Source organism: Dicentrarchus labrax, unplaced genomic scaffold (assembly GCF_905237075.1).
Source record: "Dicentrarchus labrax unplaced genomic scaffold, dlabrax2021, whole genome shotgun sequence".
Lineage (NCBI taxonomy): Eukaryota > Metazoa > Chordata > Actinopteri > Moronidae > Dicentrarchus > Dicentrarchus labrax.
The window spans coordinates 13,012,246-13,073,193 of record NW_026136710.1 but is presented as its reverse complement, the minus strand read 5'-3'; the positions used below and the strand labels follow the sequence as shown (position 1 = coordinate 13,073,193).

General features: G+C 39.7%; 2 protein-coding genes and 1 long non-coding RNA gene across 6 annotated transcripts; all 3 read right to left on the bottom strand.

Annotated features, from left to right (window-relative positions):
• Positions 1-1,082: 1,082 nt before the first annotated feature.
• slc5a1 (solute carrier family 5 member 1) lies at positions 1,083-9,317 on the bottom strand. Its single transcript, XM_051413350.1, has 15 exons — positions 9,103-9,317; positions 8,432-8,503; positions 7,891-7,995; positions 7,602-7,661; positions 7,038-7,142; positions 6,822-6,927; positions 6,379-6,459; positions 6,044-6,252; positions 5,327-5,462; positions 5,072-5,179; positions 4,818-4,968; positions 4,552-4,720; positions 2,768-2,983; positions 2,528-2,636; positions 1,083-2,398 (listed from the first exon to the last, which is right to left on the bottom strand). Exons 1-15 carry the CDS (start codon positions 9,238-9,240, stop codon positions 2,184-2,186), a joined length of 1,980 nt encoding a protein of 659 aa, XP_051269310.1. The 5' UTR covers positions 9,241-9,317; the 3' UTR covers positions 1,083-2,183.
• Positions 9,318-23,308: 13,991 nt separating this feature from the next.
• LOC127370891 (uncharacterized) lies at positions 23,309-24,593 on the bottom strand. The gene is made up of 2 exons (XR_007886307.1): positions 24,340-24,593; positions 23,309-23,488 (listed from the first exon to the last, which is right to left on the bottom strand). It is a non-coding gene; the product is annotated as an uncharacterized LOC127370891 (long non-coding RNA).
• Positions 24,594-27,680: 3,087 nt separating this feature from the next.
• On the bottom strand, positions 27,681-54,169 carry gnaz (guanine nucleotide binding protein (G protein), alpha z polypeptide). 4 transcript variants are annotated; one of them, XM_051413356.1, is made up of 3 exons: positions 53,869-54,169; positions 38,735-40,078; positions 27,681-29,779 (listed from the first exon to the last, which is right to left on the bottom strand). In XM_051413356.1, exons 2-3 carry the CDS (start codon positions 39,455-39,457, stop codon positions 29,435-29,437), a joined length of 1,068 nt encoding a protein of 355 aa, XP_051269316.1. In that variant the 5' UTR covers positions 39,458-40,078; positions 53,869-54,169; the 3' UTR covers positions 27,681-29,434. The 4 variants fall into 4 exon arrangements, with proteins under 4 accessions (XP_051269316.1, XP_051269315.1, XP_051269317.1 ...); XM_051413355.1 differs by having other exon boundaries at positions 38,735-40,075; XM_051413357.1 differs by lacking the exon at positions 53,869-54,169 and adding an exon at positions 41,090-41,370 and having other exon boundaries at positions 38,735-40,075.
• Between the last annotated feature and the right edge of the window lie 6,779 nt (positions 54,170-60,948).

Here is a 60,948-nt window from a genome sequence, read left to right as displayed (position 1 = left end):
TATAAATATTGCACTGTGATGGGTGTTTAGGCTGATATAACCTTTACATAGTTATTTGATCATTTATCTGTGAGATAATCAAATGACCCTATAATTATAAGACTTAGTTCAAGGGAGGACAGGACAACAAATACTAAACAAACTACTTCATACTCTAATGTTATTATGCATCTTTTTTTAACTCTTATTTCCAATTTCAAAAGGACCTTCTGCTAACACACTTGTGTTGAAATGTTACATGTTGAAAATCACCACCTCAAATGGCTACTGTGTGGGCCCCATGGAGTGAGACATCTCAACCACTTTCTCAGACTGGTAGTAGTATACATACTCCACAGTTAACAGAGTAACTTAGCAAGCAGAATGGGTTAACAAAGCTGGAAAGAACATACATATACAAGAAAAAGACATACAAAAGGATTTCTTCATCAGTGCTTTCATTTCATTCAGGCTTTTCTTCTTCAGACAGTGGCTAACTGGCATAATCCTCTGCATGCAAAATGTCTCTTCCTTCCATTACTCATCGCTGTGGGTAAAAGTGTCTGCCAGATGGCTATTTGGTACTAGCACTAAAAACGAAAATGTCTCTTATGACTGTTAAGAGCGAGACAAGCCTCCATGTTGACCTTTGACTGCTACACTTAGTCACCACACGGCCCAGCAGAATCATATCACGTATGATTCAAACAGATATAAAGTAATATGTAACTTCTGGAGAATTAGGCAGGCATAAGACATAAAACTGCAGAGAGCATAGCATGCAGGTCCAAGGCAGAAATCATAAATCATTCAACAGCGGTGCACATATTCAAGGCCTACATTAGTGCTAAGTGTACATTAACCACAGAGTTGGTGATAAGAGTGAGATAATATGTGTCATAATGCGATCGACTCTTTTGCGGTGAATTAAAAAGTGATCGTGTGTTTGCCCTTCAGCATTTATTTACTAAGTACATAAAAGATATAATTTACCCAGAAATTCAATGTGCAAAAAAATAAAGAACAAAGTAGTATCTTACATATTTAGCTGGAACGATAAGTGAACCACCAGAAGGAAGTAAAGAGAGTCAGACAGTGCTCTGTGTAATTCACAACCATTGTTCCCTGAGAAGTTTTTATTCATTAACGCCTAAAACAACAGTAAGGTGCATTGATTTTAAAAAGTGACAGCACTCATGGACATTGAGCCCACATAATGAGAAAAACAAGGTTTAGAATGAGGTAGAAAAACAGTCATTACCAGGAATTTGAACGTCTTCTATCTCAGAAAACCCTGATCTGTCATACATTACAGGTAAGTTGCTGGCATTTTGTTTATCATGTGATCACTAATTTTTCATGATTTAAAGCAGTGTCCTAAGTTAAAACAAAAGAATCACTTTCACTTACATGTGAACTAGAAAGACCACAAGATAATAACGAAACATTTATATTTCCAGTGTTGAGTGAGAATATGTGATTGAATTGAACAGGAATAGACATCATTTAGATCAAATTCTACACACACTGATGCTGAAAGAGTTCTGATTATTTTATCAAGTTAACATGAACAAGAACTCGTGGCTGCTATCACAAATTAAATAATACATTTCCGCCACTACGATCAGCAGGCGTGCGCTCTTTTCAGGTGAACCGTGAGTCACTCTGCATCTCCATTTATAAGCTGTCCTAATTTACACAGCCACTCTTGCCCTCTTTCATTATACCTACAATGACAAAAGCAACGGTAAAGACAAGGAAGTAAACTCATAGTTAAATTTGGAAGACCTACGACTGTGCAGAGGGTCGAGACAATGTGCAGAAAATACATGTGCACAATATTAACGTGTTTTAAGTGTAATATGTGTTAATATATTACAGTGTGGTTTACTTCAGCTGCAAAATGGCAAAGATTACAGTATATACCTTGAAGACTTTTACACTAGACCTGTATACAGTATTGAAATATTTTAGTAGAGTTTTAAATAGGCACATACTTTACAAAAAAATATTTATATACTGGAGAAGTACACGGTACAGTATGTATAGTAATTACGACACAGTAGAGTAAGGCCTGCAAGTGAGTTATCTTATTTCAGAGAGTTGTGGGCAACAGCTCATCCGGTCATAAAGTACATTCATATATCCTGTCACTTAAATATAGATTCCAGTATCCGAGAGCAATTGGGGTCAGTCGAGTTTCTTTAAGCGAAAAAACCGTGACAGAAAACAGCCACACATAGGAGGATGATGGCGTTGCCATTGACAACGTTTCTCCATAGAGGCACCTCTGTGGTGTCTGTGAGCTTCTTCTGCATCTCTGCCTGCTCTTCTGCGCTCAGCTCGGGGGCTTTTTCCTGCTCCAGGCCGCAGAAGCACATCAGTGCCTTCTTGCAGAAGCCTGGCTCCTCCTCTGATTCTGTGACATAATAGAAAAAAGGCAATGAAGAAAATCTGCTTGTGTGTGTTTGTGTGTGTGTGTGTGTGTGTGTGTGTGTGTGTGTGTATAGACTTGTGAATGCATCTACACTGTATGTCTGCTGATTACCATCTATGTCCATAGTGTTGGAATCTGTTTGGTTATCAATCCAATCATCCTGTTCAAGGTCCACCCTCTCCTCCGTACAGTTCCTCAGGCTCCAACACAGTCGATACAACTAGACAAACAACACAACACATGGTTTGAAACTAATTATTTATGACGGTAGTTATTCCAATGTCTTCCAGTGAATGGTCATGTTTGTGAAATTAATGATTTATCCATTCTCATCTCAAGGCGGTCACGTACATGCTTGTCGTCGATAGGTTTGGTCATGAGAGAGATAGATAGGATGAGGACACAGGAGACAACAAATAAGATGATGGAGAAGTAGAGGTAATGGACTCCACATATGATGGTGGGGCAGTCACTGGGGTTAACACAGCTGCCTGTACCATAAGCGAACTCAGCAATCATCCTGGACAGGCCGATACCCAGGCCAATTGTGAGGCCATAAAATGCACCCTGACAAAGGAAAAAAGTAGGAAAAATTGTTAGTTTAGACTGTTACATTTGTATTAACAAGAGTCTGTGAGTCTGTGACGCTGTACATTGGTAGAGAATTTTTAGCAAGTGCAATGTTTACTATGTTCACCATCTTAATTTAGGTGTATTAACATGCTTACATTTGCAAATTAGCACAAAACACATAGTACACACAAGTACATCTAAGGCTGATGGGAATTGTTTAGTTAGTGTTAAGGTATATGGTCATAAACGTAACACAAAGTATTGGACAAAATCAAATGACCTGTGGATAGCACTAAATGAAAAGTTAAGGTATGAAAAAAAATCATGACAATCCATCCAATAGTTGTGGAGATATTTCACTCAAAACCACAAATGTCAGCCTGCTGGTGGCACTAGAGGAAAAGTCAGAGGATCACCAAAATTGGTAGGCTTCTCCCTCTGGGAAACATGAATGTCTCTGAAAAGGTTTGTGGCAATCTATCAAGTAGTTGTTGAGATATTTCAGTCTGAACCAGTGAAGTCAAGTGAAAGACCGTCCCACCAAACCAACATTAACATTCCTAAAGTCAAGCCACTAGTATCCATTCTTCTGGCAAGAAGGTTGTAATTAATACTCCTCTCTTGAGGATGCATAGCTATATAAACCCAAACAGCATGCAATAGATTCTGTTGGGCCACAGAACCACCACAGGAATATATGGACACTTACAAGACATTAAATATACATATAGCAGATTACGAGGCAAGTCATCGCAAATATGATTCACGAGAAAACAGGGCAGAAAGAATCTGAAGAGATGAGGCAGTAATAGCAGCAGCATGAGTGTGTGTCAGGTTAAAACCTCCTCACTGACTTGTCTGAATGTGACTGGTAATCGTATGAATGTGCTGCTAACTAACACTGATCAGCTGATGGTGTGCCTGACTTCTTTGTTTTTGGCCTATGCTAATGAGAGAGACGATCATGAGAGCAAGAATCACATCAGCAGGGGTCCATGTCCACACCACATGAGGTCACATAACACATGTTCATGTTATTCAACTGCTTTATGGTCAGGCGACACCCAATTACACAAGTAGTCGGAGGAGGCAGTAAAAAGAAAGATCTTCTCAAAGACCCCTGGGCAGTAATTACTTAAGATGTTTATAATGGACTGCATTTGACCACACACAAAAGTTAATTTCACTGTTTTCATCCATGGCTTTAGTGATGGCAATGTCTGTCACTATATACCACTTTGAATCCAGATGATTTAAGTGCCCATCAGGATGGATTATAATCAGTCTGGAGACCCCTGGACTTTTCAGCTAGTGCCATCATCATGTCAAATTTAAATTTGTCCAGTACTTTGATTCCCATCAGCCTCAGCTGTACTTGCTTTGTACAAATTGCTAGAACGATAGCATGCTAAACTGAGATGGTTTACACAGTAAACATTGTACCTGCTTCACATCAGCCTGTTAGCATTGTCACTGGTTGTCATTGTTTATATCGAACAGGCAGTAGATTGCACTTAAACCTGAAACGTGTAAATAAGGAGATGATTGAAGTGGAAACTCACAGGCTCATTGACACGTTTGCAGAAGATGGCAAGCATAAAGACAGCTGCAATGGGTGGTGTGAGGTAGCTGGTGATGGACTGGATGTAGTCGAAGAGCTGACCACTCTGGGCTGATTGCACCACAGGGATCCATGCTATACTCACACCAATCAGGCCCAAGATAAACACTCTATACACAGTGAAACACACACATGTGAAAATAGTGGCAGTTAGGCACATGTGACTTCTCATCATCAGAAACCATATGAAACTGAACCTGTATTTACCTGCCAGCAATCATGAGTTCCTTCTCTCTGGCTGAGCGGCGAATCTTGGTGTAGATGTCCATTGTGAAGAGAGTACTGGCACTGTTGAAGATGGAGGTAAGTGAGCTCATCAGAGAGGCCAGCATCACTGACAGCATAAGACCTCGCAGACCTGAAATAGGTTGAATATAAAATTGAAATGGGGGAAATAACTTGGACAAAAAAGCTGCTGCTTGGGTTCTCAGCTCATAAGACAAAGGGCTTTAGCAACCTACCATTGGGCATGAGATCCACCACCAGTTTGGGATAAGCAATGTTGGTGCAGCCCACACTGGCACCGCAGTATTTTTGACATTCAGCCGGTTCCACGCATGCCACTACATCTAGAATAAATCAAATCAGGAAATGTTTAAATCCACCATTATGTCTGTGGTAAGATGTGCATGAGCAACTATAGTGCTTTCAGTCAGTGAGCTTGCTTCAGCCTGCGGCAGTCACATTATAAACTTTAGAAACCACAACACACTCACCAGCATAGAGGATCCTGCTGATCATCCCTGGGAAAACCATGAGGAACATGGGCAGCAGCTTCAGGTAGCCACATAGGATACAGCCTGCCTTAACATGAGATAAATTCTTGGCTGAGAGGCAACGCTGGACAATCACCTACAGAAAAACATGTGACAGATGGGAAAAGATCAGTAGGGCTATAATACAATCAAAAGTAAATGGGATATTAATGGATGGAAAAATGGTTTTAATGGACTCTTAACTATTCTCTCTATTTTAGATTAAAACATTTTGCAGAGTAAATACAACACTTAGGCCAAAGAAGCCAATTGGAAAAAGCCTGCTGGTAAGTATTCTCTTCTGTTAGCTGAACAGAGTTTAAGTAGGTGGGCCATAATGTGTTTATGTGTGTGCTGGATGTCAACATTTGAATTAGCATCTGATTTTTCATTTAGATGCAGCATTACTCAGGCTGTTAATCTTATCTTAGTCTCCAGGAGTGCATTAGGGTCTAACTAAAAGCATGCCTGTCCTCTTACAGCAAGTCACCTCAGACCGCTTGAGCGAGTCTGGCGAAAACAGGCAAGATAAAGATGCATAAATGTGTGTACAATGTGTGGGAATCAATTCTGTATATGTGTGTTGATGGCCATGGTTTGTTCAGTCAGCACAAGTAAAGTATCCCCACAATCACAGTGGTCACGCCTCCAACAGCACTGCCTATTGGCTTGACTGACCTGATCAGTGCACCAGTACCAGGTGGCCTGAATGGTGAGTCCAAACACAAGGCCAGGCCACGGCAGGTCTCCTGTAATTGCATTCCTAAAAATATGGAAGGAGTCTGCCCGAGGCTCGTAGCACTCTGCGCTGATGTTAGCCGTGATCGAAGGGACAGCCTCCATGTAGCGCTGCTGGAAGCTTTCATAGCCTCCCACCTCATGGAAAGCTGAGAACATGGGCGCAGGTTGAACTAACTAACAGTCATTTTATCTCTTTAACAATTTCCTGTCACAAACAGGATTAGTCTTGTCATAACAATTTAGCAAACAATAAAAAAGGAGTAGCTTATTACCAAAGCCCATAAGGATGAATGATCCAACAACCATGATGATGGTCTGTAAGGTGTCTGTGTAGATCACTGCAGCCAAGCCACCTGAGATACAGTACGTGACGTTACACATTTTTCATTCAAAGTCAACACATTTTATTGCCACTAATGTACATAATATAACTTGATGGAGAGAATAAAAACAAATCAACTTTGTTAGATGTGGATGTTTTATTATAAAACAGCAGCAGATGGGAACTTCCTGCTTATCGCTTTCCATGGGTGATTAACCACAATAACACACCACAGACAAACTAGCCAGGAAAAGAGTATGTGTTTGTGTCTACATGTGGCCTTGAGAAGACTTTACCCCCATTCACATTATACAGAAGATAAGACTTCTGGCTTTAGCTTGTGAGTGATCTATTCAGTGGGAAAGGAAGTGAGTGCATCCTGAGTGGACAGACCTGTGACGGTGTACAGCGCAGTAATCATAAGTAGCATGATGACAGCGAGGTAAATATTCAACCCAAGAGCCTGGTTGATGAAAATGGCACCAGAGAACATGTCTGCCTGAGTGGACAGGAGATGAGAAATTATTTCAGTTTCGGAGAATACAGGTACAATGTTGAAAGTGGAGAGAGGGTCACTGAGAGGTAAGTTGTGGTGTCACTGTGACTTACTGAGATCTTGGTGAAAACATAAAGGAAGAGGGACAACACAGAGAGATAGATGCGGATACGCTGTCCTCCAAATCTCTTTTTCAGGTACTCAGGCATGGTCACCACCTAAACACATCCACAGTATATGAGATTTTAATTTGTTCCTGTTTTCTTTATTGCCTTTAATTAATAGGGATATCTTCTGACAGCTGAAGATGGACAGGAAAGGGGGGAGAGGGGGGTGACACACAGCACAGGACCACAGGTTGGAGTCGAACCTATAGCTGCTGCAGCAAGGGCCTTGCAAGGGGTGCCAGCTCCACCATGTGAGCTATCAGGATGCCCCTTTTTGTGCCAGTTTAACTTACTTTTCCCCTCTAATCTTGCTGTTTTTATGACCTCCCACTCCTATTTTAGCAGGGAAATAAATCATGCATGGGAACAAATAAGATATATTTTAATTACTCAATAAACTGTAAATTAGGAGATATGTTTACAGTGGTTATGAAGGCATATTTGGATAGGTGACATGAATATGTGCGTGTGTTTTGTACATCCAACTTGTGGCCTGTGTGTTCTATTTACCCCAGCTTTGATGTAGATGGGCACAAATAGCCATCCCAGAATGACGACCACTATGAGAGCCTGAAACAAATCAACAAGCAAGAACACAAACAATAAATAATCCATGCCTCCATTTGGTGAAAATGTTTCTATGAAAATAAGTTGACTTCTGTTGCCCTTCAGTTTCCATTATCCGTAGACTTATCAGCTCACCTGACAGATAACCGATAACATCTGTGTCACAGGTTAGAGAAACATTGGTGTAAGAAGTGATAACAGTGTAATTAGCACATCAGACACATCTACTCACATTCCATTCAAATCCACCAATGGCTATCCCTGCAGCTGCAGCAGTCCCAGCGATTCCTACAAAGTGGCCACTGCCAATGTTGCTGGCAAAGAGTGACGCTCCAATCTACGGAGGGCATAATTATTCTCATTAATTATTTGCAGGCATAATAAATAAATTACTAAATTATTTTTTGGGCTGTATTTGATAACAATAAAGGCATTGAACAGATGATCAAAGAGGGGCAATTCACATGCATTAAAGATTCCCGTTGACTATGCTCTTTTGGGTATGACACATAGTTACGAAAATAGATAAGTAATAGATGATCTACACATTTACTTAATCTAATAAAACCTGATGATACACAAAGTGCCTCCATTATGACACAATGCACCATATTTTATACTACCAACTAGCACGAAACAATAAAACTTATCAGTCAGCATGTGTCTCTGCCTCCGTAATGGCCCCTCATTGCTGTCAGATTGGAAGTTCAGAACAGAGCTTAATATTGATAAGCATGAAAGAGAATCTTTGTCTTATACTGAGCAATACCCACCGGCCACCACACCATACTCCTCCCTGCAAGGAAGAAGCCACCAACAGTGGATCGGTTGGTGCGGACCATAGCCTGCAACAGGAGAAGGGCACACTTTAGAATATCCATAAAGCCATTTGTGCAAAACAGACAACAGAGTCTCTGTTTCAACAGTCTTCAACTGCACATCTGTTAATCATTACATTTTATTTTATACACAAATGCTATAAAAGTGACCAAAAGAGTGAAGAAAACAACTAAATCGCAACATTAAACTTAACAATGACACACTCAGAGTAACAGTACTGCTAATAAATTAATTTAATTTAATTTAATTTGACTGTTCATTGTGAAATGTAAAAATAGTCTGATCTCTGCTATAAAAGTACTGTGAAGCAGGTTGTTGAGTAAGATGCTGTGATTGCACAACATCAGTACACTCCAAAGTGCTGCTATGAAGGTAAAAGCCCTTATTGGTAAAAGTGTTTATCAGGACATAAATAAACACTATCATCACTTCTCCAACATTTAAATCATCATTACATTTACTTTCATGACTTAGTGAATTTATTTTATTTTCTCAGAATAAACTAAAACCAACTAGAACGCTCACAGCTATAAAACTGGTGAGGAGTTAACTATTCACAGGGAAGAAGGATCTAAATGGTCAACTGAAAGGCTGAACAACTCACCCATACTCCGACAGCCAGGACAACCACAAAGTAAATCACAATAACCGAGATATCTGCTGCATTGTTAAGCGCCACGGTGCCCGTGCCGTTTCTTGCATTGCTCCTTATATAGGAGAATCCAAAATAATCCCGAGACATTTTTCCTGAGAGGGGGACCAGAGGGCAGGAGTGTTGCTGGAGTCGCTCCTCTTTGACTGAAGCACCTGCACAGACACTTATGTACCTTTGTTGGAGGTGTGTTTATGTGTGTGAGAGAGAGATAGAGAGTGTGGGAAAGCATTTGGGGGCTGGGAAGGAGAGACAGAGAGTGTGTTTATCCAATAAATGACCAGATATTATGTTTGATTGAAAGTTTATCTAAATGCGCAAATAAACCCAAATGATACATGACTGGATGTGAAAATTATTCTGTTAAAGAGGGTAAGCTTTTAGCAAATAATGCTGTTAATGATCAACCAACGAGTAAAGAAACAGGTGCTCCTTTAAAATAAAGGAAACTCCATCAGCACTGCAGCTAAATTCAACTCAGTCTCATTCAATTAAGTTCAGATCAGTTCAGTTCAAACACATACCATGTTAGGTAACACAAATAAAGCAGTTATATCATATATTGTCACATTTGAGTTCTTGTTAAAAACACAACTGAGCTGCTGCCTCCTGACAGCAATAAGTAACTGTATGTTAACCCATAAAAGATCTGTTACATAGTCCTCATTTGCCCTCTCACTGCCCCCTCACACTGATTTTTTAAAACTTCTGTTAAGTAAAAGTAAGAATATTTGATAATTACAGCTTTTGATAACACATCTCACTCACAAATTTCAGTGTCAGAAGACATTTTTGGCCGTTTGTGTTAGCAGAGGCTCAAATGACTAACTTGAACTCAGACACACAGAAGTCTCATCTCTTCGTAAAACTTTTCTCTTTGTTAAAGCTTTTGGAATGATATAGGTTTTATTTGATTTGATTTTATTCCTATTGTTTAATCTTATCAATTTCATTGTCTTTACTTCCTCTGTGCTCATACCTTATTCTGCCTTGTCTGGTTTTATTTATTTTTGTAAAACACTTGTAAAATTGTTAAGTAAAATAGAGTTGATCATTATTGTAAGAGTAAGTTTTATTATTGAGCTCATAAAATATTGGAATGACTTCTTTTTGATCTCTGAAAGGGTCAGCAAGATGGAAATATTTTATCATTTACTGTAAGTCTATGACAAATAAAAAGCCCCCGACATCACCACAACCCTGTCCTTTTCCAGGAGTGTTTATTTGTGTGTTAATTATTAGTCAAAAGGCCAATGTTTGACCGAGGGCACAATAGAAATTAAAAAGATAGATGGTAAACAGTTATCATGTTATACATGTCATGTTATACTGCTTCTGTACACATATACAGTAAGTACTATGAGCGTCCACTAGGTGTCTCTGCAGGACGAGGAAACCAATGTAGGATTCAGGTGACTCAGGCGAATGAGCTACAGATATTTAAGGATAATATTACCTATATTATTCACCTTGTTTAAAAATATGTTTTGTTCAATTTTGAGGTCATTTACTTGAGTGTTTTCATTTTTATACTTCAAATCCACTACATTTCAGAGGCATGAATAGTACATTTACTTCACTACATTAAATAACAATATTAATCAGCCCTACATTTACCAACTGCAACATTGAAATGATTTACACACTAATCCGTCAATAATTATAATCCAATAATATACATTATTGTTTAATAGGCCAGTCTGCATAATGAGTACTTTGATATTTTAAGTAGCCTATATTTTGATGCTAACACTATTTTATTCCTACTTAGATGTAAGTAAAATTGTAATGCATGATGGAGGTATTGCTACTAAGATATTATTGTCCACCCTCAGAGGTGCTTTTTAAGTTGCCTGATAAGACCTCTCTAGACTGCGTTGATGGACTGCACTTGATTGACAGTCCTCACTCAATCACGGGACCATTTACACCATGATCATTGTTATTACCTTATATAGTATAGATAAGACTTCACATAGTTTCCAGCACAGCTCCACCCAACTTCAACCTGACTAAAGGTCTAATTAGACAGAAGAATTGAAAACACCTTAATACCTTAAATACCAGTGAAATATAATCTATGTACTGTACTGTATGTGAGGCTGGCCAGATGTACCTTTAAGGTGTCCTGGGTGCTCATTCAGGGGTCCAGTGTACAGTGGGCCCTGGCAAGAGAAAATAATTTCTAGAAAAACAGAACATCCACCTTAATATTTACATTTTCACTAGTTTAACAAAGTCAACAATAACAGCAAAACACTTTTTAATGATATGGGAGCAATGGTCAGTATTTTACTCTCTATTTAATTTGTGCATATGGAGGTTTTATAGGTTTCTGTAGCAACAATGTAATGATAGACTGGATACACTGCCGAAGGATGCAAAACCTGTAATAAACTGCGTGGTTACAGATACAACAACCAGAAAACAGCCATTTAGATTTTAACCCAATTATAGCTCAGTGTATATAAACTAAGCAACAGCTGCCTTATAGTAAATGCAAATACCCTAATTATAAACTACTGTAATTAAGAGAGCAATTAAGTAATTAAGCCCTGTAATTAAATGGCTTAAAGCACTCATCAACAAAAAACAATACAAAAAAAAAAAATACAAAAAAAATCCATCTCATCTGTGAGTGGTAACTGGTTTATTGAAGGCTATTGTATTGAATTGTAGGTATAGCTTACAGTCTTGCAGTGCAGTGTACAGGATGTTTCCAACCTGGAGTTAATCTGCCTTACTCTTGTCAGATCTATGGCAGTAACCTCACTGTTCTCACAAATCCAATTTGCACTAGATTTCACACACCCACCTACCTTCAACATTTTTCACCATATATGTCACAGCGTTTCCGGACTGCTTCGACCCAGTGAACTGCTGCTTGCAGCTTTATCTATCATTATAATGCTGACATCTATGTCCAAGGTTATAGTGCTCTGTCACAGCCGATGATGTGGGGAGGAGAGAACATAAGAGAGGAAGCAGAGAAATTAAAAACTGTTTGTTAATAAAAGAAAATGATAGGTCATATGATTTATAAAGATTATGAGGTAAGAAGCCATGTATATTAAATAACATAAAAAAGATTTAAACTGTATGATTTCAGTAAAAAAAAACACAGATTATAGGTTATATTTAAAAGCAATATAACTGTCAACCTAAGATGTTGATGTATTTGTCTGTAAAATAGTAGTTTGTATCCGAACAGTAAATCTAATACAGCACTGTAGAATTTAAAAAAAGGTGTGCATTATCCCCAGAGCAGAAAGGGAGGGTGGGGGAGGCATCAAATTAAATTATGGAGGGTTAACAGGGAGCCAAAGCATAAACATGTGATTTGTGTTGTGTTAATGTTCCACATCAAAAAGGCTGAATGAAGACGGAAAAAATTCCAAACCATTACTGTGACCACCTTAGCCTTCTGCTGAAATTTAACAGCCTGGACGGTGTTGAAAAGATTAAATGTATAAAGGGAGTTGAGATGGGAGAGTTATCAGACTGGTACTGTTACAAATGGCTGCTTGAAATCTCTAAATGGGGACAATCAATATTCACTTGAATGAAAATCAATCACTGGAATGAGGCCAGTGCTCTGTGGGGATTAAGGCTCGGTCACACTCGCTGATTTCACTCCTGATTTCAAACCCAAGAGGAGTCTTTGGCCTTCTAATAGCTCCAAAAGGTCAAGATTTTGATTTTGTGTAGCGCAATTTACTTCTATGTCCACCCAGACTGAAATCTGTGCTCAGCCCTGGCAAGAACCTGTTGGTGTTTAAAACACAATCACACCACAGAGCCGATCACATCCCAGGGCAGCAAGACCACAAACAAACACTGCAGATGAGTGCAAGAAATTGATCTCTTGAAGCTGTCCATTCCTCAAACATATACTAGTTTACATAGTGTGGGAATATACTGGAGTTGTCTCTGGCAAACAGAGCAGTGATTGAGTGCCCTGTGGTCAAAACAGACACAGTTGTGTCTTATGTACTTTTCCCTGTGTCTACATATCTATCTGAATCAGGAAACACTGCAGAGGGGCCCAAGTACCAGCACAGGGAAACAAACCTGCAGGCTGGGCCTCAAAAAACAGACTTATGGATAATATTTATCTCGTGACTTCAACACCAGAGTGGTTTCACATTGTGCTTTGTCCGAGCTTCAGTGTGAAGTTAACTGTTAAAAATCAGAGAACAAAAATACCAAATGTACGAGATCACTTTCACACCATCACCAGTCTGCTCGCTTTTCTCCTTTGTTTGATTTTGCAGCTTGTGATTGCACTGACGTGTATCCAGCTCTCCTGAATGTCAGAGCATCCAACCACCACTGTCACATTGTTATGGCTTACTAGGACACCTGAAGACAAGCCAAAATGTCAGCTGTGCAAAAGTTGTCAAAGAAATCCTCCATTCAAAAGAATGAATGTTTTTTTGGTGCATGAGTGACAACAGCTCATATAAAATTGCACAATCATAAACTATGTATGACCTAAAACATTATATTTCTGCGCATATCTGATGAAAAAGAGTTTTTACTTTATTAATCCCCAATGGGGAAATTCATTTTTCGCTTGAATTTTTACACACATAGGCCCAAAATTCCCTCACACACACACACACACACACACACACACACACACACACACACACACACACACAGGGCTCAGGACTTGCAAATGTAGAGAGATGGTAGATGGTAGCACCTCGATAGTGCCCAGGAGGTGACATGGCACCTCTGCAGGTACCGGTCCACACTCCATTCAGCTTTATAAAAAATAAATAAATAAAACTACAAATAATTGTTCACATGCTCAATTAAGAAAGCTCACTTTCATACAGTTGATTGACTAAATTATCGCATTTATCTACTGTGCAGTCAATTCACAGTAAAGAAGGATGCGGCAGAATCCACTTGTAGACCAGCATAATTCATAGACATGGGTGGAGGGAGCGCTTCAGGGTGATCAGCTGGAACTTGCACACGGGCCCCGGAGCACTCATTGGAGGTGAGGCTCCCATGCATGACACAACCACAATGCCCCCCTCCCTCTGATCACACTGGAGTTCACTTGAGCAGAACTGTGGGAGCTGGGACCTGGCGTCTAATGTCCTGAGCTGTCGTTAATGTTATTGGTTCCACCTGTGCTTTTCTCTGCTATGGGAAAACTCAAAACTGTGAATAAACGTTAGCAAGGCTATCAAGATTTATCCAACAAAAACTTGAAACTTGTCTTGTTTTGGGTTCACTGGCACTCTAACAGGAGAGCCTTGTGTTCTTTGGTGTGTAAAGACTCAGCAGTTTTTGGCAACTTTAACTTACAAGTTTCATTTGCACAACAGAAACAAATGAGAAACATGCAGTTATTGTTCTTGAACGTGTTCTTTCAATTAAATTCATCTTTTTCTTTTTTTCCTGTCAAATATTATTAGTAATTTGGGACCACTGCCTAACAGGGTGGAACAGAGAAGATGGGTCTTATGGGATACTTGTTGTTAGAACTAGGAAGTCCAACATAACATCATTAGGGTTACACATGAGGATTGTAGTCCACTAGTATGAGCAGTGGCGTCTCAGGGGGGCAATTCCTGAGAGTCAGTGAATGGGATCGCACTATAATAAGTACAATACCTGCTTTTCCTGGAATTATCTGGTCTATAATACAGAAGTAGAAAACATACATATAAAACTATACAAGAAACCATTAAGGATATGTTAGCCACAAGGTGGCACAGTTGTACAATGCCACAGAAATGGTGCATCACTGTGATGTGAGGGAGAGGAAACTGCTCTGGCAGCACTAAAAGGAGAGTCTATATTTCTAAATATTGCCTCATTGCATGAACTATATTGCTTAATATATGTTTAAATGGTAGCTCAGAGGCTATCTTTCAGCTGGTGTACTGTTGGGCGGCATCACAGAAAGTATGTCACTATTAAACAACTGAATAACACTCAGTTGACAGTCATATGATTGACAGTGTATATGATAATATATGGTTGTATATGGCATCAGTGACTGCGTTGATGGGTGTGAATCACTGAGTGTGTAGGCAGTCCGTTTGGATACCGAACCATGGTGTGAAAACAAATACACAGATACCTTTTTTGCCTTAAAACAACATTTACTCATCATCACAACAGCAGATGGAGCTAGTGAGCCCCTCATGCTGCTTTTAAGTAGTTTGCAGCTCGTTGCTAGGCTAACAACAGGCCCAGATGTGGCTTGTTTGCTAATTAGTCCCAAAAGTGTCCAGTAAGTCCAGTTTAATGTAGAGGGAAATCAATTTATAGTGAGTAGAAACAAGTAATGAACATTTTCTACCAAGCGTCAAGAATTATTTTTTATATTAACAGCTAGCTAGAGGATGCAAATGCTAACAGTCAAATAAAATCTTTCTTTTCCCCAAAACTGCTAGCTTCCAATAGAGGACCTGGACAGGATGAAATAAGTGTGAGGCCAGGAGTGAAACCAGGATTACCCTTTAGCTGTAACTTAACAACAAGCTACAGAAAGATGAGATTGCTGCTTTATTCAACGCAGTCTCACCCCACACCTTTAACTTCACAACTAAATGTGCCAAATGTAACCTTATCTTGCTGTCGTCTGTTTACTGCCAGGGAGGTGGCATACAATGGTTTTATCAGACTTTGTATTAGCTAATGATTAAAGTAGGTAACAACAGTGGTACACATGGAAGAAATCTTCAATTCTTTCCAATTTCCTTCATTTACTGCCCTATCATACCCGTCAGAGCACAAGAGATAAGTCCTGGGAACTTGGTCTCATTCAGTCATGTTTTCTGAACTTAAGGCAATGTTATCATCAACCCTTCACTCTTTTCCTCGTGGGTAATATCATTTACTTCAAATATTCAATGTATGTTTATGTATCTAAGCTTGCTTATCACCTGCCATTTGAATTTCCTACTATATACTTACTGAAATGTAATCTCTGCTATAGAAACCTTAGCTGTCTTTTGCTTGCTCTTTATTGATGTGCTACATGTTTTGATGTTGATTGTACATATATATGTAATGAAATGTAATTTATAATCTAATGTGCCCTGAATGCCTACTTGTTTCTTGAAAATCTGCTTTATAAATATACTGGATAAGCACTACAACAAGTAGTCGATAAATCAATTAGTTATCAACTATTAAATTACTTGTCAACTAGTTTGATTAATTGTTTTGAGTCATTTAAGAAAAAAATGTCCAAATTCTCTGATTTCAGCTTGTCAAATATTTTCTGGTTACAGTAAACTGAATATTTTTGGGTTGTGGACAAAACAAGATATTTGAGGGCTTTGGGAAACAGCGATCAACATATTGCAGCTCTAATGCACATGAATAAGCTGCTATGTGTGTGCAGACCTAAACACAAAATCGAGCTCTTTCGTCTCCATGTTTCCTCTGTCAATGTGATCAATATGAATGTCTCTGTCACTGGAAGCTTTTTTGTCACATTGTAAGACATCAGTGTTTAGTATTCCATTTGCTGCACATGTGGGCAGAGCATACTTAAACAATAGATCAATATGATTAACAGTGACATGTTGTTCAAAGGTTTCATGCCACAATCTGATCAATACTGATATCTGAATTACAACAAAACATCCATTATGATGTTTTAGTATATTCTTTCTGAAGAAAACCCGATAGGGAGCTACTGTAGGGCTTTGTTGATCGTAACGAGGGAAGCATGAAACATGATAATAATGTAATAAAACTCACAGAATATAATATAAGATACATTTATGTCATTACCCTTATTAACCTGAGGATCACAAGATCATAATACCAAGCAAATATAAGAAGAGTAAAATAAAGAATATAATTTGTTTCAATTCATCAGCTGCTTTTTTTACCAGAAAAGCTACTTTTGAGTAGTTAAGTTATTCAGCTCAATTAAATCTTTAATATATTAACTCATGGTGCATTACAATCCTTTTGACATGGAAAGACAAAGCAGCCACACTGCAGGACCACATTAAGGGGCCCCAGCTGCAAACCTGATCCTCCCTAACCTTCCCATTCTCTGTGGATTGTCTATGTATGCTGTTGCCATCAAGTACCCATCAGTGGAAACAACAGACTTTACATGGCAGCTTAATTATAATTTTTCTAGAGCCCAGGAATCCAATCAGTTCCTCTAATTAGTACTCCTGCCTGACCCCAACTTTGCCATGTATCAATTAGTGTGTGGCAATTTGATTAAACGCAAATTTATTTAGGAGCATGCACCATGTGAGCCCCAAAACTACACAAACTTAAATAATAAGATTAGGTAATAATGCCGGAGACATTTTAAGCCCCTTGACATTTTAGTGAATATTGTGCTTTAGAGGTGCATAGACCCAGACAAACAGGTCATTTTCACAGCAGATGTTTTCACTCGTCATAGTAGGAAAAGCAACGGTGGAGCTAATACTGGTAACCACAGCGTAAACCCAGCGTTGAGTGAGCGCGCACAATAGACCTTTTTCACAGCAGCCATTTTGATATTAAATAGGGCAAATACAGATGTTACCAATGATCCTAATTAAGGCTACGTTCTGTTTCGTGCAGCAGAGCCTTTCCACTGAGCCAACATGCGCAGTAGCAGCACCCCTGTTTTACCTGAATGTTTTTACCCTACTACTTTATGTCAAAATGGCTGCTGTGAAAAAGGTCTATACCTGGACTCTGGAAATGCATACATTAATATCATAAGTTACACCTGTGCTTTTTCTTTTCTTAAAGGTCCAGTGTGTAACATTTAGGATCAGAAATTGAAAATACTATTCGTAGTTATGTTTTCATTAGTGTATAATCACCTGAAAATAAGAATCGTTGTGTTTTTGTTATCTTAGAATGAGCCGTTTTGATCTACAGAGGGAACGGGTCCTCTTCAACGGAGGCCGACATGTTGGACCGCCATGTTTCTACAGTAACCCAGAATGGACGAACCAAACACTGGGTCCAGGTAGGGTCTTTTGTGTTTTATGGTCACTGTAGTTTCTCCTACATGCTTGAAAGGCTGAGCTGTATTCAAATTGTTGCAATCTGTAACTTCACTGCTAGATTCCTACACTGAATCCTGCACACTGGCCCTTTAATTAATTAATTAAATTTACAGTCCAAAATCAAATGCATTTAGTTAATTATAATATAAAACAAAGAAACAAATACTCACAATTGAGAAGCTGGAAACAAATTTACTTTCGATCCCCCCTTTACAAGCAACTTAATGACATTTTATGGTTGGATTTTAATTTATTTGTAATTAAACTGGCTGATTGTATTATTTTGAAACCTGACTGGAGTGTGGCCTGTAGGGACTGGTGGGATAGCTGGCAATCAGGGTATGGGTAATTGGACTGTGGTGGGGAGAGGGCAGTTAAAAATGACTGAATGTGGGGGTAAATAAGGTGCTTAGCTAGCAGTAGGGATTGTAGCTGAGAGGAGGTTTCAGAGTGGTCCAGAGAAAGGTGGTGACCAAGACCAAGTCAAGGGTGTATCATGACTCTTCTCTCATGTGTGCTGGGAGAGACTCCAGCTCCCCACGACCCCTGAACAGGATATTGAGTTTAGAGTTTCAAGTAAGGTAGTTACCATTAAAAGAATGAAACTGAATGTTTGATTATCCTCTGGTCTCTGCTTTTGCTGCTTAGCGCTTCCAAAGCAAGAAACATCTTGTGAATAATTGAAAAACACAAAGAAAGGGCTGCACTAAGATCCCAGGTAGGGCCTTTAAAGATGGAGAAACAACAGTGGGTGGTATTAAAGTTGCCAAGACATTTTTTTAGAGCTGAAGGTTACTGTAGGTCTTCTCAGATTTGACCACTTGGGAATCGGGGTTGGGAAAATAAGCTCTGTTTAACAAACAAAGACAAAGCTCTACTATACTCTTGTGAACATGTCTAAAGCAGAAAGAAATGGATGGGAAGCAACAAGGAAAGAAAGTTTATTATTTTTTGAGGAGTGGGAGTCTGTAATAAATGCATTTTTTATTATTATTAGATGAGGATAAATCAAGGCTAAAATGATCAAAAAGGTTAGGTTCGACCATGTTAGTGATAAAGCATTAGAGGCATTTTTAGACTGGTGTAATAAAGTATGGCAGGAGGGCAGATTGCCCAGAATTTGGAAGCCAGTAAGCCTATTAATTATAGGTGGATTGCTTCTCTGAAATCGTATCTCTGTGATCTTTGTGAAGTAATGGAACATATGACAACGAAAGGACTTACAGAGGCTGGAAATGAATCATGTTTTTAAGTGGGGTCATGAAATAAAGGGTCACCATGGAAATGGAGATAAATAGAAGACAAATTGGGAAATGGTTGCAGCTGCGTTCTTGATGTTAATGAAAATTAGGATTTGATATATAAGGCTTAGTTATCTATCAAAAAGAAGTGATTCACAATTTCAGTTATTGCATTAACCTCTACAGGATTTTTACTCTGGTCACGCTGTTCAGGACAGAGTATGAAGAATATTCTCATCTTCTAGTTTGAGTGGTAATGTTAAATATTCATAGTTGACCAGAAAGGAGTCCAAAAACCTACAATACTAACTTACATTGCTGCCAGTTGTGTGGCCAAGATTGACCTTCTTAACCCAGTCAGTGAAACAATAATACTTCCTTCCTCCTCTGAGTCTGAAAGAATAAGTCTGGTGATGTTTTATATTTGTCTTATTGTCAACAAATCCAGTGATAGGACCAAAAGGATTGTCTGCCAGCTGTGTGCGTGCAATCAGTGTTGGTCCTCCAAACGTCGTGGACAGCCTGATTTATCAAGAAATACCATTATATTATGGAATATTCTTCCAGATTGTTTCTCTTTGAAAATTATAAACCGTCTTTCGGGACCCGGAAGCTCCGTGGCTTCACAAACATCTGAAACAGTAGAATTGCAGTGTATTTTAAAGGCTGATATACTGTAGCTTATAACTCTATTCTAATCTGCTGCTGAAAATAGTCCCCAACAAAAGCACTATTTACTCCTGTTTGTGTAAGATTAAATACAACAGTGCCAAGCTGTTTTAGTAAATTATTGAATCTTTTTATATATATATATATAAAGATTCAATAATTTATATATATATATATATATATATATATATACTATTTGTTTGTGAGATTCACATCTTCAGTAGGAACCAGTCAGCTTAAGGCCACCAACAGGTTAGGGAAGTCAGAAAGTATTGAGAGATGGAGGTGACAATAAAAAATATGCCAGTCATATCCTTTAAACTGGCAGCTGTTTGGGGTGATGCATTACGTCTTTTCCTATTTGCAATAAAGAAAAAATAACCAACTAAAAAGTAGTAGTAGAGTCAGTAGAAGAAGTCAGTAAAAAACAGGATCATGAGTCTTGGGTTGAGTCAGAAGTCCCTGAACCAGTTTAGGTCTTCATCTGGATGCCCCCACAAGGCAAACAGCTAAAAAACATGATTTATGCAGTGCAACTTTTGCTTCACAGCCTTAACTCCTCCCTGAGCCGCATTAGTATTACAAGGGCAGGCAAGTGATTTGATTTTATGCACATGCACATCGATATGTCAGTCAGTCATGAAAATGATGTACTCGAGGACTAAAGCAAATCAGGGTCATGCTCATGGAAAAGTGACACACCAGTTCACAGCAAATGCACAGAGCCTCTCAGTCTGTCAATAACGGAAATACACAGCATGTGTCATCAGTGCTGGGCAACTCATTACTAGTAATAATATTACAGCAATAATATTACTTTCCCCAGTAACTAACCAAAAGATTATTAGTTACAGTCTTACTTTTGTTGTAACCCCTCTCTACTAATTTGAAATCTTACAATTCAATCACATCCTTGGATTCATTTTTGTAATCGTGGAGGGAACTAGCTTGGCAGATGAAAACGCTTAAATTCAGCAGCTGGAAATATTACATTACTCTGATTTTAACGAACAAAACTTGATTTTAGGTCTGAATTTTGGGGAGAAAAGTACAGTTTATTTGAGCAACCAGCCCAACACTGGTGTTTGTGTATAATAGCTAGCACAGCAAATAGCAGCTGTCAGTATATTTCAGTAGTCTGTATATTTGTACTCACTATAATGATGCCTACAGGCCATTCTGCTAACATCCGAATGCCTAAAAAGGACAATAACATAACTAACCACAAATTATGGCAGTTAGGGGAAGCGAGCATTTAGGAAATGTGAACAGACAACACAGTTCTAAGAGCTGGATAAGTGTTGCAGTTCAATACAGAGAAAGCTGCTCATAAAATAACTGTGCCAAGATGAGGCTTTTTACAACCTGTGGTTAACAAAAGAATAGATTGGACTAAAAGCAGAAGTATAGTAAGGCAGGAGACACGATACACCCTGTGAAAGTTGTGTGCTTCACAACAAGTTAGAAATAAGAACAAAAACAGTAAGCTTCACATCAGGAGCTAACTGCCAACCACAAAGCATGCTGTCCTGAACCCATGACTGGCAGATAAGTTGACCAAAGCTGAAGAAACTGAAACATCCCATAACTCAGTACATGTCATGTGACATTTCTGAACACCTTATCTATAAACAGTAACTGCAGCACAACAGTGACATAGCATGTATCTACAGGATGTTAGGATGCTGTCTGTGCCCTGCATTTTCAGTAACTTTATTTAATCAGCGGCCCATAAAATAAATGAGAATGTAGTATTTCCGTGTGGGCTGACAAAAATAGCAATCTAAAAAGTCTCTTTTTTCTCTCTCTGTACATCAGTCTGACAGTTTAATCAAGTCCAGTGGTTCTCAGATTGAAGGGCAGGCCACACAAAAAGTATGTAAGGAGTAGAATAAAAGATGATTTATGTAGCGAAAATAAACAAACAAGATGATGCTATCATGCTGCCCTGTATTTTACTAAAATTCAACTTCTGGATCCTTTTTTAATAGTTCTGGTTCCCCTAGAATTTTAATGATGGCTAGAAAAACTTTGAGAACGACTGGTCTAGTCCCACACTGCAGATGGCACTTGTGGGACTTGTGTTACATGCTGACAGGCCTACTAGTGCTACAGAGGGTGTGTTTATGTATTTGCTTGCATCTTTGTAGCGGCTGTAAGTTGTGAAAGATGTGTTCTGCTGTTGTAACTTTAAATGAATTGGCACAAGTTTACATTTTCAAAATTGAAGGAGGTTGAAGCCTTATCATGGTGATTCTGCAGAAATGAATAGATTTCTGTCTGAAATTATAAAACGCTGGTGTGACCGAGACCTAACCCTCTGCCTTATTTTTATGATTCAGTCTGCATTTGTCGACCATGTGCTATCACACCCAACCTTGCCATGGAGTTAAACATCAGTCACATTTATACCCTTTGCTTCAGCAGAGGAATGTTAGCACACATCTTATCTGATGCCCAAAAGCACCATGAGATGGACTTGATCAAGGGGTTTAGGAATCACCAAAGGCCTGGTAAGGTAGGCCCACTTTCTCTTTTTTTATTACATCCAGGCTACAGCAGAGAGTGCTGGTTTGGTCTCATAGCAGCACAACAAATACAGTTACCTTGTAAGGCCAGACATTGTTCTGCTGTTTATGGAAGGTTTAGTCTTGAGCTGACTCAACCATAAGAGAACAGGAGCCATTTATGAAGACTTAACAGAGAGGTGCTAAAGACAGAGGTTATGCTCAGTTTATGTACCCATAGATGAAGAGGTGCTCAACTTTTTCTGCCCAAGGGGCCTCTTTTGGGGCCAGGGGCCAACTAATAAACAATAATATTTATCAGATAAAATGAATAAACATGAGGTTAATTGATGTGGCAGAATGAGACGACTTTTCTTGTGGTCCTACCAGACGGTGGATGGTGCCTGACATTAGCAGCCTTGAATACAGCAATTGTCATTTGGCAGGTTTAACACAGTGGTTTAGGATTGGTATGAGGCAAAATAAATTTATATAGATATAGTTATATGTAAATAAATAAAGACGAATAATCACTTTTCATAGAATTTCCCATTTTCATTGTCAACCTTTTTGACGTTTTCTGTCCTCACACAATCTTTGCCAAGAGTGAATATCAGGTGGCACCGCTTTCGGCACACTGCATAGAAAGCTAATATGCAACTTCCTTGGGAACATCCAAGGGATTTTATTGAACATTTACTAATTTGTATAAACAAGCAAACCAAAACAATTCCCACAGTGAATCAATTTATTTTCATTTTGAATAAGAAAAGCCTTAAGTTAAGCATCACTGCTGTAGAGGGTCCACTTGCCAGTCCGTCTGCGGGGCCCACAGTCTCCTGGCATATCCGGCTGGCACAAGAGGAGGGCTAACAAAACTACAACAGAGCCTTGAGTTGGCTTGAGTTGGCTGTGGATGAAAAAGAAATTATTTCAGCACAACACATATTTCTGGGATTGCAACATTTATGTACGCATAAAGCGGCAGGCAACAGTTGCCTTTCATATTAAATCCATGTGGCCATGTTAGCTGTTCATCCACAACAGATCAGATGCGTCCTGTGGTTTGTCTGATATGTTGTTAGCCACGCTAGCGGCACAATGATCTGTTTGTCAGTCTGTCTGTTGGTTGGCCCGACAGTCAGCACTGGTCCAGACTTTAGACTTTTCATCTAGTGTCATCACTGGGTCAAATCTTTAATTGGTCCGATTATTTAGTTTATGAATAATACCTGCAAAACTAATGACATTACCATCAGCCACAGCTCTAGCCCCATCAGTATGTTAGCATTGTCACTGTGAGCATATTAGCATGCTGATGTTAGCATTTAGCTCAAAGCAGCACTGTGCTCACAGAGCTGCTGAGCGTGGCTGTAGACTTTTAGTCTTGTAATTTTCAGAGAAATGTTACAGTATAAGGTTTAAAATAGTTAATTCTTATTAATTTACTTATATTTAGCAAATGAAATAAAACATTTCTCATATTGCTCCTAAATTGCCGTTATAATATTGATTACACTTCAGAGGCATGTGATGGTAATTCTGTTGTGAACAGCTTATTGGCTGTATGTCACAGGCTTTTATAGCTTACCTTAAAAAAGGTAATTAATCTGGACTCTCACAGTAAGAAATTAACATAATTTCAATAAAAATAATTCAATATTTGGCAGTATTTAATTTTTAGTCTTTCATCGGACTAACAATGGCTGCATTAGATACAAGTCCAGTTTCTGTATGGATAAAACTACACACAGCAATTACCAAGGAGTGCTGAAGAAAGGCTTGACAGCAGTGTCTAATGGATGTCAGACGGGTCAAGAGAAGGTTTCGAGACAAGAGCAGGGGCTCTATCTGACTCAAAGACAGATGGTTCACAGCCAGATGTCAGGGAAGGGTTGATGATATCAGTCAGGAAGTAGAGCAGATCAGCGGCGATGGTCCGGGAGGGGGAGAAGGGTTCAAGAGGGGGAGAAGGGTTCAAGAGGGCAGAAGTTAAGTCTGCTCATGGGAATCTTTTTAGGACTTCATTAAGGATGGGTTGAGGGAGAGATTAAGCTCATGTTAGAGGGGTCAGAGGAGGAGACAGTGACCAGAGGGTAGCCTGGAAGATGAGCCTCTGCTGTCATCACCATCTCCGTGGAGGGAGGAGGAGGAGGAGCGCTGAGACGAGAGGAGAGGAGAGGATAGCGAAGAGCTTCTGTGGGTCAGAAGCAGGAGACTGGAAGTCGTAAATTTGCCAGTAGAGAAAGAGGAGATGAGATACTAAAACTCCTCAGAGAAAGCCAGACTTAAGGAATTTTCTCCCAGCTGCCTGAAGGCTTGTCCATTTGTTTCACCAGCTGGTTTGCAGCCAAGGAGCAGGTGGGAGCAGATAGACAAGCTTAGAGGAAAGGGGAGAAGGGCCAGAGGGGATAAGAGGGCAGGTATAAATGTTGAGGTCGCTGAGGAGACACAGGAAGGAGTCATCTGGAGGGAGTAAAGAGAGGGGAGCTGAGGACAGACGGAAGCAGAGAAAAAGATAGTGGTGATGTGAAGACAACCAGTTAGAAGAGATCTTATAGAGGGGAGTGGAGAGGGAAATAAGCACTGGTCAACAACACGGAAAGGGTCAAGAGAGGCTAGTGGCAAGGGCCTTCTTCTATTCTCTTTTTTTTTCTTCTTAAAAAAACGTCTGAATGATTCAGGAGGCCTAGAAATAGACATGGCCGTGGAACATGCCAGGGATTATAGATATTTATTGTTTCAGAACTGTCATCATTGGGCCAAGAATTTATATTTGTGCCCATGGTTGTTTGTGAACTACTTACATTTTTAGAAATTCCCTCAATCCCTTTTCCTTATTAGATATTGGATGTCTCAATGCTGATGACAAATCTGAGTTTGGCATGGCCCCAGTTTAAATCTTACATCTATGGACAAAGCTCTTTTGACAGTTCCAAAATATAAAAGTAAAGACAGAAGTAGGGGTCCTAAATGTTATGGCAACCTTTCAGAGATATTGCTGTAAATGAACTTGGATAAAGATTTAAGATAGACCAATCCAAATTTACAAACCAGCTCCTGATTTACTGATTCTTAACCTGTTAATGAACATGGCACAATCCTGGCACCTGGATTGCATATCAGGACACACTGCATAATTCAGTATGAAACATATTATATCTTATAATAAAATATACATTATTGATCATTTTACTGTATCTGTTACAGTAGTATATGTTGAACTTTTGCTTTTTTTTTTTTTTTTACCCCTACTATGCATGCAAATCTTCTCAGTGAAAATGTTGTCAATTTGTCTGCAGATCAGTGTCAAGTATACAAACTTCTTAGCATTTATAATTGCCTTTAGCCACAAGCCACAATTAAATAACCTGACTGCGGCAGATGGTTTGTTACACAGAACCTTCTCTTCAGCTTTTGGATATATTTTATGTTTGACCGGTTATATCCTCCATTTAGACATGTTCTTCTGGCCAGCTTTGCATTTTGCATCATAAAGTCTGCGATCCCTGACTCACTGTGACTGGAAAAAGCTGCAGGGGCGACATAACCTTACTCTCATTCTCTCTTTGTCTCTCTACTCTAATTTACTCTCTTACCCAGATGCACTCTCAGGTAGCAGAATTTGGCACTGATTGATTGAGCGTAATTCGGTACCCCTAAAACGACAGAGTTCGATACCCAACCCTAACAATACCACTGTACCTGGCGAGTTGGATTCTAGCGCAGTCCAGCTGCTTCACAGGGTTTAATGGTATTCCAGTCGTGCACATTTGAATACTGTGTGCTCAGTGTAGATTATATCAAGGTGAGGCACTCTCTGTTTCTTTCTATGATTTTGTACAACAATTCTAATACTGAATATTAAGACTGAACGGTTAAAGTTCCATTTTTTAATTATTTCAACATCAGCTGCTTAGCACCACCTTATGATGAAACCTTCCTGAGAAAAACCCCACGCCCCCACCAGTATACCATTTCTACTTAAAATGTCACTACAAGTTACTTCCTGATTCAATTGAATAAATAGATAAAGAACATTTCTATACCTCCTTTGACTTTTTTTTATCAGCTACTCTTCCATTCTGTAACTCAGTCATTTTTATGGTTGGCACCATCTCCTACCACATGACAGTCACAAGGCATGATTTCAGCAGAACTCTCCCTTCTCAGCAGTGGATTTTATTTATGTTCATCTCTCAAACAAATTCCCACTGTTGCTTAAATCAATCCACAAAAGAATACACCCATGACCTGAAGACATTTTTCACACAGTGATGTAAATCGAGCTAAAATAAGTAAAATATTAATAAAAAAATCATGTTAAAAACCATCAGCCACACAGTACTGTAATGTTTTATGTATGGCCCCCAGTCTGACGAACTGAAAGCATTATCAATATTTAAATAATGTTTAAACTCAAAAAAATATTCATACCACATGAGCGTTAAAAGGAAGGTAACAGGATGGCCTGCGTGGTAGAAACATCCTCCTACAGGTTTCCTCACAACTATTGTGTCATTTCTTGCCTAAATGTCTTTCAGAGGACACATATTGAGTGTAACAATTAACAGTTCCTCAGTTTATAGGCGTTGGTTCAGGTTTGCCAAAGCCTCACTGCATAAATATTGCATTGAATTAAATCACATTGCAATATTTAACTCTTTAAAGACTAGAAATTGCTAAACAGAAGGTATATTTATTTGGGGACAGACCCATCAGCAGACACTTGGGGTCAGCTGGGGTTTATACAGTAATTAGAGTGGAATCTGTACGGCACTGTACGCTGTCACCCCATCACACATAGGCCAAGTTCATTCAGGAGTAATTTAATTGCATACTTTATGTCCGAATTATTCTTGCCCCAGCGGCTACATTGTATGGCGAGGACAAACACTTTTTATGCCATGATTTTGGACACTGAGGATGGAAACAAGGGTTTTGGACAGTATGTTCTATTCCACGTCACAAATCATTTGGTGCAGCATAATTATGAAAGACTGGAGGCATGGAGGTCCATCATCTAGGAAAATTCCCATCCCAAACACATTTAAAGCACTTTTGACACAACCACCACCCAAAAACACATTTACTACACCATGAAAATTTGCATAAGTTGTTTTATTCATAGTTATTGTCCTTTTTATATTTCTTTTTTTTAATTGTTTTGTCTTTTGTTGAGGTGGACATCCTGTAAAGTCAAGCCTGAAGCCCTTAGCTGAGTCGTTTGCACATCACACTCTGAACTGAAAAGAAAGGGTAAGAGGAGGAGTGGAGTGGGGTTTTCCTCCTTCTCTTTCTCTCGCTCTCTCTTCATCTCACTCACAGTAACCCAACTCAACCTTTATTTTCATTTGTTTGAACAAAGAGTGTACCTTACAGTATATTTACACATCATACTGACTGGCTGTTTAACAATTTCCACTTAGATAATGCAAGGAAGATTGAACTTTCAAGGTTTGCTTCTTCATTTTTTTTCTACAGTCTTGTTCTCCTTTGATCCACTTTAACCTCTCATGCTAACTTTGTAGTGAGATTTTCCTCGTCATCTTTGTAATCATCGTCACCACTATCATCATTATCGTCATCGTTTTCATCATCATCAATTATTATATTGATATAACTCTTTTCAATAAATTCCTCTCTGACAACTGTACAATCGTACACAGTGTTTGACTTTTATATATATTTTTGGGAATATATTATTTAAACCTAAGAAAAGAAGAACATAATCCCAAAGAAAATATATTAGTATCCCAAAGTAACAAAACCATGCATGTTTTAATGTATTTGTCCATAAAAACAAAACAAAACAAAAAATAACATAATGGATGGGATCTGGTTTTATTTACAAATTGATCTTGGCACTGTTTTTGTTGTCTCTTGCTGGAAACTGGAATGATCATAAAGAATACTTTTGACTCTATGGAGCATAACACTCTCCTGGTATTATAAGTCAGTGACCTGCTATAAAAGGCAGGTTTGAGAGACATATTCTTTTTTTTTTTTTAAAGCACAAAAGATAAAAGAAAGAGGGGGAAAAGAACAACATTAGATATTCGACCAAGGGGCAAAACAGAAATAGTGTGTAGAAAACTTATTTCACTTCAGCTTTACACTGTGGCAGTTTCCTCTTTTAGGCAGAAACCCTGTGACATCATGTCTACTGACATTTATTTATTTTTTCTCAGAAATACAGGCTCTCCCCACGTCAGGTGCACTCACTGGTTATCGTTGTTAGGGTGAAAATCCAAAAGAGAACATTGATTTTGTCAAAACTCTTCTTGTAAAGCAGCATTAATTGACTCTGGCAAATAAAATACAGTAGACAAACGTAACCGAAAACCACCAGTACAGACCTACTACCTCAGGTTTGGCAGGCAGGTAGGGGTAACTGTCTAAAATTTCCAGTGTTGCCTTGTCAAACAAGTGCTTGACTGTCGATCCAAGGATCTTGTGTGTGAACAAACATAAGGATGTGTGTCGGTGTGTGTTTGTGTGGGTGTGTGTGTGTGTGCATGTGTGTGTGTGTGTGTGTGTGTGTGTGTGTGTGTGTGTGTGTGTGTGTGTGTGTGTATGCGTGTGTTTGGGTGTCTCTGCATACTCATATTCAGTGCAAACACGTTGGGTAAAAATCCCATCTTGACTGTGGCCCACCAGCTCCGTTGTTTCTTACTACCTCATTTCATTTGCAGTTCTCTGTTGCACCTCTTCAAAGAGATAAACCATCAGGCAGACTGACATGCCTTTTGTTTATCCAGCCTGATGGCGGGCCAACTGCTGCCCGCTTTGCCCCCCCTCTCCCTCTCCCTCCCCAGCCCACCCCACACACCTCCCACCCATCCAGCCTCAGGTCCTAGCACAGCCCAATGTACTTGAGATTGTTCTGGATGATCACGTCCGTGACAGCGTCGAACACAAACTGGATGTTGCTGGTGTCAGTGGCACAGGTGAAGTGCGAATAGATCTCCTTGGTCTCCTTGTTGCGGTTGAGGTCCTCAAACTGCCGTTGCACATAGACAGCTGCCTCCTCATAGGTGTTCTGACCTTTGTAGTCAGGGAAGCACACTGTCAGAGGAATGCGTTTGATCTTCTCAGCCAACAGGTCCTTCTTGTTGAGGAAGAGGATGAGTGACGTGTTGGTGAACCAGTTGTTGTTGCAGATGGAGTCAAACAGGCGCAAGCTCTCGGCCATGCGGCTCTGTGTGGTTGTGGAGAGAGAAAGGAAATGAAAAAGAAGATCAGACCATGAGGAAATGATTTCACAGCTAAGAAAAATGTAGTATTTGCTTTGAAGCAACAACCCAAATCAGCCCAATTCATCACACAATCAGACCTCATTCACACAAGCAGGATCATGTGATCTGGGAAAACCCAAGAGAGAAAATTAGGCCATGTAAGGTCACGGCAAAATTTGAAGATGAAAATAAAGACGAGAGAAGAGGAGATCTAAAATCCAGCACAAGTCACAGATATCCACTTGACTAGCCAAAAGGTACGGCGTTTCTGTTATGCCAACAGAGATTTGAGACTCAGACAGATGAAGACCTGAGTTTGAACTCTCACATTCTCCTCTGAAACAGCTGATTACTTCTTTAACCACCACTACCGTTCTCTAAATACAAAACTGTATAATGATCACTCAGTGCCCAACGTTTCACTTTTCTGAAGAATAGTTGTAAATATTGCAATAATTGTTGTTATGAAAATGTGAATGGATCACATGGTGTCGGGGACATACATTCACACTGAGGACAGACTGCTCTAACCAGTGCACCATAACTGGTCTGGCTCTGTGATATTGTTTTTCTTCTTCAACCTTTGACTTGGTAAATAAATATGATTAAATAGAGGTATTCTAAATGTTGCTGCATTATCATTTATTTCCCGTAGGAGGAAATAAATGAATTAATGAAATTTTAAAATTACGTACAAATCTATGATTTATTTTACAAATGTATAATGTAATTACTGATATCTGCCATGTGCAACTGATAAATTAGTCACAAGTTACAAAAAACGAAAAAAAAAAAAGAAGAAACAGGACCTTTTATGTTATATAACTTGTTTATCATTTAGTTGTTTTGTTTTTTCATTCGATTCCACTACACACAGGACAGGAAACTTCAAAATTGATTATTTTAAATGGAAATTTAATTTGCAGAATGGTGGAATATGCTGTTTTTTGGTACAGAAGAAAAACGTCTTCATGAAAACTGTGTATACATGTGTATGTGCATGTATGCATCCATGTGCTTCCATACAGTTTGTGCTCATGTGACATTGAATGTATAAGAGAAAAGAAAGAAAAAGAAAGTTGATCTGTTCATGCCTGGCATGTGGCGACTGGCCAGTAGCTTGTGACTGGGAGGTTGTCAGATGGAAGACTGCTGTTTAAAAGGTTACAGAAACAACGTGATGCTCTGAGCAAATCACAAGATCTGCACAGAATGAAAAAAGATATTCAGGGGAATAGCAAAGGATTAGACAATCGTAGTGCAGATTCAAAGTAAACCCTGATTAATCAGTGGCGTAAGTGCACTATTTTTGGATAATGATGAAAAGGCTACAGTTGTGAGAAAAGAAAGTTGCATGCAACCTTTATATGTAGTCCAATAATAAAGTATTATTGGAAAATTTTAATTTCAAATATTGGGACCTTAATATACAATAATACATAATACTCTTTCTCAGCTGTGTGTTAAATTTGAGTGAGTAGCTCATAATAAAAACATCCCTGGAGGAAAAATGCTGAGAGGACAAAGGTTTTCAAAAACAGAGAAATTGATGTCTGTTGAGCCACAAGTACTGCGAACTAGCCACTGGATACTATAAAAAGAAAATATCCCAAAACACTGTTTATCAAACTAATAAATGAGCTAATTGTTTAAACTAAAATGACACAAGGAAGGGAATAAGAATTAGGCTTATATTCAACCCATATTGCATAAGAGTGTGTCTGCAGAATCTGTTAAACCCCAGTTCTGCACTGAAGGGTTAAAACTGCTCATTCTTCTCCCATGTCTTCCTCTCTGCTCCTGTTCTCTCACATGTTGTTATCCGACCAGATTGAAACATAAGCTCTCCTTTCTGTATAAGTATGTGTCCCCGCGGGGACAAAGACTGGCCCCTAAACATTGTACACTACACAAATTCTGTCTGTTTGACCTCACTCCTCCTCTTTGCAGGGTGTCAAAACAAGAGCCCAGCTGCTAAGAGAGTATGGCAGGAGACAGCCAGCTGAGCCCAGGGAGTCTCCAGTCTCTTCACCTGGCCACAACAGCGCTCGTACAGTAAGAGTTTCTTAATGGGGAGCGGGAGGAGGGGGGAGAGCAACATCCAGGAGCACTAAAGCATGCAGACCCCCTTCCTTCGCTTCAAACTGATTCACAGATGCGCACACACACGCACACACACACACACACACACACACACACACACACACACACACACACACGCATACACTGTTTTCCCCCTCGCTGCCTCCTGTCAGAATAGTCCAGAGGCGCAGGCCTTAATTAAGCTTAAGTATTAATGAGGAAGTTCATCCCTGTGTCATTGCTTTGTTTCCCATAAATACAAATCACTTAAGTGTGCAGCCACCCCTTCGTAATTCATTAAGGTTCATTTTAAATGTCACTGCCTCACAAGAAGGGGTTGCTTTGCACTTATCTACCGAGATGATTTTCTCTGTCACCATGTTTTTTCTACCGTACCTGAAAATTGCATTATTCAGGCTTCTCCCTTTCTCTTATCCCTCTCTGTTTAATTACTAATGTCTCTGTTGTTGTGGGCAGCAACACTGCTGGGGTTAGATTTGAAAAGAAACACACAAACAAACATAAACACAATTGTACATATTATTCCTGCGCTATATTTTCTGCAAAATAGCATTTTTGAGTCTCAGCTAAATGAGTAAAAAAAAATGTCCTTTGAAGTTTGCTCATTTGCTGAATCTGTATTCTTTTGTAATGTGGAAGAGTTTGATGTGGATAATACAGTATCAGTTTCTGTGTCCACTATAAGGCAAAGCTAAAATGACGACAAATAAAAGCTTTGCTCTGTAAGGCGAGGCTAGTATGGGGCTACCTTAATGCTACATGTAACATGGATAGTTGTGTGTAGGACCGAACCTTCAGACTGTCATTGTAGAGCATTTCAATAATATTTAAGGTAAAACTGAATCTGGTAACATGCAAGAAATTAGAGTTTGCTATAGCAGTTAAGTAATGCAATAGTTGGATAGTATAGAGGATACATTGAAACCTACTGTAAGTACACAATGTAGAATCTGGAAAAGAAAATATCGGCAAAAAAAACCCTAACAAACATGACATGATTTTCTCACTTGGTGTGTCTTTGAACAATCTCATTCTGTTTCTTGGAAAGCTCTTTTTCAAAACGCCATTATGTCACATGAAGCAATTCAATTACATGATAGTAAAGCCTTTGATAACCCATTAGGCGGTTAAGATGCTGTAGCTGAGTTGAGGGAGAATATTTCTGAGTACATTTTGAGGCACCGTTCTGACACCTGCCTCTGTGCTTCTGAAGGGATGCTCGGTGTGATTTAAAGCCACTGATCAGTGAAACTGTCATTTCACATTCAGATCAGTTCATACGTCGTCTTTGCTGTGGCTTGAAAGGAGAAGTGCACATGACAAACCTTGACATAAAAACACGAAAAACCAGTAATTAATTTCCCCGTCTTTTTTCATGTCACAGGTAATAAATCTTGTTTGAGAGGTTAATAAAAATAATAATTGAAACAATAGAAATAGAGCTGACACTGCAGTCCGTGTCTGCCTTGATGTTTGGCTAACACAAGCTTAAACAGCCGCTCACCTCACATCTAGGCTTTTCATTTTCATCTCACATACACACAGAATTTGCTGCAGTTGCTCAGCCTCAGCCCTTGCATATAAACCTGCACTGCACATTCATAATAACGCACACGCAAACACTCACGCAGGCACACAATACATGTGTGCACATAAACACCTCATATCTATTCTCTCCAGCGCTGCTGTTTGTTCCCCCCTCCCCTCCTCTCACCCTCCTCTCCCCTTCTCATCCTCCCTTCCCTAGTCACAGCTCACTGTCAACAGCGCAGGATTAGGAGCATTTGACTGGCCTGTTGCTAAGCAACAGTAACCATGGCAACCGATTCATTATGAAGACAGGGATGGGACAGGGAAAATGCATCAGGGAATGGGTTGATGGGCAAATGCTGTACTGTAATTATTCTGTCGTGTGTGAGCTGGTGCATTGAAACTGAACCGTGTGAGTCTGGTCTGATGAAGTTTGTTTTCTGTTGTCTGACATTGCATATAGCTTTGAAGGTTAAGATCACTATGATGATCACTGGATACAACAAGACATCAATATAAAAACAACACCTTTTCCTCTAATGAGGACCTTTGAAGCAGCTGAAACACTTTCTTATACGTATGGACTGAGTCATTAATCAGTGATCATCATACGTACACATAAAAACTGATGACTGCCTCGAAATTCGTAGTGAGTCGTATGAACGACCGAATTCTTCAACAAACATCGAGCTTTACCAGTTTTAGCCGTGTCATTCAAGCTCCATAGTCAGTCCTGTTGTGTTGTTTTCCATTAGATAAGACATAATTCATGGAGCTTCTACTCAAACCTGCTCATCAACAAAGGATCATGCTACTATTGTTCACAAATTTTCAGTGCTTGCAACGTAGACTATGAAATAGAAGATTCAGCTGTAGCACTTGAACTAAAAAATGATGAGTCACCACTGGTCTAGAAAGTATATGACAGAATGAATTGTACTCATTGACTCAGTTGTGTTAGTGCTAAGGTAAAGAAGGTAATAGATATGTTTGCTGGCAGGTCCATGTCAAAAGAGTAAATATTACTGATACTGGAGGGAAACTAACAATGGCAGCTCCCCTTAACAAAGCATGATTTGGAATAACAGTAACACATTGATTATAATTAATTAAACCTCAATATGTGCAAGAGCTTTAATACAAACGTATTCGACATTAGGTGTATTGTAAAACCTAACAAATGTTAAGTATCTGCCAAATCATTTTACTTCAGACTAGTTCAAGTAAGGTTACCCAAAATGCAGAAGGTTACGGTAAGGATGTGGTGAATGGTTTGTTCTTTATCTGAAAATCAGTTGAGTTTGCACAGCCATCTCCTTTTTGAACAAGCCGAGCAAACAGATGGAAAAACATTTTTTTAGAAATATGTCTACATATCCCCTGAGATCAGTCCGCCTAATATTCTGCTGTTTACCAGAAGCTCAATTGTCAGTATCTGTTTTCTGGTAAATTGAAATGTGCTGGGTATGTAAGCATGTTTTCTGCCTAACAAACTGTAACTTGTGACATTTGTTCCAGATATTAAGTTTGTTTATTCTAAGGGTTAACATTTTGTAATATATAATAATATCTGCTGTTATTGTACAGTATCTCGTCAGTATAATTCATCTTTTGCACCTGAATCACGTCAACTTAATGATCCCGTCCTTTACCATCACATTGTACTGACCTTCATTCCATGGAGTCGTCTAAACTTAATCATAACTGATGCTTAACCCAACTTAACGTAAACGAAATTGTGTTTCACTGCGGTTATATTCCCTATCAGCTGGTATACCATATACAGTTCTTAACCAGAGACACATAGAGTACACAGTTACAAACACTCTTCTCTTTCTCACATTGCGGACGTATTGAGCATGTAGAGGCTACACTATGTGTTAGGTAACAGCTGTTCAGCAGTGTTGTGTCAGCTGACAGTGGTTGTGGAAGTGAGCGGCTCCAAGATGCAGGAATTAACTGTGGAGCCTTCAGTACGATGTCGCAGGAACCACAGCGACGTACCTCAATCCAGTAACATTTAGATTAGGTATACAGTCAATGTGACATTTAGATTTGCTGCTGCATTATGCTGTCTGGCCTGATGTCCTGTAGATTTATGAGGGTGTGGCCTGATGTCCTGTATGGCCGGCATTATGTGATTTGTATGCTAGTACAGCCTCTCTTTCAAATTTGTATAAATGTTTAGCCTACATTATACCACAAATGACAGCAAGTGAAGTGTCTCCATGTCACTCTATGAGTATTTTGTCAATGACAGGCTCAGATTGATAAATTGTATTTAGCATTGTTGTGGTGTGATCTAAGTATGCGCCCCATGCATAATGTGATATTCACTTTAAAATATGTGTGAGGAGATCATCTCTGTAGGTCATAACGTTAATAAACGTCTACACATTTCTGCCATATGTATGTTTTATTCATCCAGAAAATACCTATATAATTATAATCATACTTTTAGTACAATATGAACAATGACAAATGGTGAAGAGGTGTTAAGACACTGTTATAAGACCACCTACGGTGTCATTACACTGCTAATTATATAAGCTATAGTCTACTATTAAGAAGCACTACAAAATGTACATTTTTCCTGCACTCATGGCCTGATCAATGAGACAGTTCAATTAATTAGTTCAATTAATGACAGGTTTGTTTTAATGTCCTGAAGGTCATGAATATTCAATTTTGGTTTATGTGTTATCGCCATCAATTGTTTTTAGTACAATATTTTTACAGATTTCAGCATTTTTAACTCCAGGCAACATGCAATTGAAGGCTTTTTGCTTTGTTTTTTGTCTCACATTATAGTTGCAGTGGTTGGCTCTGAGCAGGGATACGTGATAGAATGGCAACCTGTCCCAGCATGCACTCTCACTGAGTGCATGCTGGGATAAGGCCCTAGAAAATGCATGGACAGTTATTCAGGAAAGTAGAGTATGGCTACATGTGAATAATATCAATCTTATAATGAAAAATAACACTATGCGTGTGTTACACACCAGCAGCAGCAACAACATACAGCAACAGTGGTTCAGTCTAGCCTCTGAAAATCGTAGCCAACATTAATGTTACTACTTTTAAATTGCAAGTTTACCGTCAACTGAAGAAACCCTTTTGGTGTGTTCAAACAGATCTTAAGCTTAGCGTCATGTATTAAAACACATAAAACTGTAAAAGCAGTCAATAATTCACCCAAAAAACATCCATGAAAATGTCAGTATTTGCAGCAATCTTATTCATCCCAGTAGGCTCAGCAGCAGGATGGATGCTCTAATTTCAGGGTGGCTTTCCTTCTGGTGGTTTGGATCCATTGCTTTCGTCTTCCGCTCCTATCTCGGAATAATAAAAGTTGTTTTTTCCAGCACCTGTGAACTCCCATTGCTACACAGTGCCTTCACAATCTGCTAATTCTCACAGGTACAGCCCCACACTTTATTCTGTGAACTCAATTAACACCATACTGCATTTTTCTCCTCAGACTTTATTTTTAACCTATAAAATTAATTGATTTCATGTTCCAACCTGGCGCAGTGTACACCCTGTTTTATCCGGGTAACCTATGAATTATCAGGCCAGTTCAGTTACAGGAACGACAAAGTTTCCTCTGTGCTCAAGTTATTTCTTGCAGAGACTATATAAAGACATCAAGGTGAACATGGATAGTGGAAACTCTTTAGGAAAGAAATGTGATCATGCCTGCGAAGAAAGAGAATAACTGACCCCTCATAGTTGGTCTAGACTAAAAAGTAGAATAGTATCTATTGTTGACCTTCCATTATCAAATGGGCAGTTAAACAAGCAATAACTACCCAACTATTCCAAAACACTCAGATAAGAAGATGGATATGCTATGGATAGCAAATTGTTGAAATTCCACTGCCAGGAATAGAAGATAACTTACACGGGCCACTCTCTTCACTCTGACAGATTTAAAACAGCTTTGCTCTCATATTAAGGCAGCGTGACTGCATTTCACCCAATTCTACAAAATCGGTCCACTCTTGCCCCCAGCCAAAAAAAATTTGAATATGGACCATAAAACTTAGTTAAGGCTTTCCAAACTGCTTATTATACAAATTGAATAAACTTGAGAGAAATGATATCATGTAGTAACATTATTTAGGATGAGAATAAAAGGATGAAAAGTACAGTATTCCTGGTGCCGTGTGGGGATATTAGGAAGTAACTTCTGCAATTATGTCTTAAAACTTTTGCCTGTAACAATACAAATAAGAAAAATGTGGTTGGTAGAGTAGCTGAGCACATTAGTAAAACATATCCAATCAACAGTTAGTATAGGCCATAATGAATATCTTTCAAAAAAAGGGTACTGTAGTTTATAGGCTCTCTAAACCAGGCTTCTTCCCCACAGACCACTAGCCCTACGTTTGTACATTTTATGTTCGCATAGATTGAAATACTACTATACTTCTAGACGTGTTCAATTCAAGGTCCACTAAACAGTCCACTGACTGAAATGAACACACTCTGCATGTTTGTTTAGGCCGGTCTGTTTCTGTATTTTAAATGATAAGCACTTTGGTGGTTTAAGGATCTTTCAGTGAGATAAAGATTGTGCATTTGTCTCCACCAGAGTAAACATAAGTAATTTAAAATGGAAAAAGCAGACATTATGTACTTAAGCTACTAAAATGAAATGATGAGAAAACAATTGTATTTTAAACTCCTTATTTTTGCAACTGAAATTCACCTTTCAAACTCTTTCCTGCAAACAACACAGTTTGCAGTAACTCCGGAAGTACCCTTAATACATTTAGAATAGCCACTATCTTAGAAGAAATAGGCTATGCAAATAATATGTGTATGACGGAAGCAAAACAAAAATGTAATCCCTGTATCTGTAACCACAGCAAGGTTATGTTGAAGATGACGGGGATGTACAGAGAGGAAATGACAGTGCAGAAGAGGCTTGTGTTCATTTTGTTTCTCAGAAGGGTTAAACACAATTAGGTTATTTGGTGACACCTCACAGTATTTTGCCTTTATTATACTTATGCAACTAACAGTTGATCATTTAGAGTAATTGCGTGGACTAGAACTTATATACTAACATTGTTGGTATTACTGCAGTAAATCAGATGATCAGTTAAGTATTATCTGTCTCACATAAGAACTATACTCTCACTATTTAAATGATCCAATCTTCTAATTCTTCTCACGAATGCTGTACAAATTTAAGATAACATAAGAGATAACATAAGCTGTGTGCAAGCAGCATACCTGTGTGCATATGCATACATTTACTATGAATTGTTTCTTACCGTCTGGTTGTCCTCGTAGAGTTTGAGGTCATAGCCACTTAGCTCGACACAGAAAATGATTGCAGTCACACCCTCGAAGCAGTGGATCCACTTCTTTCTCTCCGAGCGTTGTCCACCCACATCTACCATCTTGAAGGTGAGCTCCTTGAAGGTGAACTTGTTCTCCACAATGCCAGTGGTCATGTCGCGGGATCGCAGGATGTCCTCTACAGTAGGGATGTATTCAGCTGCAGAGATGCGGTCCAGGTCATTCAGGTAGTAGGCAGTGTTGTCCTCTAAGTGGTACTCATTGGATCGTTGGAAGCACTCCTGGACCCCTGAGTCAGCCCACAGACGTTTCATGACCCCTTGTAACTCTGGAGTGATCTCCCCCTTGCTCTCAGCTGGCCCTGTGAGGGCAAAGAGCTGCACAGCGTCGTAGGCGCGATCAGGATTGTGAAAGTCAATCTTGAGGGTGGTGAGGGCACGGATGATGCGGGTGAGGGAGTCAATGGCATTGTACAGGATGAGGGGCTTGTACTCCTTGCAGGCGTCCAGGTTGAAGCCTCCACTGTGGATGATCTTCATCTGTTTGACTATGGTGCTCTTGCCCGAGTTGCTGGTGCCCAGCAACAGTAGCTTGATTTCACGCCGCTGCCGCTGGCTCTCCGACCGCAGGTGGCGGTCGATTCGTCGAGAGCGCCGCGCCGCTTCCTTCTCCTCCGAGCTCTGACGGCATCCCATGGTCCTCCACCACGTGGTGAGCAAAAAGGAACTCGTGCTGCTGTTTGATGGGGAAGCAAATTAAAACGAAGTGGTGACCGAAAAGGACTCGGTGGAGGAGTTGGAGAGGGTTTTCACTGAAGGTAGAAACTTGCTGGGGAAGAGGCAGACAAAACTTCACAACAGACCAATTTAACACTAGACAGGAGAGCCACCACACAGAGGAGTGACTCAGGAGTATTTCATTCTTTTTGTTCAGGGGCAGTCTGTGAGTCCTGTGTGGGCAGAACCCAGACTTGTGGGATGCCCACACAGCGCCTGGCTCTGAGGTTGGACTGCCTGCTGAAGCCAAGGAAGCTGGGGTTCATAGCAGGGGCTCCCCCTGAGGAAAAGCTCTGGAGGAAGGCTGGGGAACGTTCAGCTTTGTCAGTAGAGAGAGTGTTTGGGCATGATGCGTGCAAATAGCAAAACTCCCTCACTCTCCTCCCACATGGCTCTTGTGGTACGTTGCCCTTGCTTGGCTCCTGCAACCATCCACCTCAGTTCGATATTTGGCCTGTTTTGCTTGATCTTCTTGATAAAATCTTTTCTGCTTCTTCTGCGGTGTGATATCTCCCCGACAACTGAAGGCCTCTGAGTCTGCTAACACATAAGAAAGAGCAGAGACATGAATAGCATGTTTAAGAGCTGCTTCATCACAATCCAATCAATCATTAACACATGTGTCAAAGGAATAGTTCAACATTTTGGAAAATCCACTTATTTGCTTTCTCTTGATGAGTAAGAAGATTGATACAACTCTTATGTCTGTGTGTTAGGTATGGAGTTTCAGCTAGGTGGTAGTTAGCCTAGCATAGCATGGAAGCAGGAGGAAACCTGACTGACTCTGAAAAAGTTTAAAAATACACTGAACTTGCTGGTTAAATAATGATAACAGGAGCCAGGCTTGCTGTTTGCACCTCTTTCCAGCCTTTATGCTGAGCTAGGATAATTGCCTCCTGGCTCTAGCTACACATCTAACTCACCTAACACAGTGACATCAATCTTCCATCTTGGGAAAAATGAATGCAGTATGTGTATTTCTCAAAAGGTTGAACTATTACTGTAATAAAACCTGAGGAAACAAAAAATATCTAGTGGAAATATACTGATCGCAATGAAAGCATACAGTCACATGCATACTAACCTGCACACCTCCCATTCAACCATTGCCATGCTACCCTTATTCTGTGTACTCTGCCTCTTCAGATTTGCTGTTCCCAACAGTCACACAACCCAGCTCTCTCTATCTGCAGTCCTGCGTTACCATAGACTCTGAGCCAAAGTTGATCTCTGCTGACCACGCCTACCCATTTAACACCACCGCACACACACACACACACAGACTCATTATATACACAATCAAGGTCAAACATACGCATAGAAACAGGCAGAGAAAAACAAACTATTTGAAAGGAGACTGAGTCTGGATTAACACAATAAATGTGTTTCCTTGTAACCAATATTGTTCTGCTATTCACGCTACAACACAGCACCTCTGACTGCCATACTCTGGGAGCTGCTCAGCAAAACGACATCAGGTGAAATGCTTATTTACTATCACAGTGGAAAATAACAGGCTCAAGCCAGCAGGTGCCTTTCATGCTTTCATACCGTTGTAAAGCCCCTTCTCCTTGCCCAGACATCTGTGTTATTATCCCTAAGATTGTATGCTGTGATCAGGAAAAGAAAAAAAAAACATTTCTGGGAATATTTGGTTTCATTATGCTCATGCTTTGAGAAAGTAGCAGCTCAGGAGGCAGCGCTTTTACTTTAATAAAACAAAGATTGCATTCTAACAAGGTTGGGGACATGAATTCAAATAAAATACTGTCTTATAGAATGTGACAAATTTAAAGCAAAAACAAATTTGGAGCAGTGAATGCCTGTGGAAACTGTGATAAATAAAATTGCATTGAAACAGGCTGCATGATATTGGCTGAGTAAAAAAATCATAAAATCATACTGTGGCGTAGTTCTGTTGTCGAAACTATACTCTGCAGACCTGTCACATAGAGGGAGAGAGCATTTCTCAGAGCTCAGTGAGTGAGGTACACTCTTCAAATGACTGAGAGGACAAACAGAGCAGAACAAAGCCATAACAAAGCATCACAACACAAACAGAGTGGAGAGCATTGTTTCCTGGCTCCAGGCACCTGACTACCCTCTCAAAATGGCATAGCCAGCCAAACCGGTTAATGCACATCACTGATTTGAGGGCCTATGAAACACATTAAAGCCGTGTGTGTGAAGTCTTTTCAATTTGCTATTTCGGAAATATGCAGCACTTGCTTTCCTGCGCTTTTAGAAGTTATACCACTTTAGATAATTGCTGAGGAAGTAGTGTGCCGGCAGTGCGAAATCAGTGTATATTATTATCACATTAAATTCATATTAATAATATTCCCCATGCTATTACACTGCGCAGAATAAAACGTGGTTTGTTGCTTACCTACACCGTATAAACTAGAGCAGAACACAGCGGGATAAAATGCCCGGAACTTTGGAAAGTTCAACAAAAATAAACAAAAATGAATTAAGAAAGTGCCTACGGGATGGGAACATGCTTACTCTTTGTAACAAATTACAAGCCTAATTTAAAGTCAAAATAGCTCCGAATGCAAACAACAACAAATAACTTGACTATGTTAAGTCCAACAAAATCCCACCTCCACGGCAGGATTACTTTACTCAATAAGGATACATTTCCAGGCTTCCCTCCTCTGGTAACTCATATCTGTCCTCATATATGGCAAACTCTCTCCCAAAAAACAGTGTGTCACGAGTAGACCTTGGCCCTGGTGCAACAAAGAGGCGTGTCACTTTAAGAGTAAGTGAGTGGAAGAGGCAGAGCCATAGGGCCCACAGAGAGAGGCCAGCATCCTGATGTATCATGTGTAATGTGATAGCCAAGATGAGGCCAAGTCCGTTCACTCTCCTGCTTTTCCTCCACAGCTCATGCTGCACACTGCCCCTCAGCTCTCCCTCCATCACTCTCCCAGGTACTTAACTGCTGTTATTAATTTATCATGCTGCAAATAATTACAATCACACCCTTTATTAGAGATGAGTACATGCACACGGGTAGCCAAGTACCGTGTGCCATAAAGATTATATTCAAACAACCACAAGAAACACAACTTTTAAAAAGAAGAAATAAAAGGTTTGTTGGCTGGTATGCCCTCATCTGTTTTTCAGGTTCAGTGAGCACATCACCAGGTAAATGGTGACAATAAACTTGGCGTTCCAGGTCAGTTCAGCCATTGCCAAGCAAATATAGAACATCCAATTGTATCTAATAGCAGCTATTTTTAAGAGCTACACAAGCATGTTAAATCCATTATGTGTTGGTGTGAAATCAATCTCGCCGTGCTACTTGAGACATGCGATTCAAATTAAATTAAATTAAACAACATGAATGCAGGTGATACTCTGGTGCAGCAGTATAATCTGTTATGAGTCCCACTTGTGCTCAGGTGTGTCAGAGATGAGGAAGAACAAATTCAGATAATGTATTATTTTTATGAATGAAAAGCAAACATGTGCAACGTTAAAAAGAAAGGTGAAAGGCGCAGGTGCACTTTTAGTCATCTCGTAATGGTTTATGAATGAGGCGTGCAGGTGTGCGGTAGTGCGGTGGTCAGCAGGCTTGCGTTTCAAGGGGGATCGGATGAGGTGTTCCAGTGAGAATAAACCCGCTGTGGACAGACAGGCAGGAAGAGCACTGCACTTCACAACCTCATAAGTCATAAATAACTGTTGTTTTAAACAGGGGACCAATCATGTTTCCCGTTTAAGAGCCACTTAACCAGTACCCATTCACATCAGAACTAACTAAGGCAAGAAACTAGCCAATTCATCACAGCTAAGCAGGCCAAGGACTTTAGAACAGCAACCTGGGGACCGGCACCTGTGACATTCAGTATTCTCATTAGGATTATACAGAAATGCATATGTATGACCAATTTAACCTTGACTATTCAGAACAGTATGGTGCTAAGGAAATGTGACTCTTTGATGACTATACAGTAATTCATATCCATTATTCCCCATGGGTCAGCAGGCCTACTGAACTTTGTGTGTCACCGTCATTCATGCATTTTCACAACAGGACCTGTATTGTGTAGTAAACATGTTATTATATGAATACTAATAAAAAGCGCACCGTTATCTCTGTCTTAATGATGGTATTGGCATTACATAAAGAAGGAGCCCAGCAGTTAGAGTCCCTCCAGCAAACTAACATACAGTACATGCAAACAGAAAAACAAAACAGCTCACATGCCTTACGATCAGCTGCACAGTGCTCATGCTTTCTCATCCAAAGGCAGCTGTTTGAGTGGCTGGAAGGTTGCTTCCTGCTTCTGACTAGCTTTCCGCTGGCTGCATGACAAAAAGAGGTTACTGAAAGACTTAAGGCTGTCTGGTCAGTGTCCATATACAGTGTCAGAGTCTTACTGGAATCTAGCAGAGTGATTTTTTACAATAATATCTCAAACCCCGGGAGTGAAACAGTAGCTAATCCCCAGATCTGTACTAAATCCTGCTATTGTGTCAAGATTAAGCAGTTAGAGTGAAACTGTGATCAAACCTTTGGGCCTTGTCGGATATTTATGAGCTCTGCAGCGATTGTCAAGACCAGCTATATGCAATTCATAGTCTTTGTTTTCAAAATTGTGTGTGTCTGTGTATAGAAATCAGCAGATAAATCAGCAACAGCCTTGTGAGATTTCTGGGACAGAAAGTTGCTCGGGCCAAACAGAGAAGGCCTCTAAGCGAAACAAGAGGCTCTGCTGGAGAGACGTTATTAATTTATGTGATGCCACAGAGGCCGTGAATAAGCAATGCATTAGTGAGAAAGTCTGAGGCAATCAATAGGCATGCTTTCTTCAACTACTGTTTTCTTCAACAGCTCATACAGTCACCACTAGGTGATAAGACTGGAGTTTTACTGGAGTCAAAAAAGGGAGAGTGACCAACAGTTAATGACTGTTTTGACTGATGACGGATGTTCTGAGTTTAAAAGGAGAGAAAGGGATTTAAAAAAGAGCTTTTATTTCCAAATAAAGGCATAAATATATATAAATATATATATATAACGGAAAATCTGCTGAACGGATGTTAGGGCCGAGTAATCCTCTTTCAGATAGACATGATTGTCGGCATTCTTTCCACACAGGGCAGAGATTTGAAATGTACCAGGGAAGAACAGGCTGAAGAGAAACATCACGACTAGTGATTTTCATCACGATGAACTGAAATCAAATGATAAAAATGAACTGAAGCAAATTTGCACACACATGCACACACACACTGTTGACACTATATCGAGGTGGAGGTCAGGTTTGAGTCGGCCGTTTGAAGCTGTGTTGATGCTACTGAGCTACAGCGAAGCATTGGCGCTACACACCTGCTGAAGGTTTAGTGAAATTTCCATAGATGTTGGCATTTCTTTTGAAAGGGATGAGAAATTTAAACTCCGGTAGTGACGCTGTTGACAGTCGAAACACACACTATCAGAATATCATCATGCACTTGCAAAAACAGTTAACAAAAGAACAGCACTCCTTTTGAAAGAGCAGATTTAAGTTTCATTTCCATGTGCAACCTATAAAAAATCGACAAAATAATTTGTCCTAAGGCTAAAGTATTGAATATTGATATATATTAGCAGTGCTTGGTTGGTCATTGACAAAACAATCACTGTCTTGAGGCTGTAATTGCTGGAGGTTTTAAATATTTAATCAGGAGCAGACATGTTCTAGCAGTTCTCTTTTCAATAAAGCACTGTAACTGTAAATATTCCCAAGACTTTCAATTTTCAATTTGCATAGTTTGAAAGGATTCTTTATTGCTTTGTGCTGATTACTGAATGAACAAAGGGAATCAGTATTAGATTCAACTGTAAACAAACAATTTACAGCTTGAAACAAATAAACCAAATAGATAAAATACCGAATGAGGAGCAAAAAAGGACAGTAATTAAATTTAATGAAATCCAACTGAGGAGACATTATTCCATTTATCACACAATGGATACAGAGAGGGTCAGTAATATCAAGCTAAAGAGATTACATGAATTCATGTAAAAAGAGAAGCCTTTTCTAAGAAAGAAATCTTAAATTTTACTTTTATTACATTTATTTATTACTTTTAAGGACAATTCAGTTGTAGACTGAAGACATGAGGTTTCAATCTTCGCAGTATATGCTAAATGCTCTGGACCACAACATCTTTGTGGGTGATGGGCAACACAGGACTCATATCAAGTCTTTAAAGTTAAAAGTCACTTTAAGGTAGCCCGGCTTGAAATGTTCCAGTGAGATAAATCTGTTGAAATCATAGTGTATGTTATAAAATGTACAGTGTTTATGTGTATGTGGACATTAGTGTTAACTTCACATTGTCTTTAAAATATGCTATCATCATCATCATCATCATCATCATCATCATCATCATTATATCAATACCATATACCTACAATCTGTTTAGTTTATGGGATGTACTTTATATTAAAGGTCCAGTGTGTAACATTTAGGAGGATCATTGGAAAGGAATATAGTATTCATAGGTATGTTTTCTTTATTGTATAATCACCGGAATATGGGAATCGTTGTGTTTTTCTTACGTTAGAATGAGCCGTTGACGCCGCAGGTGGACTTCTGTGGAGGCCACCATGTTGACCTGCCATGTTTCTACAGTAGCCCAGAAGGGACAAACCAAACACTGGCCCTAGATAGGGTCGTTTGAGTTTTTGGCACTTTTTGCAGCCACAGTAGTATCACACACTTCACACATAACAAAAAAATAAATCCTACACACTGGTCCTTTAAAAGCAACTCATTAGTCATTGCGGGGGATTGAATCATATTTAAAGATGTTTCTCGTGTTTTCATGTCCTGTACGAGGAGAACATTGTATTAGAAACACAGCAAAGTACAGCCTGTAAACTGACCATAGATTTGAATCAACACCCATCTGACACATTGTAAGCACAGCTAGACTTGACGAAGAAAGGCCTTTATCACATGGTTATTTTGTTATTTTAAGTTGATACAGGGGAAATATTTTATACATCAAACTGACATATTCTGAAATATTTATAAAATTATAAAATTTGAGCAATATGTGAAATATATTTCAGCCTCATATATCTATGATATAACTACAAGGGCTAAAGAATAAAAACAACAACTGATGGCATAGCTACTATGTTGTTAAAAACATTTTCTTCTGATTTAAATCTAAGCTGAAGGTAGAATCTGAAATAAGAAAATAGGCTTTATAACAGCACCACTGACAAATAAGCTAGGAGCAATAAAAGCAGTTATATAACCCAATCTTAAGTTTTTTGTATGAGTATACTATTTTATCTTACTCTCGTGTTTGTATGCTCTCATTTATCCCGACTCCAATCTACTTAGGCCTACTGTCTCAGAGCCGAGTGCAGTCTTAAATCAGTGGTGCTAGAGTTACTGGAAAGCATACTGGAGATGCCTGGCAAGGTTTCCAGGAATTCCTACATCCAGCAGCTAATACTGTACAACCTAAGAGTTTCTGATAAGATGGAGGTGGCTGCTTGGCCGATTATAATCTTAATCTGTCAAAATCCTTTCGCCACTCTAAACTGGGGAACCATCCTTTAACGCCTGCCAATATGCCTGATAATCTTTTTATCACAGCATATTTACTGTATTACTAGATGTTAACAAGGACAATGTGTAGTGGCATTTTGAACTGATTAGTAATAGTAGGAAACAGGGTAGATTTTTGGTTCCAGTTCCTAAGGCTAAAGACAGAAACTGAAATTGACCTGAATTGACAGCTGACTCTTGACTCTACTGTAATCAGTATTGACTCGCACGTTCAAGTCAATCAGCATATGCACGGCAGAAATCCAGCTCCGCAAAACAGATGTTTAGAGACTAACTAAGGACAGAAGAATGCTGTAAATTATATGTGGGTTATCAGCAGGGCACTATACTGGGTGCTTTTTGTGTGCGATTCCTAGACTGGATATATGCAGCTATAACATTGTGGAATCTGGGACAAAAAGCAAACTGTCAATTTCATGCTCCTAGTAGCAGAACGGTAGATCAATGTCACCCCCATGCCAGTTGCTAGCAGATCCTGTAGATAACACTGTATCATGTGATGCTTTTGAAAAATATACTGTGTGTCTCGTTGCTAGTTAAAAACCAAATGTATGCTTTTATGTGCATATCTCAGTGGGCCGAATTAAGTGATGTCTTCCAACCTACAAGGCCTGCGTCTGTGTGATGAGTCAGAGCCTTGTGGTCGCCCCATCCTACGTCAGAATCATATGAGATATAGGTCGCAGGCAGAATAATCTTCAGCACCATTCAACAGTTTGCACCACTTTATGTGAGATGTACCATTTCATCCGAAAAGAGCTGCATCTGGACCTAATTTCCATACAATAGATTCTGTCTCATTGTTTGTCATCTGTTCTTGAGAATACATTGGACTACAGAGGCAAAATTGGGAATACAAGAATACCTAGTTTAACAAGTTTATGCAGTGGAGACAAATTTTTGCTGTCAAAGAGTCTCAAGACTCAGGAAAACATAAATAAATAAAGAGAAAAAAGCCAAGAATCAAAATGGTAGACAGATTATGTTAACGACTAGTTGGTGAAGAAAGTCAAACATCTCACAAAAAGAAGTTGGAGGAGCTCAAAATGGAGCTAAAATAGATGAGGAAGTATTGGATTTGTATTCACCTGTAGGTCAGGAACATAAATGCTAACGTTGCTACTTGTCTGCTGATTTGTAAGTGCTAACACATCAGCCATAAAAACTTCATTAACAACAGCAGTGATATGGTGGTTACTATGTAGCTAAGGGTGTTTTTTTTTTGTACTCCCTGGTGGCCAAAAATTTAATAATGTAGCTGTATGTGACCTGTAATCAATTTGACCTTTATATGCTCTTGGCTCATCTGTAACATGCCTGAAAGCATGTCATATCTGCAGCAATGTGAATCTACCTATTCCTTATGAATACACCAAATCATCTGGGAGCTGAAGCTAAATCCAACATATCAGAATCAGAATCAGAAATACTTAAATAATCCCAGGGGGAAATTACTTAAAATAGGAATATAGATATAAGATAGTAAACTGAATTGTCTGTCATTACCCTTATCAAAATATCCTATCTGTAATATAAACCTTTCCTGTAAACTCTTAATTTAGCTCTCACAATTGTTTGTTCAACATTTCGTGTTATCACTCCCTGACATGCTGCCCTGAATGCAGACTTCAGAGAAAGATGGCAGTATACTGTACACATGTGAGGACACTACTCATTCATTATCGAAAACAATGATGGGTAGTGTTCTCCTTTCTACTCCCCCAAAACAGTGGGCTGTTCAGAGGGTGGAGACGGGATGAGGGGGTGGAGGGGTGGGGAGGGTAAGGTCTCTGTATGCTAGATGCTTTTTCGTGATAATGCTCTGTTTAACGTTCCTGATCTCAATGGCTGTGTTCCCCCTTCTCCAATCCAGCGGGTCACACTGAGTCACAAGGCCAGCCAGCGATGACAATGGCATGTTTGTGCGCTGGCTGAGCTATGGGTAGGCTGTCTGATGTGAAGGGATAAGATGGCACAAGGTGGACACTAGAGTCTCGTGTGTGTGTGTGTGTGTGTGTGTGTGTGTGTGTGTGTGTGTGTGTGTGTGTGTGTGTGTGTGTGTGTGTGTGTGTGTGTGTGTGTGTGTGTGTGTGTGTGTGTGTGTGTGTGTGTGTGTGTGTGTGTGTGTGTGTGTGTGCACACTTGTGTACACGTGTAAGCCTTTGGATATCTGCTTCTTGTGCATTTGCTGCTGGTGCATACAGATGTAATAGATTCAATAGAGAGAACCTTTCTCACGATAGTGTAAACCACAGAGATCAAAACACAGGTAAGTACTATAAGCATTCTAATCTACATTCAAACACTCACTCCAACGTAATATTCATTTGGGTCATGACAAATAAGATAATCGCTTTCTGCAACGGAAGGAAATTGTGGGTAACGGACACTTTCAGGCTTCTACAACCCACAGACAATATCTGCAGTTGGTGATTTGATAACTGAAACAGGAAAAGGAAAGAATATCTCATACTGCAGTTAGATTCAGCAATCTAACAGCCATTAACCCACCCGGTCAGCACTGAAAAATAAATGCTATAGGGACAATGGTCAGTGAAATAGATGCTTAAAGGAATAATAAAGAATCAAATATCCTACATATTGCAGTGGGGCCATTGCCCAAGCAGAAACTTGACAAGATTTACACCAAATGAAGAAATCATCTTCCGAAAAAGCCAAACCTATATTTTAATTAATAATCTTGTTATATTGCCAAGTCCCCAACAGATTCTAGCCAACACAGTTTAACTGTATGTATTGTGTTAACAGGATGAATGTGTGTGGAGGGGAGCGATATGAGGAAAAATGAGATATGAGAAAATGTCACCTGTTCAAACACGGAAAGACAATTATACTGCAAGTTAAACACTGGAAATCAGAACTGATAACTCTGCAAGAACACAGCACAAACAGTGGGATTTTTTTACAAAAATGGTATGGTAAAAACAGAAAGGAAGGCTCGCAGTGGACTGTAGAGGTCACTGCCGTACACCAGCAGCTTCACTCCAGTTTGAGCTATTTTCTTGGAAAAAGCAGACCTGCAAGCCCTCATCAAAACAGGCTAATTGTTGTGCTAAACTTTATTTTTGGATGTATTCCTGCGGCCTGTATTGATATACATACTGCATGTAGGTATATATGTGCATCCATGCATGCGCGCATATACGCTACTTTCATTTCTTTCAGTAAAGACCAACATCTCTCACCAGTGGGTAGTAGGCCATACACTCCTTCATCATCCCCCCCTCCTCCCTCTTGTCCACCTCCTTGTTGTCATATGACCGCTGTTATGTGTGTGCAATGGAACACAAAGTTGCTCTGTTAGTCCCCTCTGCTCTGCCCTCTCAGATTTGAGTGCTGGAAGTAAGGCCCTCTCACACGCCCGGCCTCAGGAAAACAGACAGGCCCCTGTATGTGACTACAAGCAACGATTAGAAAGGAGGGCAAAGAGAAAGAGAGGGATGAATTGAGCTGATGTTATTTTATGTAACAGCGAAAGATAACTTAATCCGTACTCATTCACAGAGCCCCGCCCTAAGATTTTGTTCGATTCAGCTGATAGCTTTCCCCACTGATGCTTTACTGTTAAGTAATTTATTAGTCTTCTCTACATCAGCGCCTGTCTAAAAGAGACAGTGTCTTACAGCCGTTTGTGTGGAGATGACACTTTTTCCTAGTACCTGGCAAGGATTAAAGACCCAAAACAAACACAAATGCTGAGCCAGCGGAATCAGAGCAATGCCCTGAGTGAGCAGTGGCAACTGGGAGACCTGGACTTTCTGGACACATACTTCCTTTATGGTTTAAAGGATATTTTATGGCCTCTGCATGGTGTAAAAGATACATTTTCATGTTAATTCTCACAACTATTAAAGAAAAGACTCTTATTAGTCTCTTGCGGTAATTCTGTTACTCCCTCTCCAGGAAATAAATGACATCTTAGATTAATCATTTTATTAAGTAGGCTACCGAGGGAACTAGGCTTGGCCCCCTTTGTACTTAAATGTAATAGAGCTCAGTTTAATTGTCCAAGTCGGTGGTGTGCTCACCTATAAGGTTAAAGATGGCTAAAAGGGCACCGGATGGTGACATTGGCCTCCTCAATGAGGAGGGAGCTGCTACCTCAACAGCCACTGTCACTTTAAAACCAAGTCTGTCCCTGCTGTCCCTTGCCATTATGTCACCCAGTGGAGTGGATGTAGCAAGTAACAAAAGAGGTGGAAGGAGGTCAACCCAGCATAGGTTTTGTCACACTATTGCTCTGGTTTTTAATACGCATAGGTCATTTGAGTGGCAGCATACCGTATACTACCATTTAATACAAAAAGTGAAATAAAACATCCAAGCTGTTGGACCCGTTATGCTTAATTTAAGTGATGTGTATTGCACTGATTTAAGAATTTAAAAAAAATTAGAACACATTTATTTCTTCCAATATTTATTATAATAATGATGACATTATTCAATGTCTGTGTGTGTCTGTTTGTGTGTGAAACTTGGTGAAGGCCCATTATGTAAGCATGTGATTAACCTTTATATTTCACACTGAACCTCGTCATCTATCATTTTAAAGCCTAAGTTATCAGTGACCTGACATTTTTTGACATGTAGCAGAGCAAAACTGAGCATTTTGCAGCTTAAATGAAAAGATGAATCAGATATTAGTGTAGTTCTCAGTGGTTTTGTCACATTGAATGTGACAAAAGCTGTTTGTTTGTCTTCTAATGGTTACCAACCAGTGACTGAGACAGTAGTAGTTGCCATTGAGATGAGAACAAGATCACAACTGGACAAAAACGTCAAAGACCCTGGATTTTGTCAGTGCAATACACCGACAGTTAGACACTGTCTTGCCTGAAAAATGTTGTTTGCATGCAAAACATTCAAACACCCAGTTCAGATTCCAGCTGTGATATTATAAGCCACATTTTTTGTCTGCATGGCAGCAACGTGACATGAATCTTCTAGTGAAATGGCATCATGAAGAATTAAATATCTGCAGATTCTGGTTGCCCAAAAACACAACTCAGACCCCTTGGAGTTTTAATAAAACCAATATTGCTTTCTAGACATCTCCTAATTTAAAAACACAATTTGATTAATAAACGTGGAACTGATCAGAAATAAATAAAACATTACATACACCTACACTTGCTGATAAAGCATGGTTTGCATGCTGCATAAACTGCCTCTCTGAATTCCAAAATGTAAAGCTTTTTCGTAGGTTAGAACAGTAAATTCAACTTGCAGCTACCCATAAAGGCTTATCCCAGTCTGTCAGCATTACACGATGACAGCAATCAATGTTACTGTACCGTTTTCTCTCACAAACCCCAATCGAGCAACATTACAGAGGGCACAGCAAACATATCAATCTAATATTTTTGATCCATTTTGGTATTGTTACTGCTCAAGAGATAAAAGCATGGTGGAATTTATCCACCATCTTTGCCTTGATGCACAGATGTCTGAGGGCCTGATGTGAGCTCCTGCCGGTGGAACTATCACACACACATCCAGCATTCTTTCTGTGTCACATGCTCAGGAAAGCGCGTCTTTCTACCACCGTGAAATTATCACGGTCTTTCCCCCTCTCTCTCTTTCATCCAATCTGTTCCAAATCTTCTCTTTCCTTCTTTCTCGCTCTTGCTCTCTGCTGCATCAACCTCCGCCCCTCCGCCCCTCTGCCCCATCTGCCTCCCTACTGTTAAACCCCCCAGCCCCTCGACCCCTCCCTGCACTGGTTCTCTCTCTCTCTCTCTCTCTCTCTCTCTCAAGCATGTAACACAAACACACATACAGTACACACAAATTACACATGCTCTCCTGATGCTACACGACCAATCCCCCCCCCCATTGAAAAAGAAATACAGTAACGCTCTGTTCAAAATATGAAAGATGAAACAGAAAATGTCACAAATCATCCTGTTTTGCCTGCTGAGTAATGAACACGCTCTGCCCTCTCTCCTCTCCCCCCCTCTGACTTTTAAGATTTACATTCATAAATACACAACAACTGCACACAAATGAACCAAATAAAATCCAAGCCCGAGATTATTAATGAATGCCGATGTAATTTCTTCCCCTGTAGAACAGCAGACATCAACCTCCACTGTCAGGCCACAATTTGCCCGCTTATCCCAGAGCTCGCAGAGCCAAGCCCCTGCACACTTCCCACTGCAAATACACATTCAATATCTTGTAAAGCCAGTTGTAAGTACCGAACACCTGATCACCTGAAAGCTGATGGTACTTTTACTCTCCCATTTCCCCTTTCCATTTCATAGCTCATGGCCTGGACAGAGCACAGAGGCATGCGCGCAAACACACACACACACACACACACACACACACACACACACACACACACACACACACATCTTTGATGCATCCTTCACTTGTCCTACATACAGTAATTACATTAACTAAGGACTGCGTTCAGATAAAAGCATTCCATAAGAATCGAGGATGCTCTGGGGAGATGATGAGTCAAATTGCAAGCATAAGATAGCAGCGTCTGTTGGCACACAGCTAGTAGGGTGGAGGAGGGGACTGGACAGGCTGCCTGCCTTGGTGCCATCTCTGAACATCACCTTCCCCATTTTATCAGGAAAACACACTCCCTCTATGCAGAATGCCTGTAATGAAATAGCATCTTGCTCCTCCTCTGTGCCCAAAGCAGGCCAGCCTTGCGGTGATTACAAAAAAAGCTGTCTGTTTGAGAGTAGTCAGGCTTACCGTGTTCACAAGCCAGCATCCATTTATAAAGGATACTGCAGACAAGCCCTTGCAGGGAGAGAAAGGCTCTGTGCAATCCACCTTTAGTCCTGCTGCTTCATCTTCATGTCTTCCTCATATTCACACAGTCACACACACTCACGTACATCTCTCTCTCTCTCTCTTTCAGTGCCACTCTTTCTCTGTCTTATTAACGTCTGTGTTCTATATCCTCTCTTGTTTGCTCCAAGGCAGTTGAGACACTGCAGCGATGGGGGTGGAGGGCGTGTATATATGTGTGCGTGTGTTCGAGTGTGTCAGAGAGACAGAGAGGCAGAGAGAGGGAGTGCAGGACAGAAATGGAGGGAGGAGTCAGCAGGGATAGAGAGAGAAGGGAGAAATGGTCAGGATTAAATCATGAGAGTAACAGAGAGAGAGAGCAAACAGGCTTTGATGGGGTAGCTACAGCTTCCAGTGTATCTTTATTTAATGCTGTAATGATAAAATATACATTGGCCATTAAGGAATCTGAGCCCTACTGTCTAGAATGGTGGTGAGACTGTAGATCTGTTTCTTGAAGTGTTATATGCTTGCTGACAGGCCAGCAGCAGGATTGGTTGTGATTTCATTGATGACTAAAAAAACATACAAGATAGGGAGAGAGGGAGGAGGAGGAGGAGGAGGATGGGACTAGAGAGGAGAGGAAGGGAGGGGAGAAATGACGACAAAAGAATGGGAGGGGGATTGGACGATGGTGTAATGTGCTGTTTCCGTGCCAACTGTTTCTGTGACAGTGTGACCACTTCCTTTATTGCTATTGGCTATAACCAAGAATTGATAGAGGCTCTGGCAAATGAGGCAACATGCCATGGGGTGTGAATGGGTGGTTCTTTTCGTGTGTTTCTTTCACTTCTTGTTAATCTCTGGGAACAGCAAAGAAATTTAAAAAAAAAAAAAAAGAATGAGTTTTTGCTTGACTGCAGCTGCAGACAACAGACATGCATGAACACACAGAAACACAGCAATCACAGTGCTGGAGCATGATGTGATTTATCGCTTTGTCATTATGGATGCCACCAGTGTGTAAAGAGACTCCTCCCCTCCTCCTGCACACACACACACACACACACACACACACACACACACACACACACACACTCACTCTCTAACACACACTGTCCAGCAGGAAAAAATCCCCAGATCAGGTTGCTCAGGGTGTGTTGTGTAATGTAATTGCCTGGACACCAACCCTGGTGTCATGAACTGTGAGATAATTAATCGGCTATAGGCCAGCGCAAGTGCACATCTGGTGGGGGTGAACAACTTTGCCTCTCCCTGATCTCTCATCCGGCCCTTTTAATCCGGTCTGGCAGGCAGGTGGTGTATTGTCCCCATTCTTTCTCCCTGTCACTGTCTCCCTCCCGGTATCTTTTACCTGTTACCCTATTCAACGTATATTATTTATTACCGCTCAGTCTTAGCGTAAAATCCCTTCCTCTTTAGCGGTGGTTCAATACTGCAGAAATGTATCAACTCTCAGTTTCTGCAGTAGTGCAGCGTGAACTTCTCAAAAATGAGTAACAGATGATAATGCAATAACATTATGCAATTAAGGTGTATGAAACTGACACCTACCACAAAACCACCAAAAAACCCACTCTGGGATGTCCCTAACCGTTTCAATCACATCTAAACATACTGTCAGAAAGACAGACAGTCAAAAGGAAACCATTTTCAAGACATTTTTGATACAGAGAGGACCAAAACAAAGTGTCTGTTTAGACAAGATGTCACGTACGATAGCCTTGGCTCTAAATGAGGGTGTTTCCGGGCTCAACAACTGTTGTTGACATCTCACCTTCAAATGTCAAATCCGCCATTCATGATCTACCTGACCCCAGCACACAGGAGATAAATCTCCAGGTGTGATTGAAACATTAACATTACAAATGTTTTGATGTATTTGAATGTGAAAAGTTTCAATCTGTGTACTGAATGAGAAGATCTAGGAGCAACAATCAGTCAAGTTCTTGATGATAATACACCAGGATAATATGCCATCTTGCCATTAAACAACCACTTTACCTCTTGAAACGTTTTCAGAACTTCTTGGCTTTTGGTAGCTACCTCCCAGACTTTTACTTTGGTCTCCTGTTGCTTTAAATGTGCTAGTTTTTGTTATGATATGGTGATCTTTGAAACATTATATTTTTACATTTAGACTTTATAATTTCAATCAGATTCCCTTTCCTGTTTGCTAAACTGCAGCAGCAAGGTAAATGAAACAAATGAAGAACAAAAGATCACCCCCCCGTTAAGCAGCTCTACACTGGTTGCCTGTTAGTTTTAGAATTGATTTCAATATTTCACAATTAAAGCACAGCAGGGTTTGTCTCCCAGCTACATATCAGACTTAACACTTCATGAGCTACAGCACAGCCCGGTCCTCTGGGAGAACTTGGTTGTCAACAGAAGGTGGCTGAGCTCCCACAAGGTCCAGCCAGAAAAGCAAAAGCTGCTCAAGATTGTCTTTTAAATCACTCCAAAAGACACGCTTTACAGAAAAGCCTGTACTTTTTGTTCTGCTTATTAGTGTGCTGATTTATTTGTTTTGTAAATCACTTCACTGACTTTATTCCCTGTTCTGTTTCTCAAGATGTTCTCTGCTAGTGCCTTATGACCCCTCTGTCTCCTTCAACATTTTTCCATCCCTTTCACTCTCCATAACCCTCACTATCCCTTTTTGTCTCTCCCAGATTGTCTCTGTGCCTCTCCCAGCTTCCTGTCTCCCTAATCCTTAATCCTGTGGAAATCGGTCAGGCAGAATGAGCCAGCTTTGATCAGGCTCTCATATCAGGCGTGCTAACAGTGTCAGCACACCCGGATCCCACAGAACCCTGGAGCCCAGGGGGAGAGCTTCAAACAGGCGTTCACCCCCTGACTCTGCTTGAGAGGAAGGGGAAACAGAGGCTGCAGAGTTCCTGTCTCAACTGCCAGCTACAGACTCTGACATCAGTCTTTTTAATTTAGCAAACATTTGCATCGTGATTTAACACCATTTATCTGTGATGGTACCTTCGCTTTTGGCTTTTTTTCCGCACAAACTAAACTTTCTGTGGGAAAAGAGATCAGCAGCCAGTGTAACGCCATTTACGGCTGAAAGCAGCGTACAGTGCAGAGACGTGAAAGTCACTTTAGCTTTTGTCAGTGGCGTCCTTGACAGCATGCATGGAATCTGTGTCACTGGTGTTTTGGTATTGTGATCCACCGTCCAGGGATAATACCTGCCTGAGTGGGAGGCATGTCACAAAACACCTAGTGATATTGTGGCACAAATGCATCATGCAGGAAAATTAGCCTTCCTTAAAGGTCAGTATGCACAGAGCATCTAACAAAGTCAGAAAAAAACGCACACAAACATTGAAACATTAACAAAGCGATTTCTGCTTTGCAGCCGCATTTTAATCCAATCATTCTACTCAGATTGTTTCAGATGGCCACTACAATACAAATGAATTCAGTTTTATTTGTACAGTGCCAAATCATGGCATTTCATATAGATATATATTCTTATAAATCTCAAAGAAACCTGCTGCTTTCACTTGAGGTTAGTGTTTGAGAGGGGCAGCCTTTCTAAAACATGCATTTACTGACTTGGAATGAATGCCATGAGGTACCTAAGTAAGTCACACTGCAAATATTAGAATAAACACTCAGTGCATAAATGTATCAGTGTATTCTTTTAGTAAGCCTGTGTACATATATATATATAAATGTATATATACCCTGCATCGTTACATTAGGATCATGTTAAAGAGTCATTCACAGGGCCTTCGACCTTGCAGAACCAACAGAAACACAAACTTGAACTCACAGCAGATCTACAACAATAGCAGGAGTGTGTTCATTCTCCCCATTTAATCAGTTCAGAAGTGTAATCAGGTACTTTAAATCAGTTAGAGAAATGAAGCATTTAGCAGGGCCAGTCTGCATACAGGATGTGCAACATCTGATGTGTGAGCACCTGCTATAATGAGCTCCATCCTTCAACCAAAGGTGGTGGAGGGCAAACATTTCATAGACAGGATTATAAACCCAGTGATTTTATTATCCTGTCCATGAAATGTTATTGAGGTGTAAATTTTGCAAAAAGACCTTGATAAAAATAATTGATGGGACGCCTCCATCAATTATAGCACCAATTACTGGTCGGCTACGTGAAAGATCAAGATAAATATTTGAATATGGCAAGAAGACAAGGAAATATATGAATAAACTGTAGAATAATATAAATTATTTCTTGTGTTTTAATTGTCTACCTTTGTATGGTCTGCCCCACTGTGTATCTTTTTGCAAAGTAATGTCTGACATCTAGTGGCCAAACCTTTATACTACATTGTTAAGAGGAAACATTTTGTATATGAACACACACACAAAATATTCAGCAACAATTATAAAGTAAAATAAAATAAAATGATGAATTATAAAGTAATTTTTTTCAATTCAACCTCAAATGAATGAATTTCGATTGTTTGTTTTTTTCTTCATTAAAATGTAACATTGGACACTATCTGAATTGTTTAAGTTGCTCATATATTTGCTTGATTATTGCTACGCCTTCATGCTTATCTTTAGTTCACTGAACACACAACAGTGAGCCGGCTAATATACACTTATCTACGTTTTTACAGCTTTTTTATTTACACTTACATTATAAGCGACACCTTTCTGCAGCTGTTGTGTAGCTGACATCAATATGAAATGAGTTTTTAAAATGAATGTCATTCACTTGAAGCCTATAATCTAAATATTCTGCCTGCAATCAAGATCGAGATTAACCATCTTTACACTTCCTTTGTACACTAATATAAGCCATAGTTGGTGGCACCAGAACCAGAGGTGGGACTAAGTCAAGTTCCAAGTCCTAAACAAGTCATAATGCACTCTTCACCTGCAATTTTAATAACAGAATAACGATATACTGGTATTAAAGAGGCCATATTATGCTCTTTTTCAGGTTCATACTTTTATATGGGCAGTCTACTAGAATAGATTTATATGCTTTAATGTCAAAAAACATTATTTTTCTCATACTATACATTGCTGACGCCAACCTGTCATCTTGTTTTGGGTGAACATCAAAGTACCCAAAACACATTTGTCCTTTTAAACAGATCATTGCTGTACAGTGACTGGTACAGAAAAACTAGGCGGGTGTCTGTGGTGGATGCAGCTATCTTTGGTATAATTTTTTCCAACTGGAGCTCAGTAACATTACGTTAGTTCTTCACGACTCCCTCCTGAAACTTGATTGGAGGCTGTCGAATTGGTTCAAACAAAGTGGATCTGGGGAATTAAGTGTTGAATTGCTGGGAATCAATAGTGTTAATGTTAGCTGATTCAAGAAATAAAAGGAAATTATTGATGGAATAGATTTGTGGCACACTTTAAATAACATACTTTTTAACCTTTGGGCTTGGGAGAAGGTATCAAGTATTTTAAAGTCGAAAGGTTTAAGTCCAAGTGAAGTCACGAGTCATTGGTGTTTAAAGTTGCATGTCTTTTTTGAATTTGTCAAGTCTAAAGTAATCAAATTTGTGACTTGAGTTTGACACAAGGTCCAAACCTCTGGCCAGAACAGTAGATTTGTTTTTTTCAACTGGAAACCTTCAGTCTTCAGTATTTAGTTGAGATCATAAGCTCATTCTTTTATATCAGTGATTTCAAATATGTGGCTGCCTGTTCGGTGTATCTACTCCTGCTTCTATGAACAGCTTTTAGATCCAGCTTTAGTTTTATGGTCACTGCTGCAAAAAATACTCCCTTGTGGCATTTTTGATACTCCTCTCTTTGTGAAGTTGTGACTTCTAAAAATGTAAAGCGTTTTATAACAGATATACTGAACAAAAACCAGTGTTCTTCTCAGATGTTCTTCTCAACAACGTGGTTATCATGTGCATGAAATTATATAATTTAGAGGTTCTGTGATCTTAGAGGGTAACTTACTAGGGACCTTATTTTCCCATTTTTGTGTCAAAGTTACTAACAAGTTTGGAATTTGGTCTAAATACCTCCATTAAAAGTGTTTATTTTTGCTATTGACCAGCTCAGATTGTTATTATAAGTGTCTGACAACATTATGGAGAGGACCCTATAGAAAAATTTAACATTTTCAAGTCTGTAAAATCTCCTCTGTGGGCATAGGGTCACAACATAGGGTCACAGCATCCACAGGAACACCACCAGTCTCTCGAGCTTCACAGCCTTGCAGCAGCTGGCTCACCCTCTCTCTCCTCATCCGCTCTTCAATTTGTAATCTTATCCATATACTCTACTCGAATAAATACGAGCGGCCATTAAATTCAAAGGCCACATCCACATTGTCGAAATCAGGTAAATTCTACTGTCCTGTTCTCATCCACCAACATGACATCCGGTTTATACCGTATGCCTGAATCCACTGACTATGACACAAAAACACAGAAAATTAAGGTCCAGGTTGAAAAATACCATAGTTACTCTTAAAATTAGTGTTAACATAACATAAATATTGATGTAAGATTCTGAAGCATTGTACCTATCCTGGTTGCCTGTGGACACTGAATAAAAGAGGGCAGGGTAGCTGAGTGCAGGTTGATGGATGCTGAAGAAGAACCTTATTTGACCTTGAATGAATAAGGCTTTTGGTCAGTGCTGCTCCTGTATCTTGTGGCTGTGCTTCTCTTGCTAAGAACAGATTGTACATAATCTGTAAGAAAAGCAGCTCTTTGCAGAATTTGGTAATCCCCACACTCTTTGGCTGAAGGGAATCCCACTGACCCCTTTCTAAACCCTAATGCCGTCTTTATCTACAGGAAAGACACTGTCTCGCCTGGCATCAGCTAAGCCCTAATAGCAACATTTCCTATTGTCAAGCATGATTATTCATTCATTTGGACTTGAATTGGTGTAAAACCTTCCTCAGATCAATACACATATTTAACAGTGCAGATGGTGGAAAGGAGAAAAAGGTTTTCCTGCACTTTTTCATTGTAATTTAGACTTAATCAAGATGGGAAATTAAAAGCTTTGCAATGTTATGCCTGCATCCCTGTATATTGG

Bases quoted from the DNA above. Each gene is read 5' to 3' on its own strand.
- gnaz (XM_051413356.1), bottom strand. From the start codon at position 39,457: ATGGGATGCCGTCAGAGCTCGGAGGAGAAGGAAGCGGCGCGGCGCTCT. The intron at 29,780-38,734 runs GTAAGAAACAAT...ACAACCACACAG, and splicing joins TCTACGAGGACAACCAGACG to AGCCGCATGGCCGAGAGCTT.
- slc5a1 (XM_051413350.1), bottom strand. From the start codon at position 9,240: ATGTCTCGGGATTATTTTGGATTCTCCTATATAAGGAGCAATGCAAGA. The intron at 5,180-5,326 runs GTGAGTGTGTTG...GATTTATTCTAG, and splicing joins CAGCAGGATCCTCTATGCTG to ATGTAGTGGCATGCGTGGAA. The intron at 4,721-4,817 runs GTAAATACAGGT...CACTGTGTATAG, and splicing joins GAACTCATGATTGCTGGCAG to AGTGTTTATCTTGGGCCTGA.